We start from the raw sequence: 72,089 nt of genomic DNA, 5'->3' as shown, positions 1-72,089 counted from the left end.
GGAGATCGAGAATTTCGATGAGTAGGTAGCAAAGACAACACTTTTTACAAGGATCTCCAACAATGCTTGTTGGACTATTTGTTACAAGATATGCCGATAACATATGCTGAACTTGTCCAGAGGTGCCAAAAGTAGGCAAAAGTGACTAAAATCCTCGATGCTCGACAAGGAGAGGCCAAGGCAGCCAACAAAGATCAAAAAGTTCTGGAGAAAGGGCAAGGCTTGAGGGGGCATAATGATCGAGGAGGCAAGGGAAGACCCAACTGAAGGTAGCACTCGCCCGATCAAGGAGAGTACATGCCCTTAAATGCTCGACAATCAAAGATCTTTTGCAGATCAAGGATCGGGATATACTCAAGTGGCCACCAAGGATGGTGTCCAAGCCCGAGGAGAGAAACATGAACGAATTTTGCAGGTTTCACAAGGACTACAGACATTACATTGTTTATTGTAGACACTTGAAAACTGAAAACCGAGAGATTAGTATCTTAGGGGCACCTTGCTAGTTATATCAGATGCAAGGAAGATGATCGAGAGAGAAGAACAGTAGGAGAAAAAAGAAGGGAACAATCAGGCAGCAGAGATTGCAGGCCCATGTGTCACATCCCCCCAGTCGGTACCCTAACTGCAATACTCGAAAGTGTGATCCATAGCCCCGAAGATCAGTTCAAGGTGATCATACTCCCACATAGCACAATAATATAATCAAGAGCAAGAACAAATCATTGTATAACTATTTAAGGAAACAATCAAAGAAGGATCTCAAGATAGATCACAAAGAATATTAGAGTGCAGATACCAATTAAGAAATCAAAGTATAAAGTATAGCGGAAATAACTCTATAATCAAGTGAAAAGGTAAATCAAAACTCTAATGTGTTTACAACCAAATAAAAATATAAAGGAATAAAGAAGTCTAAGAATCAATCTAATGGTTAATCATAAATCTCTTCAAACTCAAATAAAGTATGTCTAAACTCGAAGACTTCTGTATCCAAATACGGGCACTCCAGCTCTAGAATGGGACTGATCCTAGTACGCACCATCGTCACACTGAAAATCTTCATTATTATGTTTGTAACAACTAGTACCTTGCATGCAATACGGGTCACTCGCTGTGGTTTTGTAGTCCTGGGTCTCAAAGTCATCAATACCTACAATAAGGTCTAACAAACATTGTCCCTAAAGGGTGAGCTCAAAAGAACTCAGCAAATAGTTCAATCATAAATAATGACTACGAATAGTTCATAACAAATATGATGCAATATGATATGAGACACAAGTATGCTTCTAACTCTATTTATGCCAGTCTCTAGTGGTAGACACACATTAAGATAGAACACCATACTCCTTTAGGTAGTCTCAGTCACTCTCCTTCACGGATCTTAAGCACATCTTTTGGGTTCTCCACAATAATTGGGTCAGGGCATCCATCTCAGACATTCCATGACTGAAGTTTAGGTCACCAATCTCTCACTCCACCATTGGTATGAGTATTGGTGCGTGTCAGGGTTATACCTAGCCCAATGCAAGTCATCTACTGAGTAATATCAATTTCGGAGTCGAATACTTCCCTTCCATACCCTAGACAGTTCGTTCCAGTATCTTTACCTCCCTTCTATGCCTAGGCAGTCCATTCTAGTATCTCCCTCCCTAGAGTCATCGTATCCTATGGCACCAACCAACTCGGACTACAGACTCTTAAACCTATTGGTCATCCACATATAATAAACGAAAAGCTCTCATGTCCTCTCACGGGTTGTCTACTGGTCTTGAGCGCTTATGAGCCCACGTTTATTATGTGCGACCCTACCAATGAATGGCCCCCCACAATGTGATTATGTCATTTCACGGATCGGATACCAGTCTTGAGCACCCATAATCCCTATTGTTGCCACGGGTGACTCGCTCTCAATTCCCTTGCCGATAGGGCGAGATATGACGGGGTTTCTTAGCCAAACTCATCTAGACAATATCCTAGGTATGACATCTAGTAGTTGTGAAAAGTGCCTAGGGGCAACATAAGAAAGCGTCCCATACCACCTCCACTGATGTCCCAAGACAGAATTTCCAAAAAGGCATTCCCCATTCCTCAACTACAAGGCAATCACATCACAATATGATTTCATATATCATATCACAATCCATTCCAATCAATCACATTCATACAAGTATGCAAGTTCACATAATGAAACATATTATGGAATTTCATAAGTACAACAATATAGAAAAAGTCCTAAGACAGTAGTTAACATATGCATACAAGTTCTATCATAATAAAGAATGTAATCATGTCAATTGTGAGTGAACGTACTCTCCTTAAACTTGATTCGTAAACTCCGAAGAAGAGAAATCAAAGGGTAAGTCCAAAATCACCAAGGAAAACCTAAACAAACAAGTATTGATCATAAGGAAAAAACCCTAAAGGATTAGAGTCAAAACGGGGTCAAATAGAGAAAGTCGCTATCATAGGACACCCTTCGTCGCTTGGGGCAACCAAGGAAGTCGACCAAGCATACTGTGTATGGACAAAAAACCTAAGTTTAAATCAGAAGCTCCTCGTTTCAGTTCCAAACACTGCTAAATTAATAAAAAAATTCTAAAATAGTATATGGAATCTATCATGATCTAAGCATCTAACAAGGTCATCGGAATGAAGATCTAACAAATCACATAATAGGATCAATCCGCAGATTCTCACGGATAGACTAGAGTGAATGGGAATTCGCTCTAGGAATAAGAAAACAATAGATCATGATTAGAAAATAACCTAGGAATAGATTTAGCATAGATTAGAGAAGAATAAGGTCATGAAGATCATGCTAGGTTTAACACCAAAATCTTACCATGTTGATCACGGAAAGAATAGAGTGGATGGGGATTCACTCTAAGACTGTGAAGATGAAGTAATAGGTCATTACAGTAGCATAAGACCTTCTTCATAATCACTATAATGGGTAGAAACAGAAGAGAGAATATATCTAGAGAGAATGAGAGTGATTACCAACCTTAAAGAAGACGATTCGACGGAGGAATCTCTCACAGATGCTTGGGGATCTTCCTTGGCCTTGAAGATAGAGCTCTGGGGTTCTTCTCATGTTCTCCAATAGCTTAGAGGCAAAGTGGTATGAATTAGATCAAAGTTTGTATATATAGGGCTCTGGAAACCTAATTTTCCAAAAATACCAAATCTGTCTCGAGGACTAGCTTGGTTGCTTGGGGCAATCAAGGCAATCAACCAAAAATAGGGTCTTCGGTCTCCAAAAGCCACAAGCTTCACTTGGGTCATTTTTCAACTTAAGAAAGAGTCTTACCTAGTTCTATAGGACCTTCCAAGGGTGTAATCATAGTACTCATAGTCCATCTCCCAAGTCCTTCGTCATTCATGTTACATCTTCCTTCAAAGTTAGAAGGGTTTCCATACTAGGATCATCATCATCAACATGCATTGGTTCTAGATCAGATCCAAGGGGTTTTAATGGATTGGCCCACAACTGTCTTCTACCTTGACTTCGGGTTTGCGGACCTACAACATAGATTTCTGGGTTAGGGTTTGTGAGGGATTTCACACCATGACTTCCAATACCAAGAAGGGAAAGGAGATAGTTGGAGCAAGCTGATCTCCAATCCTAGAAATATTTGGAGGACCAGAGCCTGAATCCCTCAGAAAGCTAAATGTGAAATCCAAGTTCTTGGGGTTAGGAGAAATAATCAAGAAAAGAAAAAGATCAAGTTCACAGGAACAATCATGTTTACTTAGGAAGATGAAAGAGGAATTCGTACTCTGCACGATGACTCGATCGTGATCAAAGTAGAGATCAGTCATCAGGAGGTTCACCGAGTGCTGCTGGATACTGGATCCTCTGCAGATCTTCTATCATATGAGGCTTCTTAGAAATTGAAGATGGAAGAAGACCTGATGAAACCAACCTTAACACACTTGTATGGTTTTGCAGGGTCCTCGATGATAACAAAAGGAGCAGTGCAATTGGATATAAATGTTCGAACATGCCTGAAGGAGACAACAGTATGGGTGAATTTCCTAGTTGTTCGGGAGTTGCCCGCATACAATGTCATCCTCGGAAGGCCATCCTTAACCAAACTAGGAGCAATCGTATCAACCAAACACATGAAGATCAAGTTCTCGACTGATAATGTTGTTGGTGAAGTTACTTCAGATCAGAAGACTTCCCAACAATGTTACATTTCATATCTAAAGGATAAGAATGGACCAAGGAAGGCCATGACCATGCCAATCGTGGTACGAGACAATCGGGGTGAATAAATGATGCAAAGGCCTGAGCCTATAGAGAAGTTAGAAAGGACCCAACTAGATTATGTAGTGGAGACAAAAGGAACCTTTGTTGGTTCAAAACAGTTAGAGGATTTCGAAAGAGATTTACAATAATTACTTCGAAAAAATATTGATGTACATGGTTGGTAGTAGACATGCCAGGGATAGATCCAAGGGTAGCCGAGCACAAGTTATGGATTGACCCGAAAGCAAAGCCAGTAATTCAAAGAAGGAGGAATTTTTTGATCAAGAATCACAAAGCCAAACGAAGTGAAGTTGATAAATTGAAGGTGTCAGGATTCATCAAACCAATTGAATGCCCAACATGGTTGGCCATGGTTAAGAAGGTGAACGAAAAATGGTGGATGTGTATCGACTATACAGACCTGAACAATGTGTGCCCAAAGGATTGTTACCCTCTACCCCGAATTGACCTCCTCATTGATGCCACAAAAGGTTATGAGACATTGAGCTTTATGGACGTGTACTGAGGATACAGCCAGATTCTAATGCACAAAGAGGACGAGAAGTTCATGACTGATTGTGAAAGCTACTGTTACAAAGTCATGCCATTAGGGCTTAAGAATGCTGGAGTAACTTATCAGAGGGCGGTCAATAAGATTTTTAAGGATTTGATTTGGCAAAACATGGAAGTCTCTATAGATGACATGCTCCTAAAGAGTTTACAGCGATCGAGACATAGTTCAGATTTGACAGAGGTTTTCAGCATGTTAAGAAAATTTCAGATGCGGTTGAATCTAGAAAATGTGCATTTGGAGTATCCTCAGGAAAGTTCTTGGGGTTCATGGTCTCACAGAGAGGGATTGAGGCAAACCCGGCCAAGATCCAAAGCTTTGATAAATATGGAGCCACCAAAGACCATTCAGGATGTCCAGTGTTTGACCAAACGAGTAGTTGTTGTAAACAGGTTTATAGCGCAATCAGGAGAGCGATCACTATTCTTTAAGGTGCCAAAAAACCTGAAAGGAGATAAAGAAGCACAATGGACAAAGGAACTCCAAAAAGTGTTTGAGAACTTGAAAGAAATTCTAGGGAGGCCACCCTTGATATCCCGACCAGAAAGGCAAAAAGCTACAGCTATACTTAGCATCTTCAGATTCAGTAGTGAGTGTTGTCCTCGTTTGGGAGCAAGAGAAGAAACAATTGCCAATATATTATATAAGTCACATTCTTCTTGAAGCAAAAACTAGATACTTTGAGATTAAGAAGCAAGCCCTAGCACTGATGATGACTGCAAGGAAGCTCAGGCCTTACTTCTAGGCTCACCCTATTGAGGTATTAACCGACATCCCTTTGGATACTCTATAGGCTGGACCTTTCGAGACTAATGGTGGTGTGGTTGATGGAGTTGAGTGACTATCAGGTGGATTTTAAACCTCGAAAGGCCATCAAAGCACAAGCCTTGGCTGATTTCGTGGTTGAAACGACAACACCAGTATCACAGATCACCAAACCCCAAGGCCTAATGATGTGGAATATTTATGAGATTGTTGATGCATCTCGGACTCCTACAGTCGCATAAGGTGAGTTAGTTTCCCGATGACCTCCTTTTCTCTAATCTGATTAGTTAGATCATCTGGGTGGAGATACAACGATGACTACACCCCATCCACTTCCTTTTTAAACTCATCAATTTGAGAATCCAACCGCCAGTGAACTGTTTTACTCCACTGCTTCAAGTGATAATTTTCCTGTTGTAGCTTCTAGAAAAGGGCAAATGTAGGCGAATTAGAAGACTTCATGACCATGCTCAATGCACCAGTGGGAGAAATTCTAGGTTCAACGCCCAATGGTTATAGTAAGAGAATGTTCTATGCTACGGTGATCACTGTAAAGCTTGAAGGTGGATGACTATAGGATAGTGATTCACCACCCCAAGGTTTTGGAAATGCACGAAGGGCTTAGGGTACCATTAAAACCATGCATGCTTAACAATAATTATGTTCAACTGAGTTGCAATCCTTTTATCCCCACAGCTTCCATTCGTCGAACACCCTAACCTCAAGGTCATCGATGCACTCTTTGAACGGTCAAGTTTGTAGATCAATAATGGGATAAGGGGCGGAACCACAGTGAGGCCGGGGGGCCATAGCCCTCTCCCCCACCCACAATTTTTAAAACAAATTATATTAATTCCCTTAATTTTTCTAGTTTTTTCTCCACATGTGAAATATCACTATTTGCCCCCCCCCCTCAATATTGATAATAATTTTTAAAGGTAAACTAATGGGTATAAACGTCATTCCTAATTAAAAACTAACTCCTCAATCCCTATTTATTCTCCTCTCTCTTTTTTCTCATCTTTTCTTCCTATTTATTCTCTTCTGTTTCTATGTGGGTTAAAGGAATTAAAAAAAAAAAAAAAATCTTATTAGGTATTCAAAATGCCACTCCTAATTAGAAACTAACTCATCAATCCCTATTTATTGTCTCCTATCACCTCTCTCCTCTCTCGTGATTGTGTTATTATGCAATGTGGGTATTTAATCGCCCTAAACTTGACCATGGGACTTGTGAATCACACCTCTAGGTATCGCGGTTAGGATATTGGCTTGGGGATGTAACAGACATCATGGTTACATGAGTATTGTTGATCTCACTGAGTTCTTTGAAACTCACTTCTTGTGGATATATGTTTTAGACTTTGTAGTAGGATATGATGACCGAGACATTCAGGAATACTCGATCTGGCGAGAGATGTACAAGTTACCAGCTTTGGAAGACTCCAAGGCTCATGATAACTCATGTGCATGTCTAGAGTGTTCATATGGCACTCAACCCTTTTGATACAAGATTGGTAGAAACATTTGAATGGATCATTTATCATTTGGTTAGGTTTATTGACAGATGTTACTAGACTTAGCATTTTCCCAGACTCCTTGTGAGATAATTTTGATATCCATTTTATGTTACCTTTAATATATAGAACAAATTGCACCGGCACCCCAAAATGAAATCCTTAAAGCATTGACACGCCACTTTATGTTTGAAAATCACAGACACCCCGAAATTGAATTTTCATTGGACACATTAGTGTAATTTTTCACTGAAAACCATTAAATCACTATTTATTTTCTTTCAATTTCAGAATCATCCCTATAAAAAATATAGAGGAAAAATAAATAAATAGTGATTTAATAGCTTTAAATGACAAATTACACTAATGTGTCCAATGAAAATCCAATTTTGGCGTGTTAGGTTTTCCAAACATAAAGTGGGGTGTCAATGCTTTAAGGTCTCCATTTGGGGTGCTAGTGCAATTTACTCTAATATATATTATAGACATGTTAATCCTGCTCATTGATTATGGTATTGTGTGTAATATTATGTGCTTGCACTATAACCCTATCTTGTGACTGTGGATCATATACATGGGTATTTGGGTGGGTCTGATACCGGCAGGTGGGGTGTGACATTCTACCCATATTCGAGCCCAGCAAACCAATATAACTTGTGATAGAGATCGGCCAACTCATGATTTAGGAATTGATTAGGATTGTATAAATCGAAGCCCTATTCATTGATAATCCAATCACAACTCTCTCCACTTGCTACCACCGACATCTTATGGGACAAATAGAAGGCAAGAAGGGGTGAAAACATTGTAGGATGGCTACAAGTCAAGAAAAGTTTATGAATAAAATAATAGGGTAAAGTAAGTAGGGTGGCTAGAAAAGATATAGTAATGGTAGGAAGTAACACAAAGCATAGTATGAAGAGCTTATTGAAGAAGAATAGAAAAGCCACACATAGAAATCAAGGAGGGAGGAGTTCTTAGAGCAAGGGGAGGTTAGGAAATGATTTTACAGTGGGTAGGTACGGTGGAGAGTGACTAAAATAGCTAAGAAGCACAAAAAGTGGGTAAATCTGCCATTTGGGGTAACTATTTGCATGCCCCCCAAAAGCCAGTCAATAAGGTATTGAACAACCCTTCAAAGGGGTAAGTACCTAGTCTTTTCTTGACAAAAATTTCAATCACAGAATACACCCGCTCAATATACAAGTCAATATGACCATTGACTAGGTTAAGTTCAAGTATTGACTATCCCAATAGGTAGTCAATAGGAACTCTAGGGGAGTATGGAAACCAAGTTTAGAAGGAGACATATGGGCCCTAGGGCATGTAGCTCACTTTGGGGAGGTAGTATTGAAGACCTTCCCTACCCTCGTCTAAATAAAAAAATATATAAGGGTGTAAAGCATGAGGAGGGTATCAGTGGTATGTCATTACAATGCAAGCATATGTGCATACCTCTGGTTGATGATTGCTTGAGTGATTGCATTAATGGAATGCCAACATACTTACCCTAACAACATTACACCTAGAGGCCACGTGGGAGCAATTCAAGGATGCTTTCTACAATAAATATTTTCAAGATGCCATGAGAGATGCGTAGGAGGCAGAATTCATTGCCTTTCAACAAGGTTCAATGTCGGTATTGGAGTGACAGCAAAGGTTTGAGGAATTATTTTTGTTTGCCCCAGAGTACTTGAGAGTGGATGAGGCAAAAGCCAAGAAGTTTTTTGAAGGGGATTAGGCCGTCAATAAGAGCCACTTATCCAATCGGCCGTGACAAGTTATGCACAAGTGGTGGAATCTAGTAAAAAAGCATTGGGAAGTGGAAAGAGAAAACTACATGATTCAGTAGGTTACAAGCAAGAGGGCCATACCTTTTGGTGATAGGGGAGAGCTTAAGTTCGTTATGTGAAATCTCATACCAACCCTAATCGGAAATCTATGTTGTAGGTTCGAAGACTTGAAGTCGAGGTAGAAGACAGTTGTGGACCCTCTCTGTTGAACCTATTGGCTTTGACCTTGAACCAATGGAGATTGATAATGAAGATCCCATCTTGGAAACCTTGTATAAAATTTTGGAAGAAGATGTAGTCTAAATGGAAATGGACTTGGAAGATGGACCTTGACTACAGTGTTGGCATCTTCGGAAGCTCTTATGGACCCAAGCATTGGTTTTGGCTTTTGGGAGTCAAAATTCAGTAATTTGTAAAGGGGTAACCCATTGGTCGATCCCTTTGGTTGATCCCATCAACCAAGACCATCAACCAAGGTAGCCTTCGAACAGAATTGTGTATTTTTGGAAGTTTTAGGTTTGAAGTCCTATTTATATGTAACTTTGGACTAAACCTAATCACTTTACCTCTTAACTTTTGGAAAACGTGAGAAAAACCCTAGAGTCTCCTCTTCAAGCCCAAGCATCCAAGCAAGGTTCCTCCATTGATTCTTCTTCTACAAGGTTAGTATTCAATCCTATACTTCATTGATCTATTCTTTCTACTATTTCATCTATTTGTTTTGATGTGAGGAAGGCCTTACACTACTATAATGGCCTATACTCTAATCCTCATAATTTTAGAGTGAATTCTCATTCACTATACTCTTTCCTTAGACCATATGGTGTATTTTCAATGATTTGATTTAGCATAAGACTATGATTTAGTCTTACTGGAGTTATCTGATTCTAATCTATGTTAGAACTATTTTTAGGTTGTTTTCTATGTATGATCCACTGTTCTCTTACCTTTAGAATGAATCCCCATTCATTCTAGCCTTTCCGTAAGAATCTGCAGATTAAGCCTATGAAATCCAGCCCTAAACCTAGCCTAGACACCCTATCTGTGTTGGGATAAATAAGTGACTTGTGGATATTAGACCTGTAAGTGGGACCTAGAGTTCAGTGTGGATAGGTTTAGAAGACCCTAGAAAGTCAGTTTAGACCTTTCCCTAAGTTGGCTATAGGCCCAAGTGTTGGATCTACCCTGGAGACCAAAAATTCAGCAATTTGAAGGTGGAAGACCCTTTGGTCGATCCCATTGACCAAGGCATCGACCAAGGCAGCTGTGAGAACATAATATGTTATTTTTGGAAGTTTTGATTTTGGGATCCTCTATATAATGGAACCTCATGTTAAACCCTATTGTTTGGCCTCTCAATTGCTAGTGAACGTGGGAAGAACCCTAGAGCCTCCTCCTCAAGCCAAGGAAGATCCCCAAGCATTCCTCCTTGTTTTTAATTTGATTCATCTTCATGAAGGTTAGTATTCTACTTCCTTCTTCTTTGATCTCTTCTTTTTACAGTTCTAGTTTGATGTTTTGATTGTGGAGAGTGTATTACACTACTGTAACTACTTATTCTCTAATCTCCTTGTGTCTTAGAGTGAACCCCCAATCACTTTATGCATTCCTTGAAGCCATATGGTGAATCTCCTCAATTCTTCATGTTTTTGATTGAGTTTTGATAGCATGATCATCCTACAATAGTTTTCCTTTCTAATCAATGTTAGACATGTTTATTCTTAGTCTCTACTGCTGATCTAATATATTCCATCTCTTTGAATGAATCCCCATTCATTCTATCCATTCTAGTTTTCTATGTTGATCATTGATTTAAGCATTCTAGCAAGTTTCTATTTTGGTTCCTCTCATTCAAGGTTAGTAATCTCTTAATTTGTTATTTGATTTACTCTTGCTCTGATTATGAAGATGGTATTGCATCCTTGCAAACACCTCTTCTACAATCTTTAAGGTTGTCAATGAATCTCCATTCATTCTAATGATGCTATGATCCCCCTATTTGATTTTCTAAAAGAGATCATGGATATCTTCATGAATGCATGTTTGATCTTATTTCTCTTGCATGATTTGATCCATTCTTATGATAATTCTTATCTCTGAATTGTTACTGATATTCCATTAGAGTGAAGCCTTGTTCTCTCTAATTCCTCCCTTGAATCCATGGTGTGTTTGCTATGAAAATCATGTTGTTTCCAAATTAGAAAGTTATGATTTTTTACCATGGATGATGTCTAATCCATGCTAGATAGTCTTAGTATGTTCATGTGAAGTTCCCCTTTGAATTTCGGATCAATCAGACTTCAAACGATGAAGTTATGACCAAACCAATGTATTATGTCCATACTGAATCTGTTTGGTCGATCCCATCAACCAAGGCCATTGACCAAGGCTACTATCAACAGCAGAATTTTCTTAGTTTTGCTTCGTTTCGACTCCAATCTTTTGGGAATTGTTTCTTATGACCTATACATGTTTTGTCAAGCTTGTTTAGATGATTTCGGTCTTGATCTCTAATCTCTCAATTTAAGATTATAACTTTGGATTACGAGGTGAGTATTCCAACTCACAACATGCCTATTTACATATCTTATTGTATTATGACATGAATGAATGACCTAGCTATTACTGTTGGATTCCTTTACATCATGATACTTCTGCAATTACAGTAGCATGTTCATATTGTGAATTGCATATTAGAATTGATTATTGATTATGAGAATGTGATATGGACTATGATGTGGATATGAGTGTGAATGTGATTTGTATGGAATCATGATGTGATGTGAATGCCTAGGTCATAGTTGTGGAATGGGGAATGCCCTTTTGGCGTTTATGTCTTTGGACACTAGTGGAGGTGGTATGGGACGCTCTCCTATGGTGCCCCTTGACTCTTTCTCTAACTACTGGTTGACATACCTAGGATTGGTCTAGTCGTGTTTGACTAGGAATACCTTGTTATATCAGACCCGATTCGGAAGGGAATTGAGACTTAGTTACCCGTTGCAGCAATGGGGATTCATGGGTGCTCAAGATTGGTAACCAACCCGTGAGAGGACATGAATCCAATTGTGGGGGCCATTCATTGGTAGGGTCGCATTTAGTAAACTTGGGCTCATGGGCGTTCAAGACCGGTAACCAACAAGTGAGAGGACATGAGAGCTTCCCATTTACTATTTCTGGGTGACCAATAGGGTTAATGAGTCTGTAGTTTGAGTTGGTTATAGCCGGGTTAATGAGTCTGTAGTTTGAGTTGGTTATAGCCATAGGATACGCTGACTCTAGTGAGAAGGATACTGGAAAGGATCCCGAGAGGGGAGGAATGGACGTATCTGGATCTAAGTTGATATAACTAAGTAGAAGACTTGCATTGGGCTAGGCTTTACCTTGACATGCACCAATACTTAGACCATACGGTGCTGTGAGAGAGTGTTGACCTAAACCCCAGCCATGGAATGTCCGAGAGGGATGCATGACCCATTATCAACCGAAAGAGAGTGATTTGAGACCTACCCAAAGAAGTATGGTGCTATGGCTTAAGGCATGTCTACCAATAGAGACCATCATACATATACAGAGTTAGAAGCATGCTGCATTTATTGTTTCATATCATTGCATATATGTTTGTTTGTGATTGCATGTGAAGATGCTTATTGTGTTTGGATTACTTGCTAAGTTCTTTTGAGCTTACCCTTCGGGGGACTTGTTTTTAGATGACATTGCAGGTCTGGAAGAGAACCCGTGCCACAGTACGGAGGACCCTTCCATACATGGTACAACTCCGGAAGTCTATGGACAAGGTGTTGACCAGTGAGGCAGGCAACACTCAAGCTTGGATTTCATTGATGGCTCCTATTGACGGCAGCCGACATCGTCTTGTTTGCCAATGGGATTGTGCGCTAGATGCTGATCTAAAGCTTCAAGAGCATAACCCAAAGGTGAAGAAGATGAAGATTGAAGAAGAAGAAGAGCTGATGGAAGATGTTGATTAGATTCTCTTGTTTCTTCTAGTCTTTTCCTTTTACTTGTATTAGATTAGAGCTTTGCTTTAGATTTCGGTCTACCTTCCGCATATTGCTTTAGATTTCGGTCTACCTTCCGCATATGTTTGTGGGGTATATTTCCTCTATACTCTATAGTTGTCTTTTGATTTGGTATCTTGTTATTCCGCACTCTAATATTCTTTTGTGATCCTTCTGAGATCCTTTCTTGACTTTTATTAATAAATTACTTGAATAAATGATTTGTTCTTGCTTTCGACTATGTTATTGTGCTAATGGATATGATCATTCGTAAACTTGATCTTCGGGGCTGTGGATCATACACTCGGGTGTTCCAAATAGGGTACCGACTGGGTGGATGTGACAAAGCCTATTAGGTGATTTACTGGATTTTTATTCCAAAGGCTTTGCTTGATGTTTAGATCATCATAGATAGTCTTAGTATGTTGTTTTAGAATTTTCCTATTAATTTCGGAGTGTTCCGATGTGATTCGAAGAGTTTCCGACCAAAATTGGGAGTTACTATCCGTACACAGTAGCCTTGGTCAATCCTCCTGGTCAACACCATCAACCAAGGCCATCGACCAAGGGTGTGCCTTACAGCAACTTTTCTCCATTTGAACTCCGTTTCGTCTCCAATCATTAGAGTTTGTTCCTTATACTCTTTACATGTTTGTTTGGGGTTATTTGGTGATTTGGACTTGCTCTCTGATCTCTTTTTCGAGGATTACAAAGTTGAATATAAGGTAAGTACGTTCACTCACGATATGCACAAATACATGCTTTGATATGTTAGGATTTATATGCATGTGTTAGCTATTGTAGTTTTACTTTTTCTATATTGTCTTACTTCTGTAATTACATTAGTCTACTCATGATATGATTTACCTACTGTTGATGATTATGAATGATGTGATTGTGAGTTGGACTATATTATGATGTTATGGAATCATAATGCGATGTGATTGCCTAAGTTGTGATTGGGGAATGGGGAATGCCCTTTTGGCATTTCTGTCATTGGACATTAGTGGAGGAGGTATGGGACGCTTTCCTATGATGCTCCTTAGCGCTTTCCCTAATTACTTGTTGACATCCCTAGGATATGGTCTAGATGAGTTTGGCTAGGGAAAACCCTGTCATATCTAACCCTATTGGAAGGGGTATTGAGACTGAGTGACCCGTGGTAGCAATGGGGATCGGTGGGTGCTCAAGACCGATAACCAAATAAGAGGACACAATCACATTGTGGGGGCCATTCTTTGGTAGGGTTGCACATAATAAACCTGGGCTCATGGGTGTTTAAGATTGATAACCAACCCATTAGAGGACATGAGAGCTTCCCATTTATTATATGTGGATGACCAATAGGGTTGAGAGACTACGTGGTAAATGGAGACTTTAGGGAGGGAGATATCAGAACAAACTGCATATACACAAAAGGGAGGCTATCATACTGGAATGGACTATCTAGTGCACAAAAGGGAGTTATCCAACTCTGAGTAGATGTGACTCAGTAGATGAATTGAATTGTAGGTATTATCCCTGACACGCGCTAATACTCAAACCAATGGTGGTGAGCAATAGGGTTGACCTAAATCCCAACCATGGAATGTCTGAGAGGGATGCCCTGACTCAATTACCGTCGGGAGAACCCAAGATACCGAGATGGTTGAGGGAGAGTGATTTGAGACCTACCTATAAGAGTATGGTGTTGTATCTTAATGCGTGTCTGCCAATTGAGACCAACATGCTTAGAGTTAGAAGCATACTTGCATTCATTTTCTCATATCATTGCATCTTGTTTGCTTTGAATTGCTTGTAGTTGTTTATTGTGAATTGAACTACTTGCTGAGTTCTTTTGAGCTCACCCTTCGGGGATATGTTTTTAGATTCTATTGCAGCTACCGATGACTTCGAAAGTCAAGACTATGAGGCCACGGCGAGTGACCGGTACTTTATGCAAGATGTTAGCTATTATGAAGATAACGGTGAAGGTGCCTCGTGTGAAGCATACCAGGATTAGTCCTATCTTGGAATGGGTACAAACGGTGGTGATTTCAAGCGTCTACAAATATGACCATACTTTATTTGAGTTGAAAGAGTTGTATGATTAGAACAATTTTCTTTATGTTCTTAGTTTATTCCTGATGTAATAGCTTTAGATTTACTTTAGTTTTGACCTACTCTTCCGCATTTGGACCTATAGAGTTATTTTCCGCTATACTCTATAGTTATTTTCTCTGATTATTCTCTGATGATATTTCAAGATTTTTCCTTTGATTGATTAATCAAGGTAAAGATTGATTATTCCTTGCTCATGATTGTGTTATTGTGTTATGTGGTTATATGGTTTCCCTAGACTTAACCCTAGGACTTCTGGAATCACACCTCCGAGTATCGCGATTAGGGTACTGGCTAGGGTGATGTGACATGTTGTGAAACCCAGCCCTAACCTTGACTTGGAAACCCTGTTGTTTGTAGGTCCGATGACCCGGAGTAAAGGAAGGAGTCAATTGTGGGCTATCTCAATGGAAGATATGAAGTTTGACCCTGAACCCATGGATGTTGATGTTGGTGTTCCAATTATGGAAACTTGCTCTGAACTAAAAAAAGGAAACTGCACCTGATTGAAGATGAGATTAGTTGAAAGACTTGAAGTATTATTTGACTTGGTTCAAAGGCATTTCTACACCCTAGGTAAGTCATTTGAGGTGTGTGTTGAAGCTCTTTAGTTTTGGTGTTCATTTGATCCTCCAAATCCCAACTTTGGCCTTGCTGTCATGCTTGGTCGATTGCTTCATCAATTGGGCCAATCGACCAACCAATCAACCAATGAGATCTGTTTTTGCTGATTAGGTCTTGTTTGCTCTATTTAAGTGCAAGCTCGAGTTTATTTCGTCTCCTCTGTCTCCTAAGCCTCTGGAACGAGTTAGAGCTCCATCCCAATCAATTTCTTTGCACCCTAGGTTGGATTCTTGCAAGAACTCTTACATTTCTCTTTGTCTTGCATCAAAAGGTATGTCTACACTCTCTTCTTCTTCCCCATCTCTGTTTTTCTTTTCTTTTTGGACTGAGATAGTAGAGTAGATGTTGCATCCCCTGTTGCAAACATCTCTCCACTCATCTCTCATGGTTTCCTAAGGATTGATGGCTAATATAATGATCTTAATCATGATCATTGCAAGCTTTTGAAGGAACCATGATCTTCTCTTTGATCTTCTTCATTGATTCTTCTTCTAATTCGAATTCTTATATTCTTAGATCTGTTTTCTTGATTAGATTAGTGTACAATCTCTATGTTTTCTTTACTAGATCAGTAATCTATTAATCTCTGGTTTTCCCTTCATGATCATACCATGTTTTCTTCAAAAACCCTAACTGTTACTTTTATGGTAAGTTTTGTTTCCTTACTTGTATCTTTAGGTTTTGATCAATGATAGTGTTAGACTTGTTCTTTAGTACTAATACATTGTCATTGTAATTCCCTTTTTGTATGGTGGTGTTTCGGATCGCAAAATTCTGTTTTCATATCAGAAACCTCTTTTTTGTTTGTTACTGACTCAGTTGGTCGACTGATTGGTCAATTGGGTCAGTAGACCAATCAATCAACCAATGAAGACAGTAGCTCTTTTCTTGGTCTGTTCTGATTCGTTTGATCTTCTGCGTTTTAGACTTCTTTCCTAATAAGGTATGTATACTTGTTTAGGATCTTCTTGCCAAGTTTAAAAAGATTCTCCTTGATTCTTGGGATTCTCTTCAAAGTTATATAAGGTAAGGATGGTTACTTCTATAATTACATAGATTGTGTGATCTTTGTTTCGATATTAGAATCATTCGGATTTGTTACCATAAATAGATTCTTTTATGGATACACTACTGATGCACTTACTTCAATTACTGTAGCATTACTTATTTACATTCTTTAGTTTATGAATGTCTTTTATTGTCAATTGTATATGAGATGGATCATGTTATTGTATACTTTCTATATGAGGAATTACTAGAATTGTGTATGATATGATTGACTGGTGATTGTGACTGATTAGGTATGGTTCGGGATGGAGAGGTGTCCTTTTGACACTTCTGTCCTTGGACATCAACAGAAATATTATGGGATGTTTCCGGGGGTGCCCATTGACACCTTCCTGAATTGTTGGTTGTCATACCTAGGGCTGTCTAGCAGTGTTTGGCTAGGATGTCCCCATTGTATCAGACCCTAATCGGAAGGGTCTTGAGACCGAACAACCCATGGTAGTAATGGGGATTTGTGGGCGCTCAAGACCGGTAACCAATCCGTGAGAGGACATGAATCACATTGCGGTTACCCTTTTGGGGCCATTTATTGGTAGGGTTGCAAATGGCTAGACTTGGGCTCCCAGGTGCTCAAGACCGGTAACCAACCTGTGAGAGGACGTGAGAGCTTCCCGTTTACCATTTGTGGATGGCCAATAGGGTTGATGAGTCCGTAGTCTGGGACTATGAAGACTCTAGTGTGAAGGATACCGTAAAGGATCTCGAGAGGGGAGGAATGGATGTATCTGGATTTGACTTGATATAACTAAGTAGAAGACTTGCATTTGGCTAGGCTTAACCTTGACATGCGCCAGTACTTAGACCAGTGGTGATGTGAGAGAGCGGTGACCTATATCCCCAGCCATGGATTGTCCCGAGGGATGGAGGACCCACTACCAACCGACGTTGTGAGATGAGACCTTCCTAAAGAAGTATGGTGCTATGACTTAAAGCATGTCTGCCAATAGAGACCAGTATACATAGAGTTAGATTCATGCTTACATTGTCTGTCTCATATCATATTGCATTATGCTTTGCTTTATAATCCTGCCATTTATGTTACTATGGATTTAACCTACCTTACTGGGTTTCTTTCGAAACTCACTCCTTTTGTACCATATCTTTCGTTAGACCTCTCTATAGGTTCTAAATACTATGACAGTACGTATGAGGAAGCGCAGGGTGAAGAGGCATATTTCCCGCAAGGTGATAGCTGTTACGACGATTACTGTGAAGATCCCTTGGGTGATCATGCTTTGTACCATGATTAGTCCATCTGTGGAGTGGAAGTGTCCTTGTCTTATCTCAGAAGTCTACACTTACAAGGACGTTCTTTACAAAGTTGAAAACAATTTATTTACATCTGTTACTTCTTTTAGGGATTAGTTGTAATCTCTTTTCTTTCCTTTTTGAGCTACTTTTCCGCTATTTTGGTAGAGTGAGTTTCCGCCTCACTTTACTCCTTGACTTGACATTATCTATTGTCTTTTCGCACTCAAGTGTTATATGATCTTTTCCTTCCTTATTTGGATCTCTCATTTATATTGGCACATTGATTATTTATGTTCATGATTATGTTATTGCTTATGTGGGAGGATGATTTCGTCGATACTTGTTCCTTGGGACTGTGGATCACACACCTGGGTATGCTAGTTAGGGTATCGGCTGGGGGGATGTGACACATGTTAAGTCAACTACATACACTCCCACCTGTTTATGGCTTGGTGTTGTGGGTGTGGGTGTGTCAAGCATGCAACCTTGCCTAGTTGCTACAGCACAATTTCCTCGACTTGTTTATGCACTATAGCCTTAACAACTTTGGTAGATGTTATGTGTTTCACTTGTGGCCAAACAAAACACATAGCCCACTTTTGTTCACAAAAGGTAGACCCAACAACACCATCTACAACAAAGCAGGTCCAAAGCTCCACGACCAGGAAAGTGTATAGTATGACCGAGATAGCAGTAGAGGCTAGCCAAACTATGGTTATAGGTACAATTATCATAGCTTCAGCTACAGCCTATACATTGTTACATACTAGTGCATCATACACCTTTATTTCTCATTCTTTTATTAGTCAAATATATATGTAGTCGAAGAAAATGGTAAGAGAATTAATGGTTAGAGCACCTACGTGGACTGCTATGATGTCACACCCCAATCTGGACTCCCCAAAATGAGTGGAACACTGAGCTCCCTCACCAAGAATCTCCAACCAATCAAGGATCCTATTGTTGTGAGCAAATACCCAGACTCGAGCCATATATATCAAAAGGTTAAATAAGCAGCAAAAATGGAAACTAACCTACGAAAGCATAACTAAAGAAAAGGGATACATGTACCCAAAAACTCGAGCTCAACAAATCAAAAAGCTAGTATGCAACCACTCCACCTATGGCCCTTTGACAAACACATGTATTCGATAATCCATTGAGAGTCTAAGACTAGCAGAGAAGTCACCTCCCTTGTGAATCTGCACCTATCAGCCAAAGGTGTAATGGAGATAGTTACACTTTGGTCCATGATGACCAGGATTGAAGGACCTCCTCTCACCAGGACATGAGGTATTGTTGGTTCGTCAGGTGCTAGGTCACTAGGGTAGGCATTAGGAATAACGACATCTACGGAATCTAAACATGTCACAGATAGTGGGCTCAATCGAGCCCAATGAGGAGATAACTAATGCGGATCCACATCACATTGATATATCATGGCATGACGCAACATCCATATGCTCTACCAAACAAAATGTATAGGTCTCATGAGGGTTAAGTTGCATTGGAACTACCTTGTCGTCAAAGGTGCCGTTGAGGCCAACGTACACACACTAACACCACTGGACCATTGGGGTACTCTTTTTTCCCTTTGGGAGTACTCACATTTCCCTCGAGGCAACCATGTAGCCAATCACATCATATCACATATAAACATATCATAAATATAATCACTGGACCACACTAGTTGGCCAACACTTGTCCCCATGTTGGCAAGGATTGTAGTATCAAGAATGCCTAGCCATGCATTCTACCATTGTCACATCCACCCATCCGGTACCCTACCTAGCATACCCAAGTGTGTGATCCACAGCCCCGAAGATCTAGTATTCGAGGAAATCATCCTCCCACATTCACAATAACATAATCACGAACAAGGCATAATGAATGTAACATTATATAAACCAAGAGATCAAGATAAGATGAAGAGAATGACAATATAAACAGAGTGCGGAAAGAATGATATCAATATAATAATCAAAATGTAGAGTGTGTGGAAAATCACTCCACATAACACAACGGAATGTAGCTTGAAACTAAAAGGGAAAGATTACAACGATTCCAAAAGAAAGGAAAGAAAACAAGTAATCAAACTAAACTAAGGTCTCTTCCGACTTATAAAAAATATCTTCATAAACATAAACTTTAGAAATCAAACATGGCCGCTTCCACTCCAAGGTAGGGCTAATCCTGGTACGTAGCATGATCACACATGGAATCTTCACCATTATCTTCGTAACAACTAGCACCTTAAGAGTAGTATGCATCATCAGCTTACACTTCATAATACTGGCCTTCATACTCGTCCATACTTGCAGAATAATCTAACAATGATATTTGCAAAAAGGAGTGAGTTCAAAAGGACTCAACAAGGCAAGTTATTCCATAATAACACAAATAACATAATAGCAGAACATAGCAGATGCAATATGATATGAAACAGACAATGCATGTATGAATCTAACTCTATGTATGCTGGTCTCTATAGGCAGACATGCTTTATGTCACATTCACCCAGCCGGTACCCTATTTGGAATACCCGAGTGTGTGATCCACAGTCCCAAAGATCCAGTATTCGAAGAAATCATCCTCCCACATTCACAATAATATAATCAAGAACAAGATTAAATCAAATGTTAACTTTATTAATCCAAAAGATCAAGAATACAATTAGAGTGCAGAAAATGATACTAATAGAATAAATCAAAATGTAGAGTGAGGTGGAAACTCACTCCACAACAAGCAGGGGAAAGTAGATCAAAAGGATTACAAACGGTTCCCAAATGAAAGGGGAACAAACAACTAAAGTCTCAATGAATCAAATAAAGATAAAAAAGAGGATGAGACGATATCCCACTGCTGGCACACAAGTGCAAAAGCTGAACTACTCCTTATAAGTATCAGTCTCGTATTGATAGTCTTCACTGACGTAGTCACCATAGCCAGTACTATATGAGTCATCAACCTGGTCTTCATAGTACTAACTATCATAATCAACAATAGTAGTAGTACCTGCAAGAAAGTCTAACAAAAGATGTTGCAAAAAGGAGTGAGTTCAAAAGAACTCAGCAAGGCAGTTTAATCCATAATAACATAATAACACATGATAGCAAATCATACAGAATGCAAGATGGTATGAAACGAACAATACAAATATGCTTCTAACTCTATGTATGCTGGTCTCTATTGGCAGACATGCTTTAAGTCATAGCACCATACTTCTTTGGGTAGGTCTTAATCACTCCCCCTCAATCATCACGGTATCTTGGGTCTGCCGATGGTAGTTGGGTCCTGCATCCCTCTCAGACATTCCATGGCTGGGGTTTAGGTCACCGCTCTCTCACATCACCATTGGTCAAAGTATTGGCGAATGTCAAGGTTAAGCCTAGCCAAATGCAAGTCTTCTACTTAATTATATCAACTTAGCTCCAAATACTTCCATTCCTCACCCTGGGCGATCGTTTTCGGTATCCTTCACCCTAGAGTCAGCGTAGCTATGGCTACAACCAACTCAGACTACGGACTCATCAACCCTATTGGTCAGTTACATCAAGTTAACAGAAGTTTCCTGTTTCCTCTCACGGGTTGGTTACTAGTCTTGATTTCAGGGTCCCTTGTTCCACTTCTGCAACCATACCAATGAATGACCTCTCACAAGTATCCATAATGTGATTCATGTCCTCTTATGGATGTAACTCACCAATATCCTGAGGGCCCAAAAATCCCCATTGCTACCACGGGTCGCTTGGTCTCAATTCCCTTCCAATCAGGTTTGATATAACAGGGACATCCTAGCCAAACACTTCTAAACATGCCCTAGGTATGTCAATCAGTAATCAGAGAAAGCGCCAAGGGGCACCATAGGAAAATGTCCCATACCACCTCCACTGGTGTCTAAAGGCAGGAATGCCGAAAAGGGGATTCCCCATTCCCAAATCACAACATAGGCAATCACATTCCCAATCAGTCGTTCACAAGGACAACTAATAATATAAAACATAAGTAAGTGATCATTCATAATTGAAATAACAATTGCATTATAAGAACAAGTACTACTATAGTTGAAGAATGACAACAGCAACGTAATTATAAGAAACTAAGTACAGCAATAGTGATGATCATGCAATCAAATCTACAGACATGCATATTAGGTTATTAGGGATCAACCATCCTTACCTTAAGTAATCTTTAAAGAGTTCCGTAGAATAATGAGGAAGAGGTCCAAGACTAGCAATTAAACCCTATACAAGCATATAATTAATGATTAGGAATAAGACCTAGAAGATTAGAAGTCAAACAGAGTCAAAGGAATGATCATGGCTTTATGAAAAAAATCATATGAATCATGGCTAAAAACCAAGTATGAAGATCATAGCATCATTGGAATGAATGGAGATTCATTCTCAACTTCTGAGATTGTAGAAGAGGTGTTTGCAAGGATGCAATACCTTCTTCATAATCATAGTACAGAGATTAGATCATACAAGAGTAAATCAATAAGAAGTATAAGAGTTTACTAACCTTGATTGAAGAACAAGAGATGAAAGCTTGAGAATTTGCAAGTAGATCTTCTTCAACACCAAGAGAGGCTTTGAGAGGGGTTCTCCACATTCTCTAGGGGTTTTAGAAACAAAAGAGGCTAAGGAAGATGAAGTTCTATTATATAGAGCACCAAAAGACCTAAACAGAGGATCTTCATAGATTTTGTCCCTGTTGGTCGACTGGCCCAGTCAACCAAGCATGACAGCAAAGCCAAAACAGGGACTTCAAGGCCCAAACCTCTTTCAAATCCAATGGGCTTCTCTCAACTCAACATATGACTTACCTAGCATAGAGGAATGCCTTCAAATCATGTCCAACTAGGCTTTAGGTCCATCAACTAGACTCTTCTTCATCAAGGTGCAGTTTCATTTCTAAATCTGCCAAAGCTTCCAAGTATGGAACACCATCATCAATTTCCATGGGTTCTGGGTCAAACACCAAGTCTTCCACTGAGGTGGCCCATAGTTGACTTCTTCCTTCTCTTCGGGTCTTTTGACCTACAAACAACAGGGTTTCTGAGTCAAGGTTAGGGCTAAATTTCACAACCATGATGAAATGCATGATTTGAAGTATAACCTATGTCCCATACCACATTAATACTAGAGGCCATGTGTGCACTAAGAAAATCAAAGCAATATGCAAACAAGATCAATACTATGCATAGATAACACACAAGCTGCTTAGATAGTGGAGTCTCACATCACATAAATCACAATGCTCTCAACACATTCATACTTCATTCACATAGTCATAGTGCCCTCGGCACAAAACATATCCAAGTGGCCAAATCACATCACTGGCCTCTCATAATATCCAAGTGGTGCCCTCACGGTGCCACCATATCAACTTTCCAACTCCACAAGAAATATAATCATATAATGCAAGACGATCAATATCAACATGTCATGCCATGCAACTCTTAGGCAAGCATTGTTTCTAGCATTTCAATATGACATGAATGCATGACCAAGGAAATAAAATTGATTCATGATGCACGAAAGACTAGTAACCCACTCACCTTAAGTCTGAATGTTGATCTCTTTTGGCTTCCGAACCTTTGCTTGGATTTTTGGATTCCAAGTCCAAGCCTTTCCTATAACATCAATAACATTCAAATAACTCTCAGCCCATTTCATATTTAAGCTGACCATTTTGGGCTACCTACTGAACCAAATTTGATTAGCTGCCCAAGGGTTACTTCTAGAATTAGAAGGGCATCGGGGCCTTCCGAGGCAAAAATGGTCTAGCTTGAAGTGCACTTGGCACTCTAGTCCCATGTGCAGTAGAAAGGAGCATTATATCTATTGAATCAGCTGCTCCTACTCTCTGGGTTGCCCTAGATGTCACACCCCACCCGCCGGTCTCGATTACCCACCCGACAACCCGTGGGAGTGATCTGTCACAGGATCCACAGTCTTACCCATCAATAATAATAAATGCAAGTAAAGATAATCATGAGCAAGAATAAGTTCAATAATTAATTAAAAAGGATTACAGGAGTCCAAATACTCCAATAAATAATCGAGGAAAGAATAAATGATAAAAAAGAATATGAGTTCAGCAGAAACAATAAAAAATAATTAAATAATCTTCTTTCCAGTTTCTTTCTCTAAAGCTAGAAAATGTTTATCATGTTTATCAAGAAAAGGGGTTATCCAATTCTTCTCCATATGATGAGAAAACTGCCTGGCAACATGTCTCCTCCACCCATCAATGGGTGCTATAAGCGCACTCCATGCACTCGCAGGAGCTCCTGCACAGGCTATCTCCATTTCTCACTGTCGGTGCCATATCCTCTTTATACGAGAAGGCTCCTTCATGGGAAACCAATCCATCTTCCGGCGTATATCCTCCATCTATACAAGCTAAAATAACATAGAAAAATAAAGGAATGAGTTCTGACGAACTCAGTAAAAACAACAATAATTCTCATCCATATGTCAAACCATCAGAAATGAATATATGATATGTATGAAGTGCAAAATATGAATGCTACGAAGATCTAACTATGCAAGTTTCTAACAGTTGACATGCTTTAAGATATAACACCAGCCCTCCTCTAGGTAGGTCTAGTCACTCTGACCCGGCAAGGACTGGCTACCTCTATAGGGATCCTGGGTAAAATGGTAAGTCCACACCTGGCTCTCAAACCATGGATGGGGTTAAGTCAACACTCTCTCACCACGACCATTGGCATGAGTATTGGCGTATGTCGGGGTTTCTAATCCAATGCAAGTCATAATGATAACATACTATATGAAGTTCAGATACATCTCCTATGGCACCAACCAACTCGGTTCAGTATCCTTCGCATCCTAGGAATGAGAACCCTCACGGATAGGCTACTACTATTGGACTCCATTCCATAACCCTATGGTCATACACATTGTTGGGGCAGAAAGATCTCATGACTCCTTGCGACACCCGGTCCGCTCCTTGGACGTGCATGAGCCCAACCCTAACATATGCACCCCACCATTGTATGACCAACAATGGACCACTGAGTCTCCGCACGGGACTAGTTACTGCTATAGGATGAAACAAAGTCACATCACCATCGTCATGGGTCATCCAGCTTCAATTCCCCTACCGAAAGGATAGTAGTATGTGGGGTACCTAGCCATGCAACTCTAGACTCTACCTAGGCATGTCATCCAGTAGCTATGACAGTGCTGGAGACATCAACGAGCATGTGTCCCATACCACAACCCTCTGATATCTCAAGCTAAGATATCTCAATGGAATACCCTTTCCATCAGAACCACAAACCATCATCATCATCATACCACATTCATAATTGATAAAGCATATGTAAAGACAATACAAACAACAAGCATATAATAAGATTAGCATGCTATTTATGGTTACAGCTGTATATAAAATGAAAGAACAGTATTAAAAGACACTGGACTAGCATGTTCAAGTCATTTCATAAAGATGAGGTTGTATGTCCTTACCTGTAAATAAGTAGAAATCCTCTAGATTGCAAACCAGAAACAATTATAAGACTTTTATTGGAAATAGAGGACACCTATAAACAGGATTACAATAATATGTAAGTCATATGAATCAAATCAGACAAAAGCCAAGAGTTAGTTGCTCTCTGGAAACCAACTGGTTGCTTGGGCCGGTCGCTTAGGTTGAGCGACCGCCACTAGTGACCGCCCTAAAAACAGAGAGTTTCAATCCGAAACTCAGGCTTCTGATCATCTGATTTCGATCCGATTTTTGGATGATCACAGTCCGAATTTCAAACCTAACACTACCACGACCAAGGGGTAACACAAAACCTAACACTTGACACCAAATTGGTTACCCAAAATCCTCCCCTTGATTGGATCAATCCTTTTCACGAAAGTAGGGTTTCGTTTTCAGACCTGATCTCATCAAGAGCATTAAAAAGGTAGGTATTGTAATGAGAAGATCATGAACAACCAAAGAGGAAAACAAATCTACTTTAATCATAGCCGAGGGTAAAAAATGAGTGAATAGGGAGTCACTTACCTCAACCAAATCAGCTACAAAAGAAATGAGAAGCTTTGAGATCACCAGCAACACTTCGCTCACCTTCCAGCACATTTCTACTGCCGCCTAACCACCAAAAACAGCAATCCTGAATATAATATTCGTAAAATAGACGAGGGTTGCTATTTATAGAAGTCTGTGGGCAAAATAGGGCAAAACCCTACAACCAGGACCAGGCGGTCGCTTGTTCCAATCAACCGCCACTAGCAACCGCCCCCTAGTATATTGCTATACAAGGGTGCTTTGCTCAGGGGGTTGAAGTCCAAGTAAATCTAACCCTAATCAACACATGAGGGGGGTCTTACCTTCATTCCGGACATCTCCAGACATCACTTGCCTTCCAAAGGTCCAACTACCAAGCAAGGCAAGCTCTTCAACAAGAGAATCCAGATCCATGGGTTCAGGGTATGGATCATGGACTTCTATCCGGACACTCCACAAATTTACCCGGCTAGACCTTCGGGTTCTCGAACCTGCAATACGGATCCCGAGTTAGAAATATAAGGGTTGTTACACTAGATGCCTATGGTGCTGCCCTTTAGGGCTGATTCAAGTTGGGGTTTCTCTTAGTCACTTATATACCTTCCATACACTTCTAGGGTACGGTTTAGATCTCTTAATTCCCCTATAATTGGGTACCAATCAGGCTCTAATCGGGTCACTAGCTGACCTTTCGATAGGCCATAACTTGATATGTGATATCCCCTAGGATCTTAACCCAAAACCCTACTTGTAGACCCGAGGACCAGTGGATCCAGTAGAAGGAAGTTGTGGGCTATCCATGTAGAGAGCATTTGATTCGCATCTTAACCTATGGATGATGATGGTAGAGATCAAGGTTCTATGACCATGTTGGAATTCGGAAGAAGATTGGACTTAAACCCGGATTAATTGTAAAGGTGGATTACCAGCCTCTAGAAGTTGAAGTTGGATGATGCCCAAGTCCAGGTATGAGCCCTACACCTCCCCAATTAGTTGCACTCCCGTTTGGAACCCCTTGGACCAATTGCCCACTTTGTTGCAAATCTATAACAGGGGCGGTTAGTTAGGGTGGTTGGCCCTATAGGTACCTAGTTGGTCAGGACAACATGGGAATTTCAGGTTTTAACCAATATTTAATAGCTTTAAACCTTGATTTCAGAATTATCCTACTATTAGAAGGCCAAGGATTCTAGAGAGTGTCAGAGGCAATGCTTTGAAGATAAAGGAAGCAGTGTTTGCAGCGGAAAGCTTAGGTCTTCATGTCATCTTCAATCTTGAAGGTAATTAAGGATATTGATCTCTTCAATTCCTCTATGTGCTTTCTTAATTTCAAGGAGATTGATTCAATGAATCTATTTGGGGGAATTTAATTTGATTGGAGAATTTATGTTTTTCATCAACTCTAATCAGATCTAGCACAAGGGATGGGATCTACATCTTTTCCAACTGCAGAACTTTACAAAATAGGATCATCTTCTTTTAGATTGATTAGATCTTTAGATTCAGATTGTGGTTGTTGTTGTTTGTTCTTTGAGGGTGTTTGGACGTGCATTAGAGTCAAAATCATTGCCTAAGACCAGCCTAAAACCCCCTTGATATTCTTGGGTCAAAAGCAAGAATTTTGGATATGGGCTTCTGTTCAAAACCCTGGGCAATTGACCAGGCCAACCGGTCTTGACCGACCGCCTAGTTGCTACTTGGCAGTTTCCTTCTTGATATGGCCAGAGTGAATCCTAAACCTAATTATAACTATATCAACACGACTCTAGGAGTTCTAGAGAGTTGGTGGTGTTTTTGATTGTCAAAGTCGGATATATTTGGAAGGTTTTATACGATCATTCAGGTGAGGGAACAATATGCATATCTTGAGTTTACTACTCATGATTGTAATATGCTTTTTGTTACATGCTTATGATGTGTTGTTATGTTTGTATGTTGTTTAGCACATGGATAAATTGGGTGCATCATGGGAATATGATTATTACATTGTTTACTTAATTATTTCTTTATTGTACGATTGAAGGCATGTTGGCGTGAGAGTTGACATATTGCATCCTTATTTATAAATATATTAGTGGTTGGGGTTTACGCCATTCCCTTGGTACCTCTGACATATCATGTAGATGTATTGTGCATATATGTACAATTGTGTAGATGCATGTCTAAGGATCCCTTTCACATGTTACTATCCTTCAACAAGGGCATTGAAGATGAATGATCCATGATATAGCTGTAAGAAACTGTTGGGCATCCAAAAGACCGTTAAGAGCCATGAGGAGACAAAGTACTACTAGTGTGTCATTCATGGTAGGATTGCATATGGTATGGGTTGGGTTCGTGAGGCGCCCAAAACAAGGGTGAGAATTGTGAGGGGACACAGAGTGCCATCATTGTATTAGATGTGGATGACGATAGGGCTACAGGATGTTCATTGAAAAGATGGCTAGGAGCCAGCTGAGGATCAACATTTCTAGATTGGAAGGGATACCGAACCAATAGAAGCATGTGGTTTGAGGAAAGGTATTCGGACCATAAGTAGCATGACAAGTAGACGATCATCTACATGGTTAGGCATTCCCCTACCCCTAACACAAGCCAATCTCAGACCAATGGTCGTGATGCGATGATGTGATGGACCACTACCTTTAACTTGGTTGTGGTGAGAGAGTGGTGACCTACCCTTGGACCCCCTGTCATGGGCGCCTAAAAGACAATTAGGAGTCATGAGGAGGCAGCATGACTCTGGACCTACCCATAGTATATTGGAGATGATCTTAATGCATGTTCACCTAGATAGAGACCAGCATGGTTAGCAAACTAGTTAGCACCCTAGGTCATCATCTCATATGCACCTTTCATTTCATATATGCAGATTGTTGTCTCACAAGTTCTATTGGAACTCACCCCTTTTGGGGCATTCTTTTGAGATATTATGCAGGTTACGACGGATCCCCTGAGTAGGAGATCCCTACTCTTGTGGAGACTTATGATGTGCCGAATGTGGAGACATATGAGGTACATGATGGTTCATGTGCTTACATGGAGTGTTCCTATGGAGTGTAGTTTTGCCTAAGGATCTCTTGTTTTTTCAGGGTTTTGTGATAATATTTTGGGACAGAATTAATTATTTAAATTTAGATTAAAAGATGTGATTAAACATCGATATGCATTTCCTTTCCTTTCCTTGTGACAACTCATATTCTTTTATTATTAATATATGGCATTTATTCCTTTTGCTCATGATTATTACATTATATTGACTATTTTGATTGTGGCATCATGATCATTGATCTTGTGACTGTGGATCACATTTGTGGGCAGTCAAGTTAGTCTGAAACCATCAAGGAGGTGTTACATGATGCACCACCCATGGCTTGGGTTCTTCATTTCCCTCATGTATAACATTTCTTTTAGGACTTGCCCAGCCCATTAGACTTGATTAATTAATCACATTGGGCTGTCCACTAGTGCATTAGAGCTTGAATGGACTAAATTAGGGCCTATGCTAATTTGGGTTCCATTTCAGCTCTAACTAGGGTTTCCCACATAGAAACACCATGTACACACTTCAATTATCATGCCAAATAGCTTAGAAGTTCAAATATAAGAAGGAATCATCAATTTCCCCAAATTAGGAGTCCAAACCCATCACTAAATTGGGGCCCTAAGCTTGATCATACGTACCATTCCAATGTTGTCCTAAAGTGCTCTAGCCCCTAGGGCTTTTATCAAATACCATGTTAATTCATCTATTCAAGCCCAAACTAAGGGTTTCACACACTGGTCTTATGGTTAGAATCATCATACACATTAGGTCAAGCCCAACTAAGGTTCGTAGGTCTCCATTAGGGGATTTTGTGCATAAATCTATTAATTACAAGTTGAATACACATTAAATTACTCTGAAACAACAGGGTTTGCACGAAATTATTATAAGCCCTAATTCCGATTTGGTCTCTAATAACAAATTAATCACACATAGGACTAATTAAGCTCATTAAACTTAGGTTTTTGACATTATTAACCCTAAATCATGAATTTAACCTAGGGGTCTCACCCTTTTAGGTTTCAATTTCGAGTTTGACCATAGAACACCATGCACGCAACATTATGTAACATAAATTAATCAGATTTAAGAAAGAGGGCCCCACTTTAAGACTAGAAATCAAAACCCTTCACCTTGCGTTCACTACCTTCTTCTTCACTTGTGCAAGTTCACAACTTTCCAGCTCCAAAATGAGCTATTTGTGGCTTATGACTTACTTAAATGGATCCCCTGTGTCCCATCTCCACTACAACCCTAAAATGACATTTTTAAACCTATTCTAATTACTACTGCTTAAGTGATTTTAATTAACCACATGGGCTCAATTAGAGGTTTAAAATTAATCAAGGGCTAGTATCCCACGTGGTAGGTCATTAGTGCCCGAACTGCACCAAGGCTCACCAAGGGCAAAATGGTAATTTTGACAACCAAGTGCATTTTGTCATTTTCACTTTTATTTTTATTTAGTCTTTTCTAACATTATGTTAATCACTTTAATAGCCCACTAAGGTCTACCAGGGGCCAAAACCACCAAGGGTACCCCAACCCTAGGGTTTCTAACACCAGGGGATCTAAGTTTAAAAACCCCAAACTAATGTTAGTAAACAATAAAGTAAAATAAAGATTCCACTATCCTTATCTTCATTTTAACATGACTCTAGAGTGATCTAAGGCTTTGGATGGACCTCCTCCTATGAAGATTCAAAATTCATTTTAGTTCGTATTTTTGGGAATTTTGTTCTACATATGAAGCTTGATTAGGTATATGAACCTTCTTCAGTGACAATAGAAGGGAGAGAGTTTGTGGCATACCTTGTATTAATGGATATGAAAGATTTTTATGTAATCATAGGAATGCGTTGGCTGATGGCTCATTAGCGATGATAAATTGTACTTAGAAGAAGGTTCAATTCCGACCTAGGAATGCACCACCCTTTGATTTCCAAGGTGACAAGAAAAAGAGGAGTAAGAAGGCTTTTATATCCTCTCTTACATCCACGAAGCTACTAGAAAATGGCTGGGGAGGATATTTGGCTTCCATTGTGGACACCACTACTCCTAGAAGACCTAACGTGTATCCTGCCAAACAGAGAAATGGAGTTTTTCATAGACCTAGTTCCAGGGGCAGCTCTCATATATTGAATGCACCTAGTGAACTTAAAGGAATCACAAATAGAACTGAAGGATCCACTCGATAAGGGGTTCATTCGGTCTAGCGTGTTACCATGGGGAGCACTGGTATTTTTTGTGAAGAAGAAGGGTGACAACATGAGATTGTATTGATTAACGAGAATTGAACAAGTTGACCATCAAGAACTGATTTTCACTTCCCAGGATTGATGATCTCTTCGACCAATTGAGAGGTTAGAAACTTGCATCCAATATGATATAGGGGTAGTGGCTGCAACCAATGCCTCCAACTATTCATACATCTCCACATGATCATGCACTCTTGCATACACATATAACATGTTGCTGGATTAGGTTGCATCAAACCCTAAAGTGCAGTCACCTTGTCAACAAGGGTATAGAAGCTAGCAACCTATAGTATTGAGTAGTAGTACTGGTGGGTGCCCAAGAGTGGAGGGAAAGCTACAAGGGGACACTGAGCACCCTAGCGTACCATTTATGTCATACAAAGATGGTAGCTGCTTGAGCTATCAGCATAGGGTTGTCGTAGGTTTCATCTGAGATAGTGGGTGCTTAAGGGTTAATGCTTTTAGAATAGTGGGGGATAGCATAACTAGATAGTGGGTGCTTGAGGGTGGTACTGCTTAACCATCGGTATGCACTTTGAGTAGATGACCTCGCACTAGACTAGGCAAGTTCTTGACATGCACCAGACGCATTTCCTTTTCTGTGAATGGTAAAAATGATGAATGGTTTAGATGGTATGTGATATGAGCGGACAGAGAGACCCTTAATTCTGGTCATGGTGTGGAGTGTCTCCCTTACCCAAACCCCCGGTTGTTGATTGAGTGATGTAGATTGAGTGTGGCTCATCTATAGAGGACTGGTATTCATTTTAAAGCACGATAAAGTAGTTAGAGAACTTCATAGTGATATATAGGTATAGATGGCAAATATGATCTCACCACATGCATTATGGATGTGGTTATTATCCCATAATGAGTTCGGTGAAAGTCATCCTTTGGGGAATCTCTTCTTTTCGATGATGCTACAAGACTCAAGCTAGTAGTGGTACTTGAGATGGCCCTGCCCAAGGAGGAGGGCAATGTGGATATCCCCCCAGGGTCCAAAGAGTATTGTGGAGACCCTTTTCATGGCACATTATGTTGTTATACATGTTCTTATGGCACGCATGTATCTTAGGGATGGGAAATGCTCATAAATATACAGTGATGTTTACATTCATTCTAGTTATTATTTGTTTAGTACTTCATACAGATGAGTGTAATAACTAAGATTCATTCGTTATGTTCATTACATTAGTAAATTTTGAATACAAAAAATAGTAGAATTTGTTATCTTTTACTTGATGACTTGGATATTATAAATAATGCTTGATTATGATATTGTATCTGATCCAATGGTGGAATCCGTATCATGGGACTCCACGTTACTCAGGTAGACCTAGCACACCCAAGGTGGAGCGTGACAGAGGCTATGTTGATTTGTCTTTGGATTGGTGTCACCACGGTGGTGGTTGCTAGTTATCGTCTGATAGTCATCTCTTACCTTTGGCAACATAGTGACAGTTCTTTGGCTACTCAACTAGTTTTGAAGGATGCTCTTTTTCAGTGTGTTGCTTTTCAGTCGTGTTTTTTTCACATGTTTCAAGGGATAAAAATGACTTTAGCGACTCCCTCACAAGGAGGGTCTAGTCAGTGTAATGTCTGTATTTGACCTAATTCTGATCCATGGCTTTTGAGTTTGTTGCCGGCCATGAGCTTTCTCCCAATTAATAAAGATTAAAAAAAAATAAAAATCTAGACTATATAAACATTGCTAGGAAAAGACATGTATACGTTAATTATTTTTTTTTTTTGGTAGACTATACGTTACAACTAGTAACATATAAAACATTGAATACATATTAAGTTAATTTTTACTGCAAATATAAAATAGTTCTTGATCATAAATGAAGTGCAATTAAGCAATTAATACTCGATCCATTTCCCTTCAAAGGAGAAATCTAGGAAGCCCCACCTTGTTGCCTGTCCTCTGAACATCTACCTGGACTTGTTCTCTGTACTCTCTAAAGCTAAACTTTCTGTATACCCGAGGCTCTCTGTAACTCTGCATAATGGTATCATATGAAGGACAAAAGAAATATGCTACAGAGAATCTTTCCACCCTTCCATTGGTCACCACTCGGTGTTTCACACTCTTGTAAACATCATTGCTCCACGCCTGAAACAAGTCACCAATGTTGATGATCAGAGCTTCTTCGTTTGGTTTAACAGTGACCCATCTCCCATCTTTCACCAACTGCAATCCTCCAACTTGATCTTGATACAAAATTGTAAGGAAGTCACTATCTGTATGTGGCATCAACCCAAAGACCTTCTTAGGTAAGGGACATGGTGGGTATCTATTCATTCTAAGATAACAAGTGTTTGGCAAGCAATTTTCTGTGAAGAAGGTAGACTCAAGACCCAGATTCTCTGCCAAGATGTGAGCTATTTTGTGGGCCAAAGAGGAAACTGTCGCTGCAAACTCCTTTATGGTAAAGCTGAAGATTTGCAGAACAATAATTCAGAAAGAAAACACAACTGTAATAAATAGGTGAAACTACTTGGGAATACAGAAAATATGATTCTACAACATCTATCAATGAAGATATATTACTCTGTGAGCCAGGATCCTCTATTCACGAGGGTAGAAAACTGTACTCTCCTTACACCCCTCCACAAAATGGTTAGGAAGAGGATCAACCTCTAGTCTGTCTTGTTACTGCTCAGAGGAGGGAGCAAAATCTCTACCCGACTAGATTCCTCTAAGGTCTCTCCACCACACCTATGGAGAAGGGGGTGGGACCTTTAAGATTATCTTGTGATGGGGAGACTCGAGGGGGTCCATCATTATGTTACCAACCTATCATCCTCTGGGGTAGATGATCCGATCCTTTTCCCTTCAATATTTGCCAATTGGCAAAAATTTTAGCTCAAAGTAAGAAGCAAAATTCAGTGAACACTTTTTGTTGCTTCTCACCCCCGAGTGGGCAGCCAATGGCGTGAAATGTCAACCTATTCTGTCTGGGGAACATATGATGAGATAAGACAAGATTTAGATAAAAATCAAAATAAATGTTTCAGATTTAATTTCTGAATTAGGTAACTTGTGTTCTATTTTAATGATTCGTGTTTGAATGGCTTGATTAGATCCACGTGGACAACAAGAGTGGAATAAAGATAATGTTACTCATGCATATCATTGAGAACCCCATAACTCTTGCAACCCAATCACCAGTCGGAAAATCTTTAGGAATATCCAATGCTATCAGTACAGGTGGATCCTTACCACCCGACCTGCCAGAAGCATCTCTGCAAAGCTTTTCCAGATGTTTTGAGAAGAGTCAGAAATGCATGAACTTGAAAACCAGGGAGCAGAGACACAGCTATATATTTAAGACCCTTCATCTTGTCCATCTTAATCAAGCAAAAACTCAAAAGATGGTCTTTGGATCTACCATCTGCAACCCAGTCCAAACGAATCCTATCAGTTAATCCTTCAAGAACCTAGTTTCTCTCTTCCATTGCATCAACTTTTAACTTCACTGTAAGTTTAAGAAGGAATTAATAAACTGCACAGGAGAGGAAGGGAAGTATGCGTAGCACAGGAACCCAATGCATGGTTTGGCCTCAGAGTCTTGCTTATGAAGGCAGAAGGCAGAAGGCAGAGCCGCAGAAGGGTGGGAACGACATGTTGTCTTCAACCTAGGTTTTACAGTCAGAGGCTAGCTCATCGTACTTCCTGTGAAGCTGTCTAATGGCAGTCGTCCTCTTAAGGCTATGTGTGGATCCTTTTCTTCTGTTTAGTTTTCTTTTTCAAGCATCTTCTCCAAATATACCCTTAGGCCTTAGTGAATAGGTACTCAGACAAAACCTGCAGGGGGGAAACAGCTATTGGAGATTACAGATTCAACAGTTGTGATCTGGTTGGTTTTGGCAGTCCTTCTAATGAGAATTTTAAAAATAAAAAGTGAAAAATCAGATCAAATAATTGGTGACAAGACAGTGGGCCAGCTACTGCTGCCAGGACAAATTCATGAGGATGAATCATGGCCGTGTACCATGATATCCAAAGCCATTCTATGGGTAGTTGCATGAAATCTACGGAGCTTCCTCTAGGTGTATAATGGATATTTTTGAATCGCTCAATGTGCTTATGGTACGGTGGCGGCAGCATTTTTTGTTTCTAAAATGGTTTTGGCTCAAATTTGTCTATCAACAACTCATTTTCTCATCCCCAGGCATATGGACCTAGATGAGATCCCCCTTTAAAATCAGTAAAAGGCAAGAAATAGCTACACAGCCAGTTTACTGGATAAAATTAGATACAAGCACCCCTCCCAAGGCTCAAATTATACCTCTATTATAACCCTAATTTTTGTGCTTCCACTAATACCTTCCTTTAAAGAATGAAGGAGTAGTATGTGAATGTTTCAGAATAATGCGTTTATGTTCCTCACTTATCGACATAAAATTCTATAAGTTACATGTTAGCAAGCACAACGTTTCCACACAAAATGCTAAACCACACTATATGTTGGTTCCAATTTCTCCACAAAAAGCACCGTTGACACATTACCTTCATTATGTTGTTTTTAAAAGCTTAGTGACTCTTGAATCGGGATCCTCTATTCTTGAGTGTAGAGGATAACGCTACCTAATGCCCTCTTACAACACATTCACGAGGGGGCTCACCTTTGAATAATGACAAGTATATCTCCTTGAATGTATGGTGGCAGAAGTCAAGATAGTGGTATCCTCTAACCTCGATGAGAGAGGAACCAGACTTCTGAGTTCTAGTTGAAGTATTTCCATTTCTTTTTAATAGATATCTATTCTATTCTATAGGTGGGTGAACATGAAAACAAAACCTATGAACCCAAGTTATTCTTATTTGGTGGCTTTAATCTACTATAGTTTTCTTGGGTATCAATCTATTATATTTCTTCAAACTACATTAAGCAGTTCTCTATTTTCCTTCTCTTGCCTAATTGATGTTGCATCTAAAACTTTCTTTGGCTGTTGAATGAAAATATATCTACCAAAAAGCTTATAAGCATTTGCTTCCTCCCCACCTTTTTCTTTGGTTTTGGGGGTAGAAAGAGAAGGAGAGATGGGCATCTATCTCTTCCTCGCTTAACGATATAGGATTCATTTCAAAAAGAGGGAGGATTGGAAGAAAGAGAGATAGACACATCTGCTACTAACATTATGCAAAACAATATCATACCCAGCCTTTTTCATTTTTTCTTTTTTCTTTCAAAAAAAAAAAGATAGTGTTATTTTTAATTATATTATTCAACCGCAGAAAAAAAGAAAGAGAGAGATAGGGAAGGAAAATATATATTCTTTTAGTATGGCGATTTAAAAAAAAAAAATTAAACTAATTATACATACTGGACGGGGGGCTAGGGTTTAAGTTTGGCTTTGATTATTTGAGCTCAACAAAGCAGTCCAGATGCTCCCCACCCATCCAGGTCGTCCTCCCATTCCCCACCCTCACGCATGGTCTGCCCATAATATGAGAGCAGGCTTATGTCAGCTCAACTATGGGGGGTGGGAGGATGGGGGGACAATTTGTCTAAGTGGAGAGGATTTGAATGGAGATAAAGCCTAGCTTAAGATTTTCTCTTGAGCGAGAATTAGAGCTATTCCATTTTAGCCCGAATTATGATTGAGTTAAGCATATAACCCAGCCCAGCCTAGCCTTAACCTGACATTTTTCTTAACCCTGATTTGGGCGAGGGTTTTATTCATTTGACATTTTTGTTTTTATTTTTGTTTGGAAGGATATTTTACAATTTTTTTGGTTGGTCAGATAGTTTGAAGCATATAATGGCTTTAAAAAAAATGCCTCTTCAGCTGGCAACATAGTATTATTGCTATATATAAACTCTAGCATTATTACTATATACTAACTATGCTAAGGCTCTTTTTGGTATCAATTCTTATTATCTATTATGCCTATTTAAAATAAATAAATACTAGAATTCATTATTCGTCAAGAATGAAAAATGATTTGGTGAATTTGTCAAAAATAAATTATGGAATAAAAAATAAGTTTGATATATCAAAATAAAAAATTGTTAGAAAACGATAGTGAGCAAGAGAGAAAAGAGAAAAAAATATGAAGTTTTACAAAAGAATGGGTATTGACTATTTTACTCTAATCTTAATTATAAAATTTTAAGTAAACCTTTGAATAAATGAAGAGATGGAAATTTTCACCATAAAATCCATAATAGACAAAATGTCTATTATAGATTTTGGAGACTTTTCTATTGTTTAAAATAAAAATAAAACTGATAATAGATGTAAAATAATTTAAAATAATAAAAATTCTCATAATGAGAATGATAATTGATTCTAAAAGGAGCCTAAAAACACTTATGGTAGGATTGTGGTTTTTCATGTATCCCATCTTAGATATGGTCCACTTGAAAGTTGCATGCTTCACTGGGTGTTTACATCACACAGAGAGAAAATGAAAGGGAGAAAGGGGTGTATATTGTGGAGGCTCTTTCTTCCTATGTTCACCATGACGTATTTGCATCGCAATCAACATAAATTCAAAATCATTGTCACTTCACATCCAACCTCGTTTTCGTAATTGATGTGAAATATGATTGATATGAGATCAGAAGAAACAAACAAGAGCAAGTGGTATCTAATACTTAATGCATTTCTATAAGACTATAAGTACCTGAGCTTGTTGGGTTGAGTTGCAGAGGTGGAAACATCGGAGATAGGAATATGAAAAGCTTCAGTCCAGGACAGCTGCTTCAGGCATGTTGCCGTCGGAGTCCCCCACTGGTATCTATCTCCGCTACGGGCTTTCTTCTCGAACGGCTGCCGGAAAAGCTTTACCTGCTCACGTTGCATCCTCTGCAGAACGTCAAGAGGTATTCCATGGTTCACTACCTGAAAGAATCCCCACTCAGATGAAGCTTTGGCTATCTCCTTCATGCATTCTTCTTTTTCCATTTCGCTTCTTCCATTTAAACGGCTTATATCAATCACAGGGACCTCACACTCCTCAACAGGTTCATCATCGATCAGTTCCATCATTGCTTTAGGATTCTCTTGTTCCTTCAAGAGAGACTTGTAGGTTTCTTGCAATGGCGGTTCTGAGGCCATGTCTAGTGAAAAAAGGCTGGATGGATTATTATATTAGAAAGCTGAGAAAGCCTAAGTCTTCAAAAAATAAAGTAAAATAAAATAAAATAAAAAATTCTTTTTGCTGTTATCTTCTCATCTATGTCGGTTGCCATAAATTAAAGAAAAATAATAGGAAATCAAGAAGAAAAGCTATTTAGAAAGACAACGAGAAAGAAGAGATTGAGGAATGACGGCTGCAATGCAATTCTATCTCAGTTTTACAAGTTTCTGCATGAGGGGAGGTATCAGACGTGAATATATGCATGGCCGTCTTTCCCTTTCTGTTCTAAAGGAAACACGATTAGAGAGAGCAAATCAAAGAGAAACAATATGAGCTGTTTGGTAGAGAAGTAAACTTACAGAGAGAACAGCAAAGGCTTTGTGGTTTGGAAGGCCTAATAAGCAAAGAAGAAAGCTCAAACAGAAGCAAGACGGAAGTGAGGATCAGATGAGAGGGATTGATAGCTTTATAAACAACACGAAAAGGAAAGTAGGGCCATCAATGATGAGTGAGTAATTATAAGAAACAAAATAACAAGGAAAAAGCTGGGAAGGATACACGGTTTGAATCTCTCTGGTTAACGAGTAGAACACGCGTCTCTAAATATTATCATAAAACTTGATGCTCTCTGGAGGAAAAATTTCAACAGTTACCTCATCAACCTGATCAACGAGACTCCGTGTATGTTGATGTTGTTGTGTGTGTGTGTGTGTGGGAGAGAGAGAAGGGTTTCAAATGGTGTTCATTTAAAGAGGTCTATCTTCTATCTTTCGTTTGGTCATCATTTCTCCAAGTCTCTCTCTTTCTTTTTTAATTTTTATTTTTATATTAATTTGCAAAGACAAAATTAATATCTCTCTCTGACACACAATCCATGTTCTGCATGCCTCTATGGAAAAGTCAAGAACATATGTGTCACTTCAAACGCAGATCCTGAATCGACGTCGGTATTGTAGGGTGACCAATTACTTGATCATGTGCTTTGGTCTACCGTAGGAAGACAATCTTGGCCTTTGTGTCATCAGTCAACATACGGTTCAGATCCTCCACAATTCTCACCTTTTATAATTTCTTGTAATTCTTATCTAAGATTTTGACACGTGGCAGTTAATTATTAAAAAGTCATGATTAGAATCCAATTCAGAATTAAACTTAATAAAATTCTTAAAACTAAGCTTTTAGAAAAGAAGAGAAACAAAATTGAGAGAAAATTTAGAGATTTATTAGTTTCAATTCTTATTTGGGTTCTAATAATGACTCTCGAATAATTGACTGCCATATGTTAGAATCTTAGATAGGAATTACAGAGAATTATAAGAGGTGAGAATTATAAAAGATTTAAACCCGTCAAAAATACAAATGATATGTGAGTTCCAAGGGTTTGGATTTTCCTTTTCCCTTTTTTTAAGAACAAATTAGGCTGAAATATGGTGGATTTAAATTTTCTCTTAGTACTTTTTTTTTCTTCCGAAAAGTTCTCTTTCTTTGCGGAATGGAAACTAGCAAAGATTGCACCCATGGAGTGAAAAAGGGGTCAAAGAGTAGTACTTGATAGGAATCACTATGATTCCTTGTGAAAATGTTAATTAAAGGTGCCAAAACAAAACTAAAATCATTTATTGGAATCCTAAAGTGATTGGAATTACTATTGTTATGGGAAAACCACCCACCCATCGGTTCAGACTAGGTCAGCCGGCGATTCAAGTAAGAATCTGCACCAGACCACTGGTCAATCCATTGATTAAATCCTGACAATATAATCAGAACAAGGGTTCCAAAGGACCCAACAAAGCCAAGGCGGAATTGTAAACTATAAATACAGAAGATGTGGGAGATAAGGTAAGATGTAGAATTAGTAGGAACCATCTGCAATCTTTCCCGCCTCTTTACTCATTTGATCTAGGGTTCTTAGGAACTCTGGCCACTTTCTTCTGAGATCTCCATTGACTTGATCGTCAGAGACGAATCGCCAATCAAGCTGATTGGCATCGTTTCTGACGTGGCATCCTTGGGTGATTGTAGGAAGTCCAGTTATCTTCGGAAAAGTTTCTCTCACAACAGACTACCATGGTTCATCTTGAGTCGATTGGAGTTGGTTTGGCTTGGTCTACCTCAAAGGTAGATTTGACGTCAACAGTTGAGTCATCTGTGGGAAACTAGGCAGGAAGTCATGGGCTTAGATATTCGAAGACCAAGATAATCTGCCACTAATCTAGGCTCCAAAAACAAGCCAGAGAGATCCACGAGCAAAAAACACCAAAAGGAAGATGGAGGAGGCAATGTCACCTCCGCCGACACCTTTAATGGTAACTCATTAAAGGCAAAGAGTCCTTGAAGGATTGTCACCATGACTGGAAATTCAAGATCAGCAGGATGGTCATCCTGGAGAGATAACGGTAGAAACGTCATAACCAGTGCTTGATCCACAACAAGTCCGGCTACAAATTATGAATATGCAGCACCAGAACCTCCAGACTCAGGATCTCTTTAGAACTTACATCCATCAAACTGGAGTCACCTCACAAGTACCATTGGGTGGTAGTCATGTCCCTTTCCTGGGTCAAGTAATTCCGAATCAACTTCCTCGCAAGCAAGAGTTAAGACGACACCGCCATGAGTCAAGTCCAAATCATGAAGGTTAGGGACAAAGCTTTGATCCTAATTAGCACTAGGCCTCGTCTCAAATAGGTGTAGAGGACCAAATTTCAACTCAAAGAACTGGGAGCTAGAACCTTTGAGAATAGAAGGAGGCAAACGAAAACTCGGGAAGCAGAAGGGATTGGAAGGAGAAAAGAGAAAATTTAAATCCAATTAGTCCAGTGTTTGTCATGAATCAGATATCAGTAGACGATTCAAGATCTTTGGCACCAAAATTGAGAGGTTAGCCAAAAAAAACAAATAAGATGTGTAACAACGCTTGTAATTCTAACCCGGGATCCATATTGTAAGTCTGAGTACCCAAAGTTTCAGCCGGAAGAGGTTGTGGGCTATCTGGATTGAAGCCCATGATCCATACCCTGAGCCCATGGATCTGAATTCTATCGATGAAGAACCTATCATACTGAGAACCCGAAGAAGATCCAGTGGTAACCCTAATGGACTGGGCAGATGGATTTCTAGCTTGAGTCAAGTCAAGTCTCAAGATGTCCGAGATCAAGGTAAGGACCCCCCATTTAATTAAGTTAGATTGGTGTTGGCGATTAATTGATTGAGCAAAGCACCCAAGTACTGAAAAGTACTGAGGGTGGTTGCTTAAGGCGGTTGATTGACCCAACCAACCACCTCAAGTGACCGATCAGTCTATTTGCAAGTTTAAACCCTATTTTGCCCTTGGCCCTCTATAAATAGTCATCCATGACATAATTTCGTATTATTTTATTCATGGAGGCTGCTATGGACAGTTGGGAGACAGAGTACACGTGTTTGGTGGTGAAGAACATTCGAATCGTGGAGAAGGTTTGGATCTCACTCGATCCTTTTTAATATTGTGGAGGTTAGTTAATCACACTCTCTTCCTACATATTTCTCTTTGTTATTAGAGTTTTTTCCTTCCCTCTAAGATTCTGTAGATGGTGAGTTGAGGTGATTAGAATATTTCCCATTGATGATCACGATTAGATCATGCCTGAAGATGGATTTCTATATCCGGATCAAGGGTTGGCTTAGTTGAATGAGATGAAGTGGGATTCTAATCTTCCTCTTCTGTATTTCTAGAATGGGATGGACTCTTTGGAATATTAAGGACGAAATTCGGATTTGAATCATCCCAAAATAAGATCGAGAATAGGTGATCAAAAGTCTGAATTTCGGACTTGAGATTCTGCCCGAGAAGGGGGCAGTCAATTGGCTTAACCAACCTCCTTGAGCAACTTGCTGGGTCACAATAACCATATCAGCTTGAGTTTTGCTCCATTTTGACTTCAGACTTTAATGAAACTTCTTAACCATAATCTAGGTGATCTCTAAGGTTTACTAGACTTCTTGGTTGTCAAGTTTAATTGTACTTTTCAGTTGTTTTTTTCACTTTTGTAAGGTTACAATTCCTTATATATGAATTGACATGTAATGTGATAAATTGTTTATTGCTTTGAATGCATAAGTGGTGTCACACCCCACCTAGTAAGATTCGGTAATACCCGAATACCCGTGGGGATGATACACTAAAGGACCAAGGTTCAGTGACAAACCCATACAAACATATGATTTAGTATAATCCAAGGACGAGAATAAATCAAGTTTAAATATCCAATAATAAATATTAAAGTTTACTACCATCCATGTGTAAGGTTAATCAAAATAATCATCAGAGTTTGAAAGAAAGAGTAGTTTGTTTGCATCAGAAGTAATTTAAGAAATTCTCAACTGGAAGCCAACTCCATAAGAGTAATCCTGACATGGGCATGAAGCGTCATGCGCATCCACTTCTTCTCCAATTGCCCCCTCATGATAATCTATAGACAACGGATCCTCCATTTGAGTGGGGTCCTCATAACCTGTAGAATAATCTAAAGAAACATACACATATAAAGGAAGGAGTTCCACAGAACTCAATGAGGTCAACTCAACAACCATGTCAAGCATTCGTTCACAATTTTCATGTCACACATATAAGATGGTAATGTAATCAATGGCAATAATATGATAAATGAATGGTTATGATGTTATGCTCCTAACTCTATCATGAAGTCTCTATAGTAGACACCCATTAAGGTAAACACCAATCTCCTCTGGGTGGTCTCAATCACTCTCCCTCAACAAGAGACGTCTACTGGGTTCCCGTGGTTGTTGGGTAAAGTCATGTCAAGCATGATTGGGTATAAGTCACCACTCTCTAACATCACCATTTGGCATGAGATTTGGTACGTGTTAAGGACAATTCTAGGCTCAATGCATATATGGTCTCGTACTACATATGGTCCGGATATCTCACCTCATGTGAATGATATCCTCAACAGGAGGCATCTGTTGGATCTCATTCCTTAACCCAATGGTCATCTACATATAATGGACATGATGCGATCCATGCTCTCTTATGGGTTGGTTACCGGTTTTGAGTGTCTATGAGCCCTTATCTATTATATGCAACTCTACTGTTCAATGATGATAGAATGTAAAATCCAGCCCTATCCTAACCTAGACCCTAACCTGGATCCATTGTTGTTTATAGGTCCGAAGACCCGAAGCTGTGGTAAAAGAGACTTATGGACCCTTTTGATTGATAATTTTGAGTCGGAGTCCGAGCCCATGGACATTGACGATGATACCCCTTACTTAAGTACATTGTTGGTATTTAGTGAGAATCTACGCATCAAAGAAGAGTGAACTAGTTGAAGTACCTAATGGACTCTCGTGCACAATCCGAAGGTATTTCCCGAAATTAGACTTCTTAATTGGCTTGTAGAAGAAAACCCCACTCAATTTGACCCTGTATAGCCCTCCAAATCCCTGTCCGAAGTTGCTGAACTAATTCTGAATTTTCTATTGAAACCTGGCTTGGTTGATCCTCCTTGGTCGATGCCATCGACAAGGACCATCGACCAAAGTTTCCCAGACTCGAAGTTAATGATTCTTTGGAATATTCCCTATTCTATTTATACTAGCCTCGTGTTTGAGCCCTATTCTAATCATTATCACTCCTGAGAACGTGGGGAGAGCTTCCCAAAGCACCTCCTTGGCATTAGTGAGGAAGATTCCACCCAAATCATTGTCAATCATTGTTCCTTGTCTCCATCAACAACTACAAGGTATGATTCATCACTCTCACTCTCTATTCTATTCTTTTCTACTCTTTTCTATTCCTTTTCTTGCTGTTGAAACCTTGGAGTTGATGTTGCAACCTTGCAACCATCACTCCAAGTGTTCACTCTTGCTTAACCTATGATCCTCTCCCATGTCCATTAATGCTATGCTCTCATTTCAAGCCTTGCATGTGCATTCCTTGATTTTCTTCTTAACTTCATGCATTCTTATAATAAACTGAGGTATATTGTATGCTATGTCTATATTTAAGGCTAGCATATGATCCTAATTCAATTCTTATAAGTTCCCCTAGCTAATGCATGCCTTTCCAATGCAAATGCAATTCATTTCAATCCATGCTATGATTCTTGTCTATAGAACTTAGTAGTCTAATTTGGGGCTTTCTATTTAAACCATTAGATTGTGTTAATTTCTTGATTTGTAGTGTTCTTATACTATTCTTAAGCATCCCTCCAAGTTCCGGATCGATTTGAGCCTCGGAAGACCAATTTCGGACCAAAATCCCCAAAATCCATTATGCAGCCCCGAGACTATTTTGGTTGATCATCCTTGGTCGATGCCATCGACCAACTTGTTGCTAACTGCAACTTCAACCAGTTTTGACCCGTTCGACCTCCGATCTTCCCGACTTCTTCTCTAATCTCTTATTTATGTTTGTTTAGGGTCTTAGCACTATTATTGGATCATTCCTTTGTAACTCTTGGATCGTCATCAACTCAACTTAAGGTAAGGATGGTTATCGCTATAAATACATAGGCTATGTACTTATGTTGATGCTTATAACTTAGTGAACATAGCCTCTTAATTGCTTTTGAATATCATAGGACTACTATTCATGTTTTAGAACAGTAGTATTGTGATTTCATATACTCTTGTTTGAATGATTTATTATTCTTGCTACTTCTATATATGATGGATCATTTCGATGTTATGATTTAACTTTTATCATGATGACGTATCAAATGAATGCGATATGATGGACTTGAGTATGTGATTGCTTATGTATAACTTGGGATTGAGGAGTGTCCTATTGACGCTTCTATCCTTGGGCATCGGAGGGAATAGTATGGATGTTTTCCGAAGGTGCCTATCGACACTTTCCCGGGTTATTGGATGACATACATAGGATTGTCTAGTTGTGTGGCTAGGAATGTCCTTGTTTTGTCAGACCTGAATCTGAAGGGCATTGAGAACGAACGACCCGTGGTAGTGTATGGTTTGATGGGCACTCAAGACCGGTAACCAACCCGGGGGAGGACATAAACCATGCTACGGATACTCGAAAGGGGTCATTTATTGGTAGGGTTGCAGATAGCTAGACTTGGGCTCACGGGCGCTCGAAGATCGGTGGGTCATATCCGTGAGAGGACGTGAGAGCTTCCCGTCTACTATTTGTGGATGACCAATAGGGTTGATGAGTCTGGTGGGTAATATCCGTGACTCTAGTGTGAAGGATACCAAAAAGGATCCCGGGATGGGAGGAATGGAAGTACCCGGATTTGATTTTATACGACTGAGTAGATGACTTGCATTGGGCTAGGGTTTACCTTGACATGCGCCAATACTTAGACCAAATGGTGATGTGAGAGAGCACAGACCGAAACCCCAACCATGGATTTGTCCGAGAGGGATGCAGGATCCAATTCCCCCCTGTATTGAGTGACTGAGACTTACCTAAAGAAGTATGGTGCTATGACTTAAAGCATGTCTACCATAGAGACTGGAATTCATAGAGTTAGAATCATACTTGCATCATGTGTTTCATATCATATTGCATCATGTTATGATTTGTACTTATATGGTTATGAATTATGGAATAACTACCTTGCTGAGTTCTTTTGAACTCATTCCTTTTGTGCAAATGTTTGTTAGATTATCCCGTAGGTATTGAAGACTTCGATGGTGCACCCTACGAGACGGACTATGATTCCACATACTACCCTCCGGGTGGTAGCTACGGTGAAGATCAAGGTTATGGTGCCGAGGAGGATTACACTGCGTACCAGGGTTAGCCCCACTGTGGTGAGGGAGCGGCCGTGCTGGGCTTTTTTCGTCCACACTTATAAAGAGATAATTATTAAGATAGAAGAAACCCTTGCTTAGTGCCCCATTCCCCTGGATTTTTGTTAAACTTTGGGATATGTAATTAACTTTCACTGAGTTACTCTTTAGATATGGGATTGTAACTTAACTTGATTTTTACTACTTTTTCGCTGCCACTGAGAGAGTGACTTCCGCTCATTTTCTTTCTTATAATCATACTTATACACTTGGTATCATTTATTTCCGCACTCTGATTATCTGTTCTTATCTTATTCATGATATCTGTTATTTATTGCTTTTACTTTGATTATCATTGTTCATGATTGTGTTATCGCGTATATGGGAGGCATGGTCCCTCGATGCTTAATCCTTGGACTGTGGATCATATACCCAGGTATGCCAAATAGGGTACCGGCTGGGTGGATGTGACTGATTGGCATCAGAGCCAAAGATCAAGTGGAACCCCGACCACAGAAACGATAACGGAACATTCCGAGTCACAGATCCAAAAGTGACTCAAGTGATCTTAGAGGTGAATAATAGATAACCTGGACTAGTAACCTAATTAATGAAGCATAAATTGATTTTTGAATAAGACACAATAATATAAACAAAACAATTGAACTTCATTAATCACATAAGAAATTTTTACAAGTCTGAAAAGAAATACATCCAAGAAAGCATAAAAGGAAACTCCTAGTACTATATATCTAGGTGATCGACTCCGACGATTTGTCTGATCCCTCCTAGATCTGAACTCCTCCTCCAGTCGTGCAAACCTCTCACCTAAGGTGCACATGTATAACTCCATCCTCCTCTGTCCAGCCTCTATAGCATCCTGACGACCCTCGATCCTCTCAAGTATGGAATGAATCGATGACTGATGAGAAGCCACACCTGGAGCCTTAGAATTCATTTGAGATGGACCTCCAACCTCAGAGAATCGCGGGGTAGGAATCTCATCCTGACCCCGATCCTCATCTCTCTGATCATCATCATCCCCATGCTCATCATCATCACTATCATCATCATCATCATCGTCATTGGTATCCTCATCCTCTGAGTCATCATCCCAGGTGCCTCATCAGTGTCACCCTCATCCTCTAATATGGCGACATTGTGGAGCCCCATCTTCCTGATCAACCATGAGCCGATGTCCTCACCTATATCTCGGCCTTGAATCACTGGTGTATCCTCCAGGTCCACATCAAAGTGCTCGAAAATGCGTGTCAAGAGTCGACCGAAAGCCAGGTTCCTTGCCCCAGGAAGCTCAACTCGATCTATCATGACGTTCTGTATGATGTAGGCTAAGTCTATCTGCACTCCAGTGTACATGCTGTAGATGACCAATGCCTCCATCACTGACACCTTGTTGTGGTGCCCTACCTTCGGGATAATGTTTCGCCTGACGATGCAAGCGATAACCTGAGCTGAAGGATGCATCGCAGTGCCGCTCCGAGGCATATAACAGTCAATGTCATCCCACAAAGTCATGCATACCTCGTGTGACTCGTGTGGAAGAATAGCATCAGTGATGTCTATGCCAGCGGGAATCCGGTACGTTCGGGACATCCAAGATGCGAGACAGTGTCCTAGTAGTGAAATTGATCTGTGTACCCCCAACCATAGACTCCATGATGATCCTAGAACCATCTCGTGGGTCATCCTCGAAGCAGTAGGTCAAGTTACTATAGAAGTACTTGACGAGATCTGGATAGACCGGATATGCCGTAGTGTGCAAGTGTAGCCAATCCATAGCCTCCAGTCTCTCTCGTATGTGGAATGTCTCTAAGTCATCCAAGACAACCAACCGTCCATGCTCGGTTGGTATGTCGTGGAAGTAGTACTCAAATAGAAACTCGGCCATAGGAGTGGTGAAATGCTCCTCGTCTGCAACCTCCAACCGTGGAACATGCCCTCGACCCCTATCAGCTCGTTGCCCTCCTCTAGGCATAGTGAATCTGTTGAAACAAAGAAGAAATGGCATTTGGATTAGTCCCTGTGTGTATTTGATAGATGAAGGGCATTTTCGTAAATTTTCAAAAAATTTCGATTTTAGCGAAATTGCGATTCGAACATACTAACATGTGCATAAGACTTGGATAAACATGCTGGGATGCTTTGTTTGGCGAAAATATATCATTTTGACATTTTCAAAATGAAAATTCAGCAAGTAGGAAAGAGAAAAATACTCTTTGGGCTTGCATTTGTGAATTTTTGAAAATTGGAATTTGATCGAACGGAGAGTGGGAACACCTTCCCCATAGTGAATCAGTCATGTAGAAATTTGTTTCGGGTTAAAATTCAATTTGGTTTGAAAATGGGACAAGTTTTTGCAAAGTTGGATTTTTGTGAGATGCATAGTGATTTTGGAACCAAAGTGTGTGCAATCTTGTGTTTTAAACTTGGATTTGCTTGGAAACCAATGGGAACATGTTTTTAAACATCCCTAAGCATGATTCTAACCATTAGCAACAAGCATTATTCAGTTTTGAAGAGAATCATATCAATGGTAAATGAAATTTGCAAGAAAAGATAAGAAGAAAGAGAACTTACTTGTATAGATGATCAAAGGAGACTTGCAAGTATTGTTGGAGACTTGAATCAAGCTTGAAAACCCTTAGAAACCCTAGGAAGTCATTTTCCCCAGAGATAAACTCAAAATGGAAGTGTATGAAATGAAAATGAAATGAGGAAGTGGGCCCTTTAATCTGGTTTTTCGCATAAGAAATGTTTTGGTCGATCCTCTTTGGTCGATGCCATTGACTAAGAAGCATCGACCAAGATAGGTCATTTTGCTGCCTTGGGCTGTTTTTGGAGATTTTTTATTTGTGATTGGATTTCTTTGGATTTTGACCAATGCTGATTTATTTGCTTGCTATATTGATAGTTTTAACCATGATTTGAGTATCCTAACCATTGATCAAGTTGTTAATTGATAGATTTGAATTTTGGTGTCCTTATCTTTGATTTTTGCTGAATGGTCCTTCTAAGAAACCGTTTCATTGGTTCCGGTAGTGCCGGGAATGAAGAAACACCTGCTGGGGGCTCTGACTAGCAAACTCAGGAAGATAGCCATACCACGAATGGCATTCCTGGTGACCCCGATATCGGAAGTTTTAAGGATATCGCCAGCGTCATGACAAACATGATGCAACACAGAGGCTGCCCAATTTAACCAGATGATGGCTAATTTTGCTCCCCTTCACAATGAGAACCGTGCCAGAATTGGGACTTCAAGTGCTGCAGCCCCTCTTGTGGAAAGATTCATCGAGACACCCCACACCCGTTTGATGGAAAGTTTCCTAAAGTTACAAGTACCTACATTCACTGGAGTAACAAAGGACACCCTCTTTCCAAACAAGTGGCTTCGAGAATTGGAGAAGGCTTTTAGACATTTGCAATGTTCTGATGTACAAAAAGTGTTGTTTGTCGAGCAGAAGCTTTAGCATGAGGTTGATGCATGGTGGACCTCCACCAGGCCCATCCTTGAGAATCTGAATGCTGATGTTGTCTCATGGGAGAAGTTTAAGGAAGCTTTTTGCAAGAATTACTTTCCTGAGGCCGTAAAAGATGCCAAAGAGGCCGAGTTCATGGCATTAGTGCAAGGTACTTTGTCAGTGCTGGAATACTAGCAAAGGTTTGAAGAACTTTTCTTCTTCACCCCCGAATCCATCAAGTCCCACGATGCAAAGGCGAAATTTTTTTTCAAGGGATTGTGGCCTTCTATCAAGGCGTACCTCACAGTCTTACCCCTGGAAGGGTATGCTCAGGTTGTTCAAAACTCGAAGAAGCTTGAAGAGAATGAGAAGGAAAATGCTCGAGTATAGAGACCCTAGCAGCCTAGGCACCCTGGCTTTGTGGACCGCACTGATCGGCGCTTTGCTAGATCTGCTCCTTACCTTGCTCTTGCCTTCCAGCCAAGGAGTTTTGGCCAGAGTTCCATTCTGTTCTGTGGGCCAGCATGGTCAGTCCAGTGGAGTTAGACCTTCGGGAGTTGTACATCCACCTCGACTTGGGATGGTGAATCCTAGACCTGCATTTTAGAGACCTCCCACTGTTGCGACTCCTGTTGGACAGAAATATTCTACTTCCTTCTTTTGCAAGCAGATAGGCCATTATGCTCGCTTTTGCCCGAAGAAACCTGCCCAACCTTATGCCCAATTAGGGTTTTTGGCGTACCAATCGGATGGACTTAGAGATATCAAATACAAAATTCCACCATTGAATTTTAGGGTTAAGAAGTCGTAAAGCTCTCCTCCAAAAATCAGCTCGATCGGACACCGGATGACCGTTCGATGAAGGGCTTGATCGAAACTGGACAGAGACATTCAAAAACAGAATTTTTCCTCTTTTTCTTTATGAATATAATTCTTTTTCCTCTTTTTCTTTCTTTGACCAAGTCCCAAATAGGAAATAAGATATTGAGGTGTGCAAGGACTCTTTTTCTCCATTAGGACTCTCTCAATAATATTTCTGTAGATTTGATTAATAATTTCCAATCTCAGCCGTAGATCAAAATTTGCTTCTTTATCTCTAAAATACTTTGGAGTTGGCCCATAATCACATCTCTGGCCCATCATGCTCCAGGTCAAGCCCATTTTCGCATTTGAGAATTTGAATGGACCTCTTGACGTGTAAAATCGCATGTTTAATACCCAAAACTCCAAATATTCCTTCAAGTCCTGAAAATTCATAAAATCTGCAAAAACAACATAAAACCCAAGGTAGCTTCACTCAAAGTGTATAAAATACATGCTTTATGCCCTAAGATTTCACATATAAATGTGTTCATCAGGATTCAGAGTGGAACTACTCCACTCATGATTTAGAGCTTGCCGCCGTTGTCTTTGCTTTGAAGATTTGGAGACATTACCTGTACGGTGAGAAGATCGCTATCTTCACAGATCATAAGAGTTTGAAATACTTCTTCACCTAGAAGGAGCTGAACATGAGACAAAGAAGGTGGTTGGAGTTAGTCTCTGACTATGATTGTGACATCCAGTATCACCCAGGTAAAGCAAATGTAGTTGTGGATGCTCTTAGTAGGAAAAGTTTAGTGGAAGGAATTGAACTTGAATGCTTTGAGTCGGCCTTTGTTGTTGTCGATTGAAAGGTTTTGTTTGGAAGTGGTCCCTGAGGGTTCGGATTGTGTTCTTTATGCCATGACGGCAAGATCCACCCTTAGAGACAGAATTGTTACCTTGCAGAGTTCTGATCAAGAGTTGAAAGAGAAGATTGAGAAGATTGCTTTGAATTCAGAAATGGACCCTGCTTTTAGTACGTCCTTAGATGGTACTTTATTGTTTAGAGGTAGACTTTGTGTGCCGGCTGTTGAAGAAATCAAGAAGGAAATATTGAAAGAAGCACACCAGTCAATCTTTACAGTACACCCTAGAAGTACCAAGATGTACAAAGACTTAAGGGAACATTTTTGGTGGAATGGCTTGAAAGCTAATGTTGAAGATTTTGTTGCCAAGTGTGAGAGTGAAAGCCGTTCGTCAACCTCCGTCTGGATTGCTTCAGCCCCTTCCTATTCCTAGTTGGAAGTGGGAAGATATCTCCATGGACTTCGTGACTAGCTTGCCTCAGACAAGTAAGGGAAATGACACTGTGTGGTTGATTGTTGATAGGTTGACCAAATCAGCCCATTTTATCCCTATGAAGATCACTTACACTTTGGATAAGCTAGCTAGGCTTTATGTGGACAATGTGGTTAGTCTGCACGGAGTGCCTGTGAGTATTATTTTTTATCGTGATCCTAGGTTCACCTCAATGTTTTGGAATGGTTTATAGAAAGCCTTGTGAACCCAATAGAATCTGAGTATAGCTCATCATCCACAGTCCGATGGACAATCTGAGCGGACAATTCAAATATTGGAAGATATGCTTAGATCTTGTGTGGTGGATATGGGTGGAATTTGGGATGAACACTTAACTTTGGTTGAGTTTGCCTATAACAACAGTTATCAAGCAACAATAGGCATGGCTTCATCTAAAGCTTTGTATGGTAACATTTGTAGGACACCTTTGTATTGGACTGAGACAGGTGAAAGAAAAGTCTTGGGTCCAGAAATGATTGAAGCTACAAGTGCGATGGTTGACATGATTAGAGAAAGGATCAAGTCTGCCCAGTTTAGACAGAAATCTTATGCCGACAAGAGAAGAACCGATTTGGAATTTCCAATTGGAGAGAAAGTTTTCCTCAAAGTATCACCTATGAAAGGGGTGACGAGATTCAATGTGAAGGGAAAGCTTAGCCCTCGCTTCATTGGACCTTATGAGATTTTGGAGAATGTTGGACCTGTAGCATACCGCTTGGCCTTGCCCCCATCTCTTGCTGGAGTTCATAATGTATTTCATGTTTCGATGCTTCGAAAGTACATAGAGAACCCAGAACATACTACAACAAGCACCTGAAGGACTTAGTGCTGATCTTTCTTACGATGAAGGACCAGCCGAGATCCTAGACAAAAAGGACAAGCAGTTGCGGAATCGCACCATCCCTTTGGTGAAGATTCGGTGGAAGAACCACACCCCGGAAGAAGCTTCATGGGAGAAAGAAGAAGACATGAAGGAGAAGTTTCCTCATCTTTTTGGAAGCACAAGTACGCTTTCAATTTCGAGGACGAAATTTCTTTTAAGGGGGGGAGAATGTAAAATCCAGCCCTATCCTAACCCAGACCCTAACCCGGATCCATTGTTGTTTATAGGTCCGAAGAGACTTGTGGACCCTTTTGATTGATAAATTTGAGTCGGAGTCCGAGCCCATGGACATTGACGATGATACCCCTTATTTAAGTACATTGTTGGTGTTTAGTGAGAATTTGCGCATCAAAGAAGAGTGAACTAGTTGAAGTACCTAATGGACTCCCATGCACAATCCAAACGTATTTCCCGAAACTAGACTTCTTGATTGACTTGTAGAAGAAAACCCCACTCAATTTGACCCTTTATAGCTCTCCAAATCCCTGTTCGAAGTTGCTGAACTAATTTCTATTGAAACCTGTCTTGCTCAATCCTCCATGGTCGATGCCATCGACCAAGACCATCGACCAAAGTTTCCCAGACTCAAAGTTAATGATTCTTTGGAATATTCCCTAGTCTATTTATACTAGCCTCGTGTTTTGAGCCCTATTCTAATCATTATCACTCCTGAGAACGTGGGGAGAGCTTCCCAAAACACCTCCTTGGCATTGGTGAGGAAGATTCCACCCAAATCATTGTCAATCATTGTTCCTTGTCTCCATCAACAACTACAAGGTATGATTCATCACTCTCACTCTCTATTCTATTATTTTCTACTCTTTTCTATTCCTTTTCTTGTTGTTGAAACCTTGGAGTTGATGCTGCAACCTTGCAACCATCACTCCAAGTGTTCACTCTTGCTTAACCTATGATCCTCTCCCATGTACATTGATGCTATGCTCTCATTTCAAGCCTTGCATATGCATTCCTTGTTTTCTTCTTAACTTCATGCATTCTTATCATAAACTGAGGAATATAGTGTGCTATGTCTATATTTAAGGCTAGCATATGATCCTAATTCAATTCCTATAAGTTCCCCCAAGCTAATGCATCCCTTTCCAATGCAAATGCAATTAATTTCAATCCATACTATGATTCTTGTCTATAGAACTTAGTAGTCTAATTTTGGGGCTTTCTATTTAAACCATTAGATTGTGTTAATTTTTTGATTTGTAGTGTTCTTATACTATTCTTAAGCATCCCTCCAAGTTTCGGATCGATCCGAGCCTTGGAAGACCAATTTCGGACCAAAATCCCCGAAATCCATTATGCAGCCCCGAGACTGTTTTGGTCGATGCCATCAACCAAGAGCATCGACCAAAGTTGTTGTTGACTGCAACTTCAACCAATTTTGACCCGTTCGACCTCCGATCTTCCCGACTTCTTCTCTAATCTCTTATTTATGTTTGTTTAGGGTCTTAGTACTATTATTGGATCATTCCTTTGTAACTCTTGGATCGTCATCAACTCAACTTAAGGTAAGGATGGTTATCGCTATAAACACATAGGCTATGTACTTATGTTGATGCTTATAACTTAGTGAACATAGCCTCTTAATTGCTTTTGAATATCATAGAACTGCTATACATGTTTTAGAACAGTAGTATTGTGATTTCATATACTCTTGTTATAATGATTTATTATTCTTGCTACTTGTATATATGATGGATCATTTCGATGTTATGATATAACTTTTATCATGATGATGTATCAAATGAATGTGATATGATGGACTTGAGTATGTGATTGCTTAAGTATAACTTAGGATTGGGGAGTGTCCTATTGACACTTCTGTCCTTGGGCATCGGAGGGAATAGTATGGGATGTTTTCCGAAGGTGCCTATCGACAATTTCCCGGGTTATTGGATGACATACATAGGATTGTCTAGTTGTGTGGCTAGGAATGTCCTTGTCGTGTCAGACCCGAATCAGAAGGGCATTGAGAACGAACGACCCGTGGTAGTGTATGGTTTGATGGGCACTCAAGACCTATAACCAACCTGGGGGAGGACATAAACCATGCTACAGATACTCGAAAGGGGCCATTTATTGGTAGGGTTGCAAATAGCTAGACTTGGGCTTAAGGGCGCTCGAAGATCGGTGAATCATATCCGTGAGAGGACGTGAGAGCTTCCTGTCTACTATTTATGGATGACCAATAGGGTTGATGAGTCCGGTGGGTAATATCCGTGACTTTAGTGTGAAGGATACCGGAAAGGATCCCGGGATGGGAGGAATGGAAGTATTCGGATCTGACTTGATACGACTGAGTAGATGACTTGCATTGGGCTAGGCTTTACCTTGACATCCACCAATACTTAGACCAAATGGTGATGTGAGAGAGCGATGACCGAAACCCCAACCATGGATTTTTCCGAGAGGGATGCAGGACCCAATTACCCCCCGGTATTGAGTGACTGAGACTTACCTAAAGAAGTATGGTGCTATGACTTAAAGCATGTCTACCATAGAGACTGGCATTCATAGAGTTAGAATCATACTTGCATCATGTGTATTATATCATATTGCATTATATTATGATTTGTACTTATATGGTTATGAATTATGGAATATCTGGTCATAGATGGTTTGTTACCTTTATTGACTATTGTACTAGAACCACATGCGTTTATTTACTTCACCCAAAAAGTGACATTTTCTCGTACTTTCAAAATTTTCATAATATGATTAGGACTCAGTTTGGGGCGACAGTCAAAATTCTTTGTATGGATAACAGAACTGAGTACTTGGGTGGCGCATTTCCTTCTTACTTAGCAAACCATGGCATCATACACCAACCTAGTTGCATCGACACTCCACCTCAAAATGGGGTTGCCGAACGCAATAATAGACATCTACTTGAGGTAGCACGTTCCCTCATATTTTCTATGCATGTGCCTCTTCGGTTTTGGGGTGAAGACGTTCTGACTGCAGCATATCTAATTAACTGAATGCCTTCCTGAGTCTTAGACCAATGCTGTCCCCTTGAGGTTCTTTTAGGGACAGTAGTCTTTACAGTCTCACCTAAGGTTTTTGGATGTGTTGCCTTTGTCCAGAACCACCATGTTCATGGAAAGTTAGATCCTCGTGGGTTAAAGTGCATTTTCTTGGGTTATCCTCCAACACAAAAGGGGTATAAGTGTTATCATCCTAGTTCTTGTCGTTTTTTCGTTTCTATGGATGTTGTGCTCTAGGAACAAATTCCTTATTTTTCCCCTACACCTCTTTAGAGGGAGAATTTTAGTGAAGAGGTTCTAGTGTTGATTCCTCCTTTTGATATTTCTCCTGAGATTCTTGCAGATGATCCGCCTTTGGAAGATGGAATGATCGAACAGGAAGAGCTGGTAAATAATATACAGGAGGAGACTAGACCTCTGAAGACCTATCAAAAAAAGCAACAAGTGACCCCTTCTGAACCAAGCCAGTCAAAAGCTTTGGTTCCTAGCCCTGAACAATCCATTACTCCAGGTGAGTCTGTCTTTGACCCTTCTTCTAATCCTACTTTGGACTTACTAATTGCATTAAGAAAGCAGCCTCGAACTTGCACCAAACATCCTATTGCCAATTATGTTTCATATCAGTCTCTATCTCCAGAATTTCAAAGTTTTATTTCCTCTTTGTCCTCTACTTCTATTCCTAACACTTGGCAGGAGGCATTATCTCACTCAAACTAGAAAGAAGCTATCATATCAGTCTCTATCTCCAGAATTTCAAAGTTTTATTTCCTCTTTGTCCTCTACTTCTATTCCTAACACTTGGCAGGAGGCATTATCTCACTCAAATTGGAAAGAAGCTATAGATGAGGAAATGCAAGCTCTGGAAAAAAAAACAAAACGTGGGACTTGGTGACTTTGCCTGTTGGGTGCAAATGGGTGTTTGTGATCAAGTACAAGGTAGATGGGACTGTTGAAAGGTACAAGGCAAGATTGGTGGCCAAAGGTTTCACTCAGACTGATGGCATTGACTACCAGGAGACATTTGCCCCTGTTGCCAAGATGAACACAGTTCGTACTATTATTTCATGTTCAATTAATAAAGGGTGGAGTTCACAACAATTAGATGTGAAGAATGCCTTTTTGCATGGAGAACTCCAAGAAGAGATATATATGGATATACCACCTAGGTATTCTACTACAGAGACTTATAGGAAAGTGTGTAAATTAAAGAGTGCTTTATATGGGTTAAAGCAATCTCCAAGAGCATGGTTTGGAAGGTTCCATAAGGCAATGATATCTAATGGCTATAAGCAAAGCAATGCAGACCATACTTTGCTTATTAAAAGAGATGATTGCCACACTACTATACTTTTAGTATATGTGGATGATATTGTGATCATAGGTAGTAGTGAGGATGATATTTCAGCATTAAAGACTTTTTTGGAAACTGAATAGAGTTGGCATATTCTACTAGCGGTGTATCTCTATCCCAGAGGAAGTATACATTGGATCTTCTTGAGGAAACTGGAATGCTAGGATGTAAGCTTGTTGAGACTCCTATTGAGCCTAACCTACACTTGAAGGCAAAGGAAGGAGAAACAGTTGACAAGATAAGGTATCAAAAATTAGTGGAAAAGTTGATCTATCTATCTCACACTAGACCTGACATCACATTTGCAGTTAGTCTTGTTAGCCAGTATATGCATGATCCCTATTCCTCACATTTGGATGCAGTATATCGGATCTTGAGATACTTGAAGACTACTCCAGTAAAAGGAATTTTAATTTCAGCTCATGGACATTTGAATATTGAGGCATATATAGATGCAGACTAGGCAGAATGTCTAAATGATAGGAGGTCTACCTCTGGGTATTGTGTATATGTGGGAGGTAACCTTGTGACTTGGAGAAGCAAGAAACAAGCTGTGGTTGCGCGATCCAGTGCGAGGCCGAGTTTAGGGCGATTGCTCAAGGAATTTGTGAGGTACTATGGCTTGAAGGGCTGCTTCAAGAGGTTGGGATAGATTTGGAGGTTCCTTTACAGTTATACTCATATAGTAAGTCAGCAATCAGCATAACTCATGACCCAGTACAACATGATAGGACTAAGCATGTGGAGATTGATAGACATTTCATCAAAGAGAAGGTTAAGGCTGGGCTGATCCATATCACCTTTGTTACTTCAAACGAGCAACAGGTTGATGTGCTCACAAAGAGCTTGAGCACGAAGATATTCAATTACATTATAAGCAAGTTAGGCATGATAAATATCTATGCTCAAACTTGAGGTGGAGTGTTAAAAACATGTATTGAGGTTTTCTAATTAGAATAGGATTATGTTTCCTAATAAGTCTAGAGTTTTATTTCTATTTGTTTTATTTTTCTTTTTCCTACTTAGTATATGACTTAACTAAGTTGTAACTATAAATACCCTATTGGGGTATTGTGAATGATATACTTTTAAAGGAGCAATTCCTCACATTACAACACTTTGATATGCCTGTTAATTAATATTTGCCCTGTCAATCAATTATTAGCCATGATGTCCTCTAGATTTATGAGAAAGTTGATCTCATGTAGTATGTAGAGTTTTTAGGATTTTTCATTGGACCTGTAATAGTTGCATCATTGGCATTGTTTGCTTATCTTAGTCAAAGATGAACATTACACATAGAGGTGGGTGAAGGGGAATCCATTTGATGTGAGAATGGATTGATCCCCCTTGGGTGAAATCTAAAGTGGGTCTCAAGGCCCACTTAAACAAGCTGGCAGAACCTTGATACTGGGGTGTTTTGAGCATTTTAGGCCTTATTTCACTGCTAGAATCTAATTCCAGAATTTGAGCTTTATTAGTAGAGTCTCAATCCATTTTAAATTTCTTATTTGAGATGTGGTTGAGTTGGTTTCATTACTTAAGTTGTTCTAAGAGTAGTTAAGATAAGACTCTTTTTACAAGAACATTTACGTGCATTGGATAATCCAATCCAATTCTTTGATTTCTACTTCTTTTGGCTTAAAATCTATTTGGTTATGAGTCCTCTACAGCATAACATCAATACCAAATGCATTTAAATCTGCATGCTCTGGTAAAGGTTTTATAATGTAGACTATGTGGTCATGACTCATGACTCATGTATGCTGAGACAGGTCCAATTACCATTGCAGATGGAAAAGACCCCATAGATAAGCATTTAAATATGTTATGAAGCTGATAAATTTTAATGTACAGTGATATGCTGTAATATATAAATAGTCTGACAACTAGAGGTAAGCTACCTATATGCCCAAACAAATGCACTTGTGGATGTTTTAGTTTTGGCCACTAAAATTTGTTTTTTTCCTGCATTAAACCCGTAAGTAAAGTTGGCCCTTCCCTTTTTGCAGAACCTGCAATAGTAAATACATTTGTATAGGGAAAGAATGATAATGTTGAAAGATGTGGTTCTTACACAAAAAATGCGGTCTACAAAGAAGTTCTATTACCAAATAGGTATGATTACAAACTAACTGCAACAAAATCATAAATATTTTTAGAACATGTGATAATTATATGTCCAAAATACTTAACATTTCTATTTGTTGTATAATTAGTAGATAAATTTGTTTTGTAGGACGTGAGCCATCACATAATTTGAACTTTACCTCAACAGCATGTTAGAATATTGACACTTGGAAATTCTACAAACTATGATGAGCATGAGAGGTCACGTTTTTAATCTCCCAAATGAGCTTTGAGAAGTCTTTTGGCTTGTCTACAGTGTTCATTGACTCTACACTTATGGAGAATGGAGGAGTTCTTGATTCTATCAACCCATCAACATTGACCATGGAAGCAATACATGTCATCAGCTATGGTTATGAAGAGAAAACTGAGTGGGGAAAAGAGGTAAGTTACTCTCATTTCGCTCTTTTTTGTTCTGTTAGATTTTTAAGATGTTCAACACAAGCTTTGTTATTTGACCAATTCTTTCCTGGATTTCTTGCAATTGAAGAGCCTCCAAAGGTAGAACCAAACCAACGGCTATCAGTATCTAGGGGCTAAGGGACGGGATACAAATGGGGCGAGAGAAAGGATAGGCAAAGAAAAGGTTTGAGGTGGTCTCAAACTCAGAGCAGAAGATATAGGAGGGGCTGACAGGGATGGAACTGTGAATAAGGAGGGTTTAGGTAGGGAGGCAAAGGGAGAGGGTCTCCAAACAGTAAAGGCTTTGACTGGGATATTGCCTTTGAACCAAGCAGGCTTGGCCTGAGGGACAGGAGCGGAAGGGATACAGACATGGTTCAATGCAAAAGCAGCGGAGAAGAGGAAGTTTTCTGAGGGGAGCGAGAGAAGTTGTTTGCAAGGGGGAGCAGAGGATGGGATGGGGGCCGGGGAAGACAACCTGATGTTTTACTTACTGTCTCTAAGGGTTGTTCATACAACAACGACATTATGATACAAAGTCCAACTACATTGAGTTGACTGCATGGGTCCTACATCTCCAAGCAGCTCTATTTGAGGTCATAGTAGTTATTAAGTCTAAGCCAAACATGCCTTTCCTTGTCACTTCACTTAAGGTTATCCTAGGCCCTGCCCCTGCTCCTCCTTATATTGATTATATAAATTGGTATGTTTTGCATAATTTAGCCGAATCATATTGCAATTGGATTTAAATGCCAACTCCTTAATCTATCCAAACAGTAGACTATTGCGGTTGTTTGAAAAAGAAAATTCCTCAAAAATCTTGTGATTACATTTGTTCATGTAAATATTTTGCAATTGTCAATGTATTCTATGTTAATAGTATTATCCTTCCCCCTCAGTTAATTGGGGGTCATTCATCTCACAAAGTTGATAATATGCATGTAGGACATCTTTACAAAAATATTTTCCTTTAGAATGGTCTGGTTATTTTGATCGAGAGGAGGATATTTGCATCCCAGGTTCAAACGAGAGGAGGATATTTTATGTTAATTACTTAAATACATATATGTGTTTAAAATTTCTCTAATCCTAATCATATACTTTTTTTTTCTTTCTCCACCATCTCTCTCTCTCACTCAAAATAGGTATTTCATATGTATGTAGCAAGATCTGAAGGACCATTTGTTTTTTGTCTGCATGGAGGTGGTTATTCAGGGTAGATACCTCTGTGTCCAATTTCAAACATCAGCTTGTATTGTTATTAACATTGTCTGTTCCTGTCCGTGAGTTAAAAAGGCTGTTGAAAGCTGTAGTTTTCTATTTATCTTCATCACTATAGTTTTCCAAATAATGACTTGTGAACTTTACATCTTGTATCCTCTGTGAATTGGTATTACGATTGGAGCTAAATATGTAATAAGTGATATTTTACATGAACAGTGCTGCCATGTTCAAATGATAAACTTTATATAGCATAATGGCAGTTGACACTACCCCACCCACCACATTAAATTCCAATTGCAGTTAACAAGGTGCTAATTGATGTAAATGTTGTGATATTTATTAGGGTTCCCCTTTTGGATTGCGACTCCTGCCCACCTTTTAAAGTATGTTTTTGGGTTTGTTAAATAGATATTTCTTGATTGGGCTTTGAAAAACAAATCAATGTGTCTTAGGTTTTTTTTTTTCAATTTAGAATTTTTCTGATGGTTGCATGATAAACCTTTTCAGATCATTGTGTTTGCTGAAAATCCTCTTTGGTCAACAGGCTATTTGATCATTTTGTCTTCCTGCAACTTTTTGTTGAAGAATGTAATGGATAAAGATCAAACAAATAATTGATAAGCTTTTTTATAAGTCCAGATGACCTCACTGTAACCATGAATATTTAACATACTTACAACTTATTTTCAAGTTTTCCACTGCAAGTCCGTGGATCTCTTGATGCGCCCGAATTGACTTTATCTCTCAAACAGCACTGTCTTCGTCGGGAGAAAGGGCCATAGGGTGATTCGCCTGAGTGTATGACTCTTGACGATTCCAAGCAATCAAGAAATTCAAATCCTCAACGGGTGCTCAGGAAAACAGAAACTGATGGTGCCACCCTTTATGGTTAGAAGGGCAAGTGCTTTCAGCAACGACACTACCCGACCATCCTAACTCTTGCTTAGGGCGCTTGGAAACCCAATCGGGAGGGTTGGATTTGCTCAAATAGAAAAAATGAGAGAACAAAGGGAGAGAAGGAGTAAACTCTAACTCGAAGCAGAGGCCTAGAAGGCCAATGATGAGGCGCCAACTGTTTGGGAGGAGCATGCCCGGGTGAGATTGATCCAAATCTTGAAGAAGTAAGGTCATGCAAGCAAAAGCAAAATTCACAGAGGCAGCAACAGTTCATAGAAACAGTAAAGTGAAAAAGTGAATTGGAGAAGGAGAGGGTTTAAATAAACCTCATAGAAGATTTGGAGGAGCGAGATTGATCCAAATCAATGGACGAGGACGAGGACGAATGACGATTCGTGCTTCTCATCTGACGAACAAGATCTGTTTAGGATCAATGGCCTGAGATCAAAGACGGTTTGTGCATAAGATTTTAATGATAGCACCTACACATTCTAGCCATGTGGCGTTAGCAGCGTGAGTCATGAAAAACTGAGGCGGCTCGATGAACGTACAGTTGTGCAATAGAGTAATAAATTTGACGATTGGAGAACAAGAAGATGTTTGGCTTTTTTCCTACTAAAGTTCATTGGTCGCGATCGAGAAAAGGCAATCCAAGCCATCGGTCATTGCATCCCAATATCTTGGCCTAGGGGCTCATGATACGGGTAAAATTGTGAAATCCCTCGGTTTCTAACCTGTTAACCCATGATCTCAGGACCACGAACCTGGGCCTCGAGTCAATGACAATTATGGCCCATTCAAGTCGAGCTCGAAGATTCTAAAGTGGACCCAATGATTGTGGATGACCCTAGTGATGATTTGACAACTCTCCTAGAGTTTAAGATAAGAGAGAAGATTAATCACGATGGCATTAAAAAGCAATTTTGGCACGTCCATAGATCGGCAATGGAGAGTCTGATTAACAAGATTAAGGTATCCAAACAAATATTGTCGGAAGACCTTTCCATCAAACCAAAAATCACCAAGATCGGAGTCCATTTGGGGGTCCAACCATGGACCGGTCTGTTGGACCGATTGACCGCCCCAACCCCCATCCATTTTCTAGCTTCGGGACAAGATTGGGATTCCTTTTAAAACCCTATTTTATGTTTTAACTCACCTCTAAACACATTTTTTATGCTAGAATGAGGCTGAGGCTTTGGGAAGAGGAGAAGCCAAGCAGAAGAGTAGATCCCATCCAATCAAAGGTGCTTTGTGACTCAGATCGTTGCAAGAACGTTAAGAAAGGTTAGAATTCTTAAACCCTTCTCTTTAAACATAGTTTATGGGGGTTTCTCTTCTCTCTAATTGTGGGATCTTGAAAGGGAAGCGTGTTAGGTATCTTGAATGCTCTTCAATTCTTGTTTTAATGTTCCTTCCTAGTATAAGAGATAATGGTGTGAATCCTTGCGGAAAATTTTGCATTTTGACTCTCTGAGATGCCCAGGGGAGATTTAGGAGAGCCAATTTGGGGTTTTTTGATCTAGATCGAATTGGATCAAATTGAAGGTACTCTTAGAACCATATTTCTACCAATTAGACTTTCCCAAAGTTTTGTTTCGATTCGACTTCGAAGCGATGGCGAAATATTGACTTTTCGCCGAATTATGATTAAAACGGCAAGTTAGAACCTAGTTTCAAATTGGGTTTTTGTGGGAAGATTTTGGGATATCTTTGGAAACCCAAATTGACTCTAAATTATGATTATTAATTCTCTTGAATGAATAGATTTATTTATATTTTGTCACCAACTTGTGGGAGTGATTTTGGACTTTGGAGAAAGGATCAAAGTAAAAGGTGAGGAATAACTAACCATGTTTTATATAATTAATGGTTGCTATTTTAAATTCTATTGTTGATATAAATTGCTGTAAATCTCTATCTACCCATCTACCGTGATATGCTTGTGTGTGATTTTGCACGAATAGAAAGCAAAGTTTACTGTTTGGATATTACTCTCTACTTTCGAGTCTTATGTTATTGATATGAAAATGGTATGATAATGTATGAGATGAAAGAGGAGGAACGATATTATTCTTCTAACATTGTATTATCAACTAGGGTTGTGGGCTCACCCATTACCATAGTGACCTTATGTGATTGCATCTAGACTAAAATACATTGATAGGTGTCTAGAAGTGTTGAGCTAAGAATCCTCATGAGTACTACTACCCTTCCAGTAGGGGTATTAAAGCCAGTTAACCCGTGATGTTAGTGTCTGGTTCCTAGTATCAAGTAGGCCCACTATCACCATAGAGGGGTAGAGTTGCATAGAATAGAGAAGGGCTCCTAGGCACTCAAGACCGGTAACCAACCTGTGAGAGGACATGGAGAGCATCATGTCTATTATATGTGGATGAACTCTGGGTTAAGGAATGGGATCCAACAGATGCTTCCTATTGAGGATTCCATTCATAGGTGGGAAAGTATTGAACCAAAAGTGCACTAGGCATGAGGGGAGATATCCGGACCATATGTAGTACGAGACCGTATGACCTTGCACTGGGCTTAGGATTATCCTTGACACGTGCCAAATCTTATACCAAACGGTGATGTGAGAGAGTGGTGACCTATACCCCAACCATGGCTAGATAAGACATTACCCAACAACCACGGAGAACCCAATAGACCTCTCTTGTTGAGGGAGAGTGACTGAGACAACCCAAAGAAGACTAGTGTTTACTTTTAATGCGTGTCTACCTTAGAGACTACATGATAGAGTTAGGAACATCATATCATCATCATGCATCTTTTTATTTATATTATAAATTACATGGTTATCTTATGATTTATGATGTGGAAATTGGATGAATGTATGACATGGATGTTAGTTACCCTCTCTAAGTTCTGTGAACTCATTCCTTTATTTTTGTTTGTTCTTTTGACTTCTCTACAGGTTATGAGGACCCCACTTTCATTGAGGATCCTTTGTCGAGTGGTTACCAGGAGAGCATGATTGGAGAAGAAGTGGATGCACATGATGCTTCTTGTTCGTGTCAGGATTGTTCCTATGGAGTCGCCTTTCCATTAGATCTTTCCATAGAATATTTTCCGCTGCAAACTTTACACTTTCTTTCTTTCTTAGAACTCATATGTTTAGGTTTTGACTTAAGGTTTTGGACAGCCGTAATTCTTTTATTTTAGATTTGATAATTTAATATTTGAACTTGATTTATTTATGACCTTTTAATTATGCTATATCATATGTTGTGTGGAGTTGTCACTGAACCTAGATCTTGCAGTGTATCACCCCCACGGGTATTCGAATATGACCGGATCCGGCTGGGTGGGGTGTGACAAAAATAACCTTGAACTAGGTTTGACCATGGTTGGGTCGATGACTCTGGTCGGGATTGGCTCGATGATTGAATCATCGAATAACGTGAGGAAGAAGACACCTAAACAGTTATAGAAGGAGATGTGATCCCTTTAAATTCAGGACAGATGATTGTGCCCAATATAGAAACAATAACTAACCCCAAAAGAGAGGCAAAACCCTACGATCGAGCCGCTATGAAGGAAGATCGTGAACTAATCCAACGGTCAAAGATGGGAAGTAAACTCTATATAAACTAAGAGATCACACACAGTGAAGGTAACAGAATCGTTTCCCTCCATTATTGTTATTCAATTAAGCCCTGCAACTAGTCAAAGCTTTGTTTTGATCCATTGCTAACCTTTGAAGGTGGCTTCCTGACTATGTGGTTGGCCCACGTCTAACTTGGCTTTGTAGGCAACCACTGAGGAATCTGAGGGCTAACATAGTTTGGACACATCAATAACCGATCCAAAGCCAGATGCAACATGATTTGCTCTCCTTCCTCCCGTTACTTGGCTTTTTTTCTCTCTCCCCTCTTGAAACCCCTATTATCTACTATCTCAGAACTACTATTAACTTTTAAACCCCCATTTTCTCCTCATCATTGCATTTATGCAACCCGTCTTAACTATTCTTTTCTTTTGAATTTGCAGCACATTTTATAGGTTTCAGTCGCTACTTGGGGCAAAGTGCTTAGCTAGTCATGTCGACCAAAAGGACTTTTTCTGGTGGCTCCTGATTCCAGTGGCAAGTTTACTTCTTTTGTTTTGCAGGGACTTTTGGTCTCCCTCTCTTTTTATCCCAACTCTTCCTATCTTGTGCCTCTATCTCTTCTTTCTTTCCGTGGTTTCTGCAGGTCTCCTCTTCTTTTCTCTTCTTCTGCTTCTTGCTTTACCTATCTCTTCTCTAGCATCTTGGTTGGTCTGGTGATGGCAAGTCCTCTCAATCCAAGCATCCTTCTTCTTCCCAGTCTGAAATTCTTGGCCTAGGACCTTTGAACATCTTTTTAAGTTCCAAATCTGGTAGAAGCTCCAAAGTAGTTAAACCACCAGTATGTCTTGTTTGGCACTCTGCTATTGCTTGGGGAATAACTCCCAAGGAATGTAGAGAGACGTGTACGTGTATGATCTCTATAAATATTATTGTGATGTACCCATTCAACAATTAATGAAATCCATTATGTTTCACCCTTTCTATATGGTTTCGACTTTTCTAGTGTTGACTTCTTCTGTTTATCTTTTCTTGTGCGACCTTGGTTCTTGAATCTCTGTTTCTCTTTTCTTGTACGACCTTGGTTCTTGGTTTTTTTTTTCCAATCATGACGTCTTCCTCTTCCTCTGTCTCTTCTTTTCCATACCCTAGTTCTCTAAATGTTGCTAATTTTGTGACGTCTTACTTCTGAAAATTACCTTCTCTGGGAGACTCAAATTTGTTCCCTAATCGAATGCCAAGATCTAGTAGGGATGATGGTGAAATCAAAGCTCCTGATCAACTGCCGGTATTGACCATAATTCACAAGAACACTTTGTAGCCTTAGTAAGAGGAGAAAGGGTTAAGGATTTACCCAGTGTGAGATATCACATTGTTTGAGGAACCCTAGATGTTGTCTGAGTAGAGGACCATCAACAAGGGCGTTCTAGTGTGTTGTAGATTCTTATCCAAGACTTGTATCATTTGATGATGCCATGTGAATCACTAGAAACATGTGAAGTGTATGGCTAACCCAAAAATGAAATTTCATCAGGGATTAGAGCAAGCTACCATGAAACAAAAGATCTTCTTTCTAATGAGATCAATTTGGAACTATTATATGTCCAAGGTCCAATATTGAAATCATTTCAAAGGGTTTCTCTGACTTTGTCCGTGTCAACAAACAATTCGAAATTCTTCGACTTTTGTAGAATAGGTCTGAGTCAAATAGCAATGATTCGAAGCACTTCTTTTTACACTATTTCGGAAACCTAAGGACTCAATTGTATGGGTATGTAAAATACAGGATTTCCAATCCTAAGAGGAAAAGGAGGGAAACAGATATTGAGTCAACAGAATTCCATACTCGATCTCATAGATACATATAGACTTATGTGGAAAGTTGTGTTTGATGAAAGTTGTATGTACGGCTTGGAGGGAGATATTTTTCATATCTTTTGAGATCCACCATACAATATGGGGTCAAAAAGCCAAAATAAGTGATTTTAGCCCTTCTAAAAAGAAAACTGATTCTTGAACCTCTTTCACGCTCATGTCACGTTGAGGTACTGCAAAAGAAAAAATTGCAAAATCCGATCCAATTTATCGTAATCGATTAGTTAACATGCTGGCTAACCGTATTCTGAAACACAGAAGAAAAAATCATTGGCTTATCAAATTACCTATCGAGCCGCCATGAAAAAAAAAATCAACAAAAGACAGAAACAAATCCACTATCTGTTTTATGTCAAGCAATACGTGGAGTAACTCCCGATCTAGTAGTAAAAGCAAGACGTGTAGGCGGATCAACTCATCAAGTTCCCATTGAAATAGGATCTACACAAGGAAAAGTACTTGTCATTCGTTCATGGTGAACACTATTTGCTATGAAAGATCTGGGCCCATTACATTATTTTTTGGGCATAGAAGTCTCCTTTACTTCAACTGGGCTTTTTCTATCACAACATAAATATGCTAGAGATCTTCTTAAACAGGCTCAGTTAGAAGATGTCAAGCCCATGCCTACGCCAATGGTCACTTGGTCTTCACAAACTAATGGCTCACCTCTCTTTCAAATGTTACTCATTTCAGAAGTTTAGTAGATGGCTTATAGTATCTTACAATGACAAGGCTTGATTTATCTTTTTCTGTCAATATGATTTGTTAAGCCATGCATAAGCCCACTATAGATGATTTTACATTACTCAAATGCATCCTCTGATATGTCAAAGGGACTCTTGATCATGAGCTTCATATTAATCAATGGAGTTCATTTTAGTTGTACGGGGTTTTCTGATGCCAGTTGGGCTGGTTGCCCTCTTACTAGACAATCCACACTGGCAAATGTACCTTTTTAAGCAGTAATTGTATCTCTTGGAGTGCAAAGAAGCAGCCCATGGCTTCTTGATCAAGTACCAAAGCTGAATATCAGGCTATGGTGTCAGCCGCTGCTGAATTAACTTGGCTAAGCTTCCTACTACGAGATATAGGTATGTCTCAAGCTTCCCCTACTAACCTCTTTTGTTACAACATGAGTGCTCTCCACATGACGATTAATCCCGTTTTTCATGCTCGAACTAAGCATGTGGAGATAGCCTATCATTTTGTTCCGGAGAAGGTGGCACTAGGATTTTTGGACACTCGCTTTGTGTCTTCTAAACATCAGCTGGCTGATATTTTTACCAAAACTCTTCCACAGCGAGAATTTCAGGTTTTATGTTGAAAACTTGGCCTTCTACCGGCCCTGTTCATGATCCTGAAATAGAGAGAGTTCTTCTGTGTGTATAGACGAGCCCTGTGCCAACCGAGTGTTTTGTACGTTATTGATTACATAACACAAGCTTTAGCTTGTGTTGGCAAAGTGCTTGAAAATGCTACAGCTCCTCCCTGTAATGACTTCCCTTCCTACACAGCCAGAGCTAAAGTCTGGTTCTTCAAGAAAAATCCAGTTTGTCATTCATCATATATTAAAAATCCCTAGGGACGTATCTATGCAATATAAAATCAAATATGAGTTGATCTTTGTTTGTAAACAAATGTGGGTGCATTTTTCATGAAATTAAGCATTGCAAGGTATCAACAACACCTAACAATGTTGATTCTCTAGATTCTGCAGCAATTGAAACTATCAGTGTTGGCAGCCAAACAACTGCAAATCAATCCTCTGATGCAGATTCTCTTGCTTTGGGTATGAAGGATTGGATCGTGGATTTTGTTGTAAAACGTCAGGTCATTGTAACTGGTTCGTTGTCAGAATCAGAAAGGGAGTATCTATCACTGAGCCACTAGAGGATGAGCCCAATCGGTTAGATCTTTTGGTGGTGCTGAGCTCTAATTTTGTTTATCCTTTTTGGGCGTTATTGGTTGGTACCTGCTTGTTAGTTTGGTGATTGGTCTTTGTTTCTGGAATTTGTCATATGATACTTCCTATTTCTTCATGTCTTCAATCATGACTAAAGGTGCTAATGTGAAAGCCCTCTCCTGGAACATTAGAGATCTACTAACTCTCTTAACTGGTTTATCTCCAAATGGCTAATTAGCTTTGTTTTTCTTTGTGAAATTCAATGTTCCTTGCTCTCTTTTGTGAAAACTCGTGTGCATTATGCCACTTTCATTTTCTTGTTTTTCAACAGAGCTCCGGTAAGGGAGGAAACAGGTGTGGCTTCTGGTTGCTGGCCAAGTCAACAAGCCTTGTAGACAAAATTGAATTACTAACACACTCTGTGTTTGGGTTCAGCATACCCAATCCTTGGTTGTTCATATTTTTCTCTATGCCCCTCCACATTCAGAAAAGAGAGAAGCTATTTGGTAGGAGTTGAATGATTTCTTGATTTCCGTTTCCCCTCTTGGGTGATTTTAATGAAGTTTTTAGGGTTTGTTTGGTTACATGAATCCAAAGATTTGAAATCTCTGGAATTCATGAATGCAAAATTTATACCCGTTTAGATGTGAAAATCTCTAGATTTATGAAATCTAGAGATTCATCTTTTTACACTAAAAATGTGACTGTAGATTTATGGATATGGAGTGAAATCCAGATATTTCATCCCTACTATAAAAATGCTGAACATTTGTGCATTCACAAAAATCACTGATGAATCCACAGATTTCATTCCACATATTCGGTTAACCAAACAATTAATTTTATAAATTATGACTCCATAGATTTGAAATCTATAAATTTGAAACCTCTAGACTCATGTAACCAAACAAGCCCACGGAATTAGAGAAAGTTGATGGCAAGCCATGGTCCCCTTCTCAAGTATCTCCTTCCCTTTCTTACTTCTTGTTAAGGACTCCAGTTTACTTGGTCTAACCGCAGGAAACACCCTCATCTTATTAATGGAAAGCTTGACCAAGCCTTTGTTAATCCTCAATGGTGGTCCATATTTCCAACCGCAGGCAGCACAAAGCAAGTTCAACACCAAGCTCTCAACCCGTCTTGCTTCTTTATCTTTGCTTTTACGCAGGTGGAATTATGCTGTTTTTTTGGAAAGTTGACCGACTCAAGGAGTGGGTGTTTACGGATTTACAAAATATTAAGGACCCAATGATGGAGGAAGCCCAGGCAAGTATTTCAAGTAAGCAGTTGGATTGGATCTTTCAAGCTGAAGAATTATTTTAAATGCAAAAATCAAGGGTCGACTTCCTTCTGGGAGACAGGAACAGTAGTTACTTCCATACGATGGCCAAGCGACACCAACATCAACATGACAAGGCCTTGTCTTTTTTAATCTTAGACCAGAGGAAGAAAATATCTAATTCCTAAGAAAGACGATGCCTATTTAGTGGCTGATTTTCATTCAATTAGTCTTTGTAAAATGGGTTAAAAAGTCGTTGCCAAAATTGTGGCTCACAGGCTTAGACCTCTTCTGGAGAAATTTCTCTCTCCCGTACAAGGTGCTCTTCTTTCTGGCCGATATATCTCTAATAATCTTTATATTATCCATGAAATTTTTTATTATCTTCGGAAGGAAAAAAGTTTGGCCAAGTCAATTTTGCGGCTATTAAGCTTGACCTTTCTAAAGTACATGATCATGTGGAGTGGTCTTTCCTCTTAGATTTCTTCAAATTGTTAGGTTTTGATGACCGGTGGGGTGCATCTCCCTAATTTCGGAACTTGTTTGTTCTACATCTTTTTGGGTCAAGTTGTAGGGGGCTCCTTTTGGATATTTCAAACCTAGTAGGGGGCTTAGGCAAGGGTGTCCTCTAGCCCTTACTTGCTTCTTCTTGTTATTGAAATCCTCTCGCACCTCTTAGGAGTGTTTCGCAAAATTGGTTAGTTTTAAGGGTAGTAAAGTTGCCCTATGTGCCCCTGAAATTACTCTCTTTTTTTCCTTTAGTTAACAATGCCTACATTTTTTGTGGGACTTTGGAAGAAGATTTTATCACTCTCGATCTACTTTCTTCCTCGATTGGACAAGAGGTAAATTCTCAAAAAGCGGTATTTTCTTTAGTGCTAATGTTTCCTAAGCTGCTTCAGAATTCCTTGGTCAATGTTTGGGTATCCCATTATGAGATAACACTGTTAAGTATTTGGGGACTCTTTTTAAGCACTCTAAATCTCGCATTTTTTAATTTTCAGTTTTTAGTTGATAGAATGCAATTTCGGTTAGCAGGATGGGAATCTAATTGTCTCAATTTTCGTAGGACAGCATAATCTCATCAAATCCATTCTTTCTTTCACTCCCTCATATTATATGGGATGCTTTACTAACCCTATACAGGTCTGCTCAACTTGATGTTACTGCCAACCACTCTTGGAATGGAACTACAGGTAGAGATCACTCTGCGCATTTAATTGCATGGGAGAAGGACTACCTTCCACCTTCAGTTGGGGGAATGGGTTTCCGAAAATGTTGGAATCATACCAAGTCCTTCTCAACAATGCTTGGCAAGTTCTATCGGAGCAATTCCCTTTGGGTTCGTGTTTGAAGGGCAAATATTAGTGTTCTTTTTTTAGCCCAAGACCCAAAAAGAGGCTCTCGTACATGGAATGTGTTGGTTTCTATGTCAAGGGATCTGAGACCCTTTGTTAATGTCTCCATTGGTGATGGCCGATCCATATCTTTTTGGCATGATTCATGAATACCGACTCTCCACTTTCAACCACTTCCTTTATCTCTTTTTAGTGCTTCACAACTGCAATGAGTGGTGGATTTTCATCTCATCCAATCTTGGGAATAACCAATTACTTGCCTCAGTTCTTCAGTCATCTGGCGGCAGTGGTTAGCCAAACCAACATTGGTGGCTTTTAAAAGATATACATTAAGGTCTTAACTTGTGAAATGTTATGAAAATATTGCTTCCAACCCACCCCCCCACCCCCACC

General features: G+C 39.6%; 1 protein-coding gene across 2 annotated transcripts; it reads right to left on the bottom strand.

The window, feature by feature from the left end:
* Positions 1–33,196: 33,196 nt before the first annotated feature.
* On the bottom strand, positions 33,197–38,852 carry LOC149001248 (gibberellin 2-beta-dioxygenase 8-like). Of its 2 annotated transcripts, none has more exons than XM_089140055.1 (3): positions 38,778–38,852; positions 37,963–38,398; positions 33,197–33,760 (listed from the first exon to the last, which is right to left on the bottom strand). In XM_089140055.1, the coding sequence occupies exons 2-3, from the start codon at positions 38,394–38,396 to the stop codon at positions 33,208–33,210; spliced, it is 987 nt and encodes a 328-aa protein (XP_088996181.1). In that variant the 5' UTR covers positions 38,397–38,398; positions 38,778–38,852; the 3' UTR covers positions 33,197–33,207. The 2 variants fall into 2 exon arrangements, with proteins under 2 accessions (XP_088996181.1, XP_088996180.1); XM_089140054.1 differs by having other exon boundaries at positions 37,963–38,412; positions 38,778–38,848.
* Positions 38,853–72,089: the final 33,237 nt, after the last annotated feature.

The sequence above is a fragment of the Hakea prostrata genome, chromosome 11 (assembly GCF_041222555.1).
Source record: "Hakea prostrata isolate BN-2017 chromosome 11, UWA_Hpros_2, whole genome shotgun sequence".
NCBI lineage: Eukaryota > Viridiplantae > Streptophyta > Magnoliopsida > Proteales > Proteaceae > Hakea > Hakea prostrata.
Note: the sequence above shows the minus strand (reverse complement) of the source record. Positions and strands in the feature narration are given on the sequence as shown.

Bases quoted from the DNA above. Each gene is read 5' to 3' on its own strand.
- LOC149001248 (XM_089140055.1), bottom strand. From the start codon at position 38,396: ATGGCCTCAGAACCGCCATTGCAAGAAACCTACAAGTCTCTCTTGAAG. The intron at 33,761-37,962 runs GTACTTATAGTC...GCAAATCTTCAG, and splicing joins ACTCAACCCAACAAGCTCAG to CTTTACCATAAAGGAGTTTG.